Here is a 72,089-nt window from a genome sequence, read left to right as displayed (position 1 = left end):
TGAGTAATCGGGGATCGGCATTACTAATGTTTACACTCACGTCAAAAGGTTAGAATGACAATTTCAAATATGTTTGGACTTCTCAAAAAATAATAATAATAGGAAAATTTAAGTACTTGTTCTCCATGAAGAATTTATTTTATGTTTAGGGGGAAAATCCTTATTATCTCTTTAAAGCCTTGAATTGTTTGGAAAGAATGCTCATTTTCCTAACTTTAAATCTAAGGTTCTTAATTTCTTTGCTTCTTATTTTGAGATTCCCCTAGTTTGTGTTTTTTTGTTCGAGGATCGACTTTTGACTAATGATTATAGGTTGTATTATCATAAATGATCAAATTCTAAATTATTCATTGTTTATTTGTTGGAGAGAGAGTTTATCATTTCAATTTCTTGATGTTATTCAATTTGCTTGAGGACAAGCAATTTGTCTAGTGTGGGGGAATTTACTAACTGCTAAAAGAACTTAGTATTGAGCTCTATTTTATATTGGTTTTCAATTCTTTAAGACATTTTGAAGATATTACATGTCAAGGAGGCGATTGGAATCGAAAAGCATGAGAATCGAGCAAAGAAAATATATTTTTACCCATCATTGAAGTTCCACACGGGCATGACATGGAAGCGATTTTCCCATGTCACATTTTGAAGCAAAATGATCAAAGTGGTAAAAAGTTTTTTGATATGGGGAGCACACGATCGTGTGGCTTGCCCGTGTAGGTTGACAAAACAGCAAGTTTCAAATAAGCTCACGTGAGAAGATGGCACACCCGTATGCCTTTTCATGTCACCTAGTCAACATTGGCCAAAGATCCATGAGGTTCACACGGGAAGCCTACTTGACCGAGTGACCCTCCCGTATGACCAAGAAGAAGAATTCAAATGATGAAAATGCTAAGGATATGATAGTCAACTACATTGAGGAAATTGGATTTTTATTTGCTTAACGACCTCCTTTCAGATCTTCTTTGTCCATTCCGGCCTCAGCCTTCTCATTTTCTACTTGACTGGCTTGATATATGGATGGGCTAAGATATGGTGCTCTTATATCTTCTTGTCTAACCCTAGCATGTTGTCATATGACCAAGCAAATACTGACTGTCCTTTCTAACATTTGTTTTTCAAATTCTTTCCTCTCCTCAAGAGTTATATCATTACCAATCAAAATATGTCTTGGACTTTTATATGTGCCTAAATTAAATGAATCAATTTAAATAGAATTAATTTCAAATATACACATGTCATGATCATTAAAATGCACACTACCATCAAGAAAGACATCACACAAGTAAGTAAAATTAGAGCTCATGTCATTGGCTATAGAAGTAAAAAAGACATCATCTTGATAAAGACCAGACGTTATCACATCAGTTTCTTCATAGAATACATCAATTATATTCTCCTCAACTAGAGCAACTAAACCCTACGAACTCAGATTCTCCGGCAAGTAGATGAATTCCTCCAGCTTTAGCTCTTCGACCTTGCTTGTGAATTTATTTCGAACATCCTTGATGCTCAGTTCAATCATCCTGTCGATGATCCAACTTTTGAAGATCTTGAGGCTCGACACCTTAGTCCAGCTCGGGCACAGAGATTTTACGCTTTGGTTTACCTTTATCTTTATCCTTATGATATGCTAGGCTATATCAAGTCTTTTATCCTTTATAGTTCGACAGCTCTACAATTATCTGCTGATTCTTCCCCAGCCCCATTCCAGGCATGAAGTTCATTTTCTTGAACATGGTCGCCAACTTTGAATCCATACAATCCTTATACAGGACAACAACTTGAAATGCAGTTGGGACATCAAGCTTCTTAGCAGCTTCTTGAATAGCCGAGATGACCTTGAGTCCTTCAACATTGATAGTGATAATTTCTCCTTTATAAGAGTATTTATGTAACGCCTGCATTTTCTCATCATCCATGTTATGTGCATTTATATTTAATCATTGGGCATATGATGGTATATCAATGATATTTTTATTTTATGAGCACATATATATATTAATTATAAGTAGAGAATAAGAAGCATGATATTAGATTATTAATTTAGATAAGTTGATTAAGTACTTGGGTTATGTGTATTAAGCCTTAAGACTTAATTGAACCAATAGTTGAAGGTTGGGTAAATAGATTGGACTTAAAAGATACAATTAAAAGTTAGTACCTATATATGGTTAGTAAGAATTAATTTAGGGTGATAAAAATAGTTTAGTAGGTGGTGGCATTAAGAGAGGAATATTGGAAATTGGAACCATGAGTAAGCTCATTTTACCTCTTCATTTCTCTAAAATTCGTACATGGCCAAAAACACAAAATTTGGAATAAGAGAGAGGAGTGGAATACCTAGAAAAACTTAAGATTAAGATAGGTTTTTGCCAACTATTGAAGGAGCCAAGCTAAAGCTAAAGGATTTAAGCATATTAGCAACCCAAAAGCTGAAATTGGTAAGTTGTTACTTGAGTGTTATTAATTTGTCATTAGGGTTCATGATTACAAATTGGAAAAACTTCATTTGATGCTCTCATTGATTAATTAAAGGTCTGATTATCATGAATTAGTAGAGTATTGAATGATTGCATAAAGATTAAGCTTGATTTAAGTTTAAGTATGTTAAGATAGAAAACTGTCAAAATTCCAGCAACCTTGATGTTCTGTATTTTAGGCATAACATGGGTCATATAAGTCCAAATTAAGCTTAGTTGGTGTCTATGGAAATTTTAAAGAGTCCTCTATAACTTTGTAGTTTTGTGATTTTGCTATTTTTGCCGTTTTGGTTGCTTAAATTGAGCAAACAGATTGCTGCTCGGGTACAACTAGCTGTATGACCCTTGCTCAGTAATTTGAAAATAATTAAATCTATAGAAGTCGGAATTGAGTAATTCTTCTTGGAGATGAAACTAGACGAATAAATGGATATTTCTATTTAATATGAGATTTTTGTATTAAGCCAATTTTTCCCAGCAATAAATATACCTTGGTACTAAATTCTGTCTAGAAAACAGAAATGTTGGAGATTAGTTTTATGCAATTTATTGATGTTAATTTGAGTTAAATTGGTATTTAACTAGATGGGAAATGTTTATAGGATATTAAAACAGTAATTGAGAGTCTTAGAGGAAGAGTTAGACCTATGAATTAGAGAGGGGATGATCTTGTAATGCATTAGAACTCGCATATCTAATTAGTTTTATAGATACTACTAAGGTCAGTCCAGGGGTATTAGACATTCCAGTGGTCAGAGAATTTCCTAACATATTCTTAGATGATTTGCCTGGTTTGCCACCAAATCGAGAGGTTGATTTTGAGATTGACATCATCCCTGGTACTGCACCTATTTCCATTGCACCATACAGAATGGCTCCATTAGAATTGAAAGAATTAAAGAAGCAATTAGAAGAGTTACTTGATAAAGGTTTCATCAGGCCAAGTACTTCACCTTGGGGAGCACCAGTTCTGTTTGTGAAGAAAAAGGATGGTAGTATGCGATTATGTATTGATTATAGGCAATTGAATAGGATTACAGTGAAGAATAAATATCCATTGCCGAGAATTGATGATTTGCTTGATCAGTTAAAAGGTGCAACTGTGTTCTCTAAAATTGATTTAAGATCAGGTTATTGGCAACTCCGGGTTGAAGAGAAATCTATTGCCAAGACAGCATTCAGAACAAGGTATGGGCACTATGAATTTATTGTGATGCCATTTGGTTTAACAAATGCTCCTGCTGTTTTTATGTCACTGATGAACAAGACTTTCCAGCCATATTTAGATCACTTTGTTATTGTGTTCATTGATGATATTCTGATTTACTCTAGAAGCCCAGAAGAGCATGAACAACACTTGAGAATTGTTTTATAGATTTTGAGGGAAAAACAGTTGTATGCAAAATTCAACAAATGCGAGTTTTGGATGGAGGAAATTGCATTCTTAGGGCATATTATTTCTAAACATGGAGTACAACCAGATTCATCAAAGATTAAAGCAATTATTGAATGGGAACCGCCTAGAAATGTTTCTGAAGTTCGAAGTTTTCTTGGGTTAGCTGGCTATTATAGAAGATTTGTAAAAGATTTTTCAGTTATTGCTAAGCCTCTAACAGCTTTGTTAAAGAAGAATGTGCCATTCCAGTGGATGGAGTTATGTGATCAAAATTTTCAAGAGTTGAAGAAAAGGCTTACTACTACACCGATACTCGCATTGCCATCTGAAAATGGAGGTTATGTTGTATATACTGATGCTTCTAGGCAAGGACTTGGATGTGTCTTAATGCAGCATGGGAAGGTTATAGCTTATGCTTCAAGACAATTACGACCTCATGAGCTGAATTATCCTACACATGATCTTGAATTAGCAGCTATTGTACATGCATTGAAGATATGGCGACATTATTTATACAGGGAGACATTTCAGATATTTACTGATCATAAGAGTTTGAAATATATCCCTACGCAGAAAGAGTTGAATATGAGACAACGAAGATGGATTGAGCTTTTGAAGGATTATGATTGCACTATTGATTATCATCCTGGAAAAGCAAATGTTATTCTTCGATGCTTTAAGTAGGAAGTCGTTGGAAAATTTTTCAAGTATGATTTGTTACAATGTAGAATATTTAGTTGCACTTAGAGCTATGGATGTGAAGTTTTATGTTTATGACAATGATCTGTTAGCCACATTACAAGTAAAGCCTTTGATTGGAGATAAAATTAAAGATGCACAGTGTGAAGATTCTTATTTGCAAAGGATGAAGGGTAGAGTACAAAAAGGAAAGAATACACAATTTGTGTTGAAAGATGATGGTGTGTTATTGAATAGAAATCGTGTATGTGTACCTGATGTAGGAAATTTGAGAAAGGAAATCATGCATGAAGCGCACTATGCACCTTATGCAATGCATCCTGGAAGTACCAAAATGTACAAAAATTTGAAGCCTTATTATTGGTGGTCAAATGAAGAAGGATATGGCGAATTTGTGAGTAAGTGTTTGACATGTCAGCAAGTGAAAGGAGAGCACCAGGCACCTATAGGTAAACTTCATTCTTTATCTATACCTGTATGGAAGTGGGATAAGATTACTATGGATTTTGTTATGGGATTGCCGCGTACATTTAACAAGCATGATGCTATTTGGGTAATTGTTGATCGACGTACTAAATGTGCTCATTTCTTACCCTGTGAAGCAAAATGATTCACTTGATAAACTTGCTGAATTGTATATTTCCCGAGATTGTTAGATTGCATGGTGTGCCTATATCTATTGTATCGGATAGGGATCCCGGATTTACTTCTCGTTTCCGGGAGAGTTTGAGAAAGCATATGGTACTAAGCTTCATTTCGATGCGACTTTTCATCCTCAAACAGGATGGGCAATCGGAAAGAACTATTCGGACATTAGAAGATATGATGAGGGCTTGCACACTTGAGTTCAAGGGTAACTGGGGTGATTACATACCACGGATGGAATTTGCGATATAACAACAGTTTTCATTCTAGTATCGGTATGGCTCCTTATGAAGCTTTGTATGGGAGGAAATGTAGAAGTCCAAGATGTCGGGATGTTGAAGGTTTAAGAGCGGCTTGAAGGTCCGAAATGGTACAAGAAACGTTGGATAAAATAGAGATAGTTAAAAAGAATTTGAAAGTAGCACAGATGCATAAAAGAGTTATGCTGATTTGCATCGAAGGGAAATGGAATATATTGTGGGTGATAAAGTTTTCTTACGGGTATCACCATGGAAAGGAATATTAAGGTTTGGTAAACAAGGGAAATTGAGTCCGAGGTATGTAGGACCTTATGAAATAATTGAAAGAGTTGGACCATTGGCTTATAGGTTAGCATTACCTACAGAGTTGTCTTCTATTCATGATGTTTTTCACGTTTCTATGTTGAAGCAATATAGATCAGATCCTAGTCATATCATTCCAGAGCCAGAGATAGAAATCACAGAAAAGTTGACATATGTGGAAGAACCGATAGAAATTCTTGATCGAAGGGTTAAGAAATTGAGAAATAAAGACATTCCTATGGTCAAAATTAAGTGGAGTCATCATTCACCAAGAGAAGCAACTTGGGAAGTAGAAGAGCATATGAGACAGAAGTATCCACATCTATTCCATTGTAATGTTGGTGAGTTGTTAAAATTTTGGGGACGAAATTTCTTAAGGAAGGGAGAGTTGTAACGCCTGCATTTTCTCATCATCCATGTTATGTGCATTTATATTTAATCATTGGGCATATGATGGTATATCAATGATATTTTTATTTTATGAGAACATATATATATTAATTATAAGTAAAGAATAAGAAGCATGATATTAGATTATTAATTTAGATAAGTTGATTAAGTACTTGAGTTATGTGTATTAAGCCTTAAGACTTAATTGAACCAATAGTTGAAGGTTGGGTAAATAGATTAGACTTAAAAGATACAATTAAAAGTTAGTACCTATATATGGTTAGTAAGAATTAATTTAGGGTGATAAAAATAGTTTAGTAGGTGGTGGCATTAAGAGAGGAATATTGGAAATTGGAACCATGAGTAAGCTCATTTTACCTCTTCATTTCTCTAAAATTCGTATATGGCCAAAAACACAAAATTTGGAATAAAAGAGAGGAGTGGAATACCTAGAAAAACTTAAGATTAAGATAGGTTTTTGCCAACTATTGAAGGAGCCAAGCTAAAGCTAAAGGATTTAAGCATATTAGCAACCCAAAAGCTGAAATTGGTAAGTTGTTACTTGAGTGTTATTAATTTGTCATTAGGGTTCATGATTACAAATTGGAAAAACTTCATTTGATGCTCTCATTGATTAATTAAAGGTCTGATTATCATGAATTAGTAGAGTATTGAATGATTGCATAAAGATTAAGCTTGATTTAAGTTTAAGTATGTTAAGATAGAAAACTGTCAAAATTCCAGCAACCTTGATGTTCTGTATTTTAGGCATAACATGGGTCATATAAGTCCAAATTAAGCTTAGTTGGTGTCTATGGAAATTTTAAAGAGTCCTCTATAACTTTGTAGTTTTGTGATTTTGCTATTTTTGCCGTTTTGGTTGCTTAAATTGAGCAAACAGATTGCTGCTCGGGTACAACTAGCTGTATGACCCTTGCTCAGTAATTTGAAAATAATTAAATCTATAGAAGTCGGAATTGAGTAATTCTTCTTGGAGATGAAACTAGACGCATAAATGGATATTTCTATTTAATATGAGATTTTTGTATTAAGCCAATTTTTCCCAGCAATAAATATACCTTGGTACTAAATTCTGTCTAGAAAACAGAAATGTTGGAGATTAGTTTTATGCAATTTATTGATGTTAATTTGAGTTAAATTGGTATTTAACTAGATGGGAAATGTTTATAGGATATTAAAACAGTAATTGAGAGTCTTAGAGGAAGAGTTAGACCTATGAATTAGAGAGGGGATGATCTTGTAATGCATTAGAACTCGCATTTACATGAATATTTGTAATATGCATGAAATGTGAATTGATGAATGTGTTGACAGTACTCAAAGGCCACCGGAAAGGAAGTTGTGGAGAAAGGAGGTTCTTATATGCTAAAGGAATAAGTATATTTTGAGTAAGTAAATAGTTAATATTTGCTATGTTCATATATTTAATCAAATGTTCGCAAATGGTTGCGTTTGCTTAATATTGTTTATGTTTGAATGACCGAGATGGAAATGATTGGTGTTGAGTGGAACAATTGTTATTGCTGAAATATGATATAAGTGAAATGATTGAATTGTGATGTTAAGTGCATATGTGCATGTGAATGGTGGATTCCCCTATGAAAAAAAAGATATATATATAAAGCCTTGGGAGGCTAAAGCCTAGAGAGGCTATAAAAGTGTATAATGTGAGATGAGGCGGAGCGGCCTTACGTGTGTGATATGTGAGGATGAGGCGGAGCAGCACATTAAAGGGGATCCACAAGCCGTGAGAACTAACCATAATTGTTGAATTGTATTTCTTCTATGATGGTTGTAATGAATTGAGTAGAATGGTATGACTTTATACCTAAACTATGAATATCATGGAAAGTTATGTGATTGGGTGGAAATTGTATTAAGTGTATGTGATAAGATTATGTTGATTATTTATTTACCGAAATGGAGGCTCACCCCTCTCCAAAATTTTTCTTTTCAGGTTTGTAAATAGTAGTGCATCCGTTGGTTGTATGCGAAGTCTAGCTTTTAGCAGCTCGCCAAGTTGGGCCAGTTTTGTGAAGTCTCCTCCGATGCATTTTTGTATGCGCTATGTGATATATATGGAAGTATGCCTTATAAGGCATAAGAAGATGTTTGTAATACTTGTTAAATGATGTTTAAGTATAATCATATGTTTATATGTTAATAACCTTGTGTCTGGATTCTTAACAACCTACATATTGACCTATCTACCTGTAGTATATATTCTACGACGCTTGTATGCTTCCTGGCTAATGTTTATTGGTTAACATGTGATGGGGGTGTTACAATTTAACCTTCTAATATGCAGTGGAAGGAACTCTTCCTAGGGCATGAAACATATCCTACACAGTAACAAAGCAAAAGTTACTGAGATATCCAAATAATAAACTAGTACTACAATTCTATAGGACCTATCTTTACTAGTGCTGAGAAACTCCCTTTCATGTCTCTTTTGGTCTCATCATAGGCTCTTATGACCATGTCATATGGCTTCAGATCTCTTGCAGTCAACCCTAGTTTAGGAAGTATACGAGAAAGACAAACATTAATGTCTGACCCATCATTTATCATCATATAAGGAGTCCTTCTCCCTTTCACTTCAGCCGCAATGTAGAGAGCCTTGTTACGGTCCCTTCCTTTTTGTGGGAAATCTCGTTCGAGAAAGTGATCATCCCGGTGGTTTTATTAGTTACCGTTTTGATCATTTCCTCAGGGGTAGTTATTGTGCTTATGGTGATGCTGGACAAGGCTTGAATCAAAGCCTTCATATGGTCTTATGAGTGCATTAACAGCTCCTAAATGTCAGCTCTCCTCTTCTTATGGCTCTTTCTCGACCTACTTCAGCTTGTGTGCTCCTCTGTCATTGCCTTTAACTTTTAACTCAGCTTCTTTATCAAAATCACTATCTGCCCAAATATCCTTAGCATCATCATTGTGGACTTCACACTCATCTATCCTTAGCACCGTTGTCATGGACTTCACACTCATCCCTAGAACTGTACCAGATCTCAATGGGCATGAGCGACTTATTTTCACCCTCCTTCCATACTTCCAAGAAGGCAAGAGTAACACATTACCTATCCAATCCCTAACCACTCGGCACAATATTCTTAATCCAAATGTCAGTCAAAAAAGGTCTTAAATATCGAACCTTGAAGTCAAATTTATTGAAAGGCTACCCTAACAGGTCTTCACACTAATCTTGAGGAAGTTAATCCACTTGCTAATGCCTAAAGTCTATCAAGTCCTGGATTTCGTGCTTGAGACAATTGCACTGACCTGTCAAATGGTCGAAAGTCTGGTGATACTCACAATATTGTCCTTTATAAGGCTTAGGACCACTTCTTGGTGATAAGGGTTTGAGTTTCCTACTCCTAACTAGGTGATGGAAAACCTCAAATAATGGTGCTCTAGTTCAATAAAGGTTCTTTATAGGCTTTTTGGTTTTGGCTGAGGCTCAGTCTCGGGTAAGGGTATGTCTTGGAAGGAATTCATGACCTCCTTTTCATTAAAGTCAAGAGTGATCATGGGTGGTATGGTGTTGTAATTAGGTAGGAGGTTTATTTTGGTGTTAGGCTAGTAAGGGTCGATTAGTTTTTCGATGTCGATGAGGTCTTCTATTTCCTGTTTTAAGGGGATACAGTTGTCAGTGTGGTGTCCGAGTGCTTGGTGGAATTTGCAGCATGTGTTTGGCTTATATCTAGGTATGTTAAGGTTCTGTAGGTTTTTGAAGGTAGTGGGTTGGAGCAGGCAATTTTATACCAGCCTTTTGAAGATTTTTGAAAGAGGCTGCTTAAAATTGGAGAACCTCCTTGGTTGATAGACAACATTCACATAAAGAGTTCTGCTCCTCCAGCTTGACAGTTCATTTTGCCACCAATTCAAACATTCTTCCTTTTGTCATCATATAGGTCCATGAACATTTTCAAGTTCATCATTTGAGCCTTTTAACCCAAGCTGGAAGAATTTTTTGGACCACTATATGAACTTTGTCCTTCGTACAAGGCTTATTCTTCATCAACTCAGTCTTATTCCTCCACCTCATTAAGAAATTAGAGGACTCATTCAGTTTTTGCTTAGTGGACTTAAGATCCCTTATTAACACTTTGAGCTGAATGTTGTAATCATATTGTTTAATAAAGGAATTACATAAACATTGCCATTTAGCTTTGGTGGACATTTCTACGCCATGGTACTAATTTACAACAAATCCTTCTAAGGAAATACAACTAGCTTGACAACTTGGGTCTTACTCAATTGAGTAGTTCCCATGATTGCAACATACTACTTCATATGAACCTTCAGATTAAATTTGTTTATCTCGGACATTCTAAATTTAGCAGGTCACTTATCTTCACCCTTTAGGACCAACTCATCAAAGTCATAGGTCGGGTCCAAACCCTTGATTTCAAGCATCCCTTGGATCTTGTCAAGCCTTGCACTTAAGCCACTCATAGCCTCATTAGTGGCAAGGGTAGTCTTCTTCTTAGCTCGATCTAATACAAATTCATCAAAATCCTAAAATTCTAGGGCATTGCCCTCCTAACAGGATCTTTAGCATTAATAGCAGGAGCAACAGCAGTTTCAGCAACGTTAGCAGTTGAGTCGATGACAGTAGGAGGATTAGCTATCGAAAGGGTAGCTGGTGCAGCCGAAGTAGTCGGTAGGGCTTGGTTTGCAGCCATTCCACCCAAAAGTTGTTGGAAATCCTCCCGAATCATACCCTTCAGATCATCGATCATAGCATTCTTAAGGATATCGACATCCTACTCATTAGCTCTCTCATTAGCTAGTTTAGGTATAGCTTCGATCTCAATCATAGAAGATTGATACCTTGGTCTCTTGAGGTACTCTAACACAAACTGGATCTTCAATGAAATTGGTACCCTCTCTAGCCTACCACTTTTTTATCTTTTCCAAGCTAAAGGAGAATCTATATGGCTTAAAACAAAGAGTTAGTATGATGCATAAGATGCATAGTATGAATGACCCATATGTCATGCATAAGATTAGGGAATAGCAATCACAAAGACATTTACAAAATACTATCCTTCCAACCTTACTACTCCTGCACACGGTTCAAGGTGTGTTTTTTCCTTAGGATTTTGGGCCTGAGCTTATTATCAATAAAAGATAATAGTCTCGACTTACATGCTAAAAGCTCTCAAAGTAGATTAAAGCAAATTTTAGGTAGCACTTTTGGGGAAAATGGGTGCTGACACGAGCAAGGTGATTGTCGTGCACCCATTTTTGAATCCCGATATCAAAAGAATTACAAAAAAACCAATGATGAAGTTATTGCCTTTCTCAAATCTTGGAAGATTGAGGATGGGTGAATGCAAGTTAGGGTTGAGAATAATTGAATCAAAATTACTTTTCTAGCATCAATTTTTACTCAATTGTTAGAAACTATTAACTTTTAGGGGTAAAACAATAGTTTTTGCAAGTTTAAGGACTAAATTGCTATATTTTCCAAAATTTTTGCTAACAAAGCCAATCGCCCTTGTGTACAGCCAAATCGGCTCTTCACAGAGCTGATCGGCTTAGCATTGAGCTAAATCAACTATTTTTCAAGATTTAACACTGTTTTTTTTACATTTGTTTTGACTTAAAATGCTAAAATTGATGAACAAAAGTTTGTAGAAGTGATTTGTGATAATTGTTGGATATTTTAAGCGATAATTATTTAAATATAAAAGATTTTATTTTACTTTATTAGATATTAATATGATAAAAAGGAAAGATAATTGATGATTCTTATTTTAAAAAATTAACACTTATATAATACATCTAGAGTTTTATAACCTTACTGCTATAAACAATATGCCCTAGGTCTGAGGTTAGCTATATTCATTAAGCAACTAGACCTCCATTAATTTAGACGATCATATAAGCAGAGAGTTTTAGGAAACAGAGAGAGAAGTCGCTAAGAAAGAGCTTTAAATTAGAAATTTTTTTCTTTAGAATGAAATATTATTTCTTTTAACCCTAGATAAAACTAGATTCTCATTTGTTCTTCAACTCAACCTCCTCATTATCTCCAAAGACTCGTAGATTAGCAATCTACACTTCGAGGCGAGAGGATCAAAGAAAAGATGTAAAATCAGTCATTACCAAGCCCTAGAGTCAATCGGCTCTATGCAGTGTTGATTCGACTCTGCGTTGAGCCGATCAGCTCTGCACCAATTTTGGCCCTATTTTTGGATTTTTATCTACTTTTTGGCAATTTTTGTAGACTGTAACTTCGTTTATGTATTTTTTATTATTATTAGTTGTAGGAGGATTGTAATAGCTAGATTTAATTTTTCTGCATTTTATTTTTGCTTTATTTTGGATGTATGCCAAATATTTGTTATTTGATTGCCTAATTAAAATGGACTTATAGATATTAGGCCTTAAAATTGGACCTGGCATGAAAATTGTAGTCTATTAGGTTAAGGAGATGGTATATTGGGCCTAAATTTAAAATCCATATAGACTTAATGGTTTTTGCCATGCTTTAGTTGAATTAATTAGGTCATATTAAATTTAAAATCACTGAATTGGGCCTTTTCCTAGAAAGTGGTCTATTAGGCTTAAAGGTTAGAAATCAAAGCATAACTTGTAATTGGGCTAAGACTAAGCGTACTTTGTACATAATTAATTAGTAAGTTATAGTAATAACTTGGAGTATGGGCTGGGATTTAATAAAATGGGCTAGATTTAGAGGACTTCACATGTTGTAGTACTTGATGTGTAATATATAACTATTGCATTTATAGGGAATAGCCCATTAAAAAATAAAATTGAAGACAAATATACACAAATAAGGAAATTGTCTTCCAGATCCATTTCTAGATTTGTGACGTAAGCTTCCTTATGGATATGTGAAATGTCACTCATTAGTAAAAGTGTCTTGATTACCCAGGTGGTGATTCCTATCTCCGCGCTGGTCTCTATGACTAGTTCGTGTGTTCCCAATTAAATTGAAAAGCCTTGCAATGCCGTAGTCGCTAAAGACACTTGGGTGCATGCCCGAAACCTCCGCCTATAGTGGCGACTCTGCTGGGGATAAGAGAAGTTGATTCTAGTGTATCTTTATTTTAAATTTTATTATTTAATGAGTGATTCTTGCATCACTACACCATTCACACATTGTGCACTTTGATCATTATAGCCCTTATGGCATTGGCTATTAGTTCTTTAGTTCCACTCAAACCATGGAATTGTGATAACCGTCGCTCACAAGTAATGAGTGAATGTCCTTCGTCGCATGGACCCTTGAGTGGGGAGACGAGCCAAGGAAGAGCACTTTTTACTTGTGGGAGCCTTTTATCCTTATCCAAGACTCATCTCATGGTAATGATTGTAGTAATCTCCCATAGGAACCCTATTGCTTGCTATTTGTGATGTTTCTCTTTATAAGTACTTAAGCCCAAATATTGAAAAGCCTTAGCCCAACATATGTAATCAGGCCCTACATCCAAAATATGCAGGCTTCATACGTATATTGAAAAATATTGCCTTGTTTGTTTTAAATCTGCTTTGAGAAATTATGTCATGCAGTCGGGCCTACTATCCCCCTGCTGGAAAGAAGCCCAAGCCCAAAATCCTAGGAAAGATGGAATCACCATGAACCGTGTGTAGGAGAAATAAGGTCGAAAGGATGCTTTGTATAATGATTTTCTGTCTGCTAAAGCTTTCTCTTTTTCCATTTGCATAATATGTGCATCATGCATCCCATGTACTGCATGCATCATACTAAAACCTTATTTTTTAGCCATATAGATTTATCACCTTTGGTTTGGAAGAGACAAGAGGGTGGCAAGCTAGAATGGATATTAAAAGGACCCTTCTTACCAGCAATTATGATAAGAGCCCAAGAAGTAGTACTTCAGAAGTTGAAACAAAGATAGTCCACAAGCAAGACATTGATGCTATCATGGCTGATCTAAGGATTATGATCCAAGAGGAACTCTAGCAAGCTTTAGCTGAGATTTTTAGGAAATAAAATATCCAAAAGACTAATGCTGCCCCTACAAATACTATAATAGCTACTCATATGTGGAAGCAGGTGATGAGCATCTCTGGAATCTATATGACTACATGCTAGAACAAGTTAAGAAAAAGTTTACTCTTACTGGAAAAAGCTGTTATGGAATCTGAGATTTTGTATAGTCTAACTAAAAGGCTTGACAAGATGCAAGATATGCTGAAAGATCAAGGTTTAGATTCAATCTTTGATTTCGATGAACTAATATTGACTAGAGAGAACAAGTTACCTCTCCAATTTCACATGCCTGAAATGCAAAAGTTTAATGGAATTGGAGGTCTAAAGTGCACTTGAAGTAATATGCTACTATCATGAGTACTACTCATTTGGCTAAAACCTAAATTATCAAGCTGTTTGCACTCTTATTAGAAGGGCTAACTGTGAACTGGTACTATAGGTTGGAAAGGCCCATTGCGATGCTTTTATGCAACAATATGATTATAACACTCACCTAGAAGTCTCTATAAGAGATTTAGAATTGACGAAGCAAAAGCCTAATGAATTCCTTTATGGCTTATTGACTAGATAGATGAATAAAATAGTTTTAATGAAGAACAAGCCTTCTTAAAAGGATCAAGTTCGGATGATAGTCTGAAATGTTCTCCCATCTTAGGTGGAAAAGCTGCAAATGATGAATCCCAAGACCTTCGTAGGCTTGTACGATGATGGCTTACAAGTAGAAGAAATTGAAAATGCTAAAGCTGGTTGGAGCATGGAAAACTTTGAAGCTATAGAGATTGAAAAGCTACCATCTAAAGATGATAAAGCTTCATAAGATTCAACTATTGATTTATTTTAAAAAAAAACATGATTATACTAATAGGATCAATGAAATAACTATGATTTTTGCTTGTTTGTTGTTCATCTTAATGGTATTCTGTATGATAATGATTATTACATTAGCATGTTTAATATTAATTCTATTTGAATTGGTTTATTTAATCTAGGCACAAATGATAATCATAGATACATTTCTATCTTACATAGTATAACTCTTGAAGAGAGAAAAAGTGGGAGAATGAAAAAAAGGAAAGAAAAAGAAAAGATAATATTTGATACGCATAATTGAATTCAATGTAATAGAATTATTCAACATACTAGGTTAATTAAGAAGGCCAAATTCATCCCTTATTACATAACAACCTTGAAGTATGGACCGTCAAATATTAGAAGAGATTAAATATTAGTGCTCTAACCCTGAAAAGTGCAAGACCTATTGCATTTGACTCTAAAAAGAAATTTAGATCGAGCTGGAATAATTCCATATCAGAGACAAGAAAAAGTTATTATGCTCAAAGATGCTGAAAGGAGTTCAAATCTCGGGGATAATAAGTTCATAAGTCAATCTATACTATTTTAGATACTATCTTTTAAAAAAAATAAAAAAGAAGTAAAACATAGGAAAAAAATCCTACTAAGTAGAGGATCTATATAAGTTAGTTAAACAAAATTTAAGAAAATTAAAGGTGAGGAAAAAATATTCGACTAGAAAATCTGAATTGACTAGCTAATAACAAGAGTAGTATTATGTGGAATAGAAAATGTACTTATTTGTGCCCTTATTAAATGAACAAAATTTGATAAGAATCTTTATCAAACTTGCAGATTAGTTTTTATTGCTTGTGCACTACTAGAAGGAGAAAATAGAATAAGAAGCGAAATCTATGAGATCTGAATAAAAGCAAGATCATTTTCTTTAACTCTCTTACAGGAAAAATCCAAAAATTTATAGTGCTGAAGTCTTCTTAAATCGTGACATCACGCTCAATGAATCAGTACAGCCAAAGTCTTTCAAGTTCAACTTAAGAAATCTCGTCTCAGGGGAAGTCCTAAAAATCAGTGGAATCATCAGCAAGCTTGATAAAAAAGACTACAAGTACTCGATTAAGCGAATCTGCAAAAAAGAAAAATATGAGAAAAAAGAGAAAATAAAATAAAATATAAAGAAAATAAATCGCTAAGTTGAAAACCTAAAAGGACGGCTTAGGCAAAAATAGAGTCTGCTAAGTTGAAAGCCCTAAAAGGAGGCTTAGATAAAAGTTAAAACAATAGCATGCTAAGTTGAAAACCTAAAAAGATGGCTTAGGCAAAAGTTAAGGCGTAAAAGTAAGAAAAATAAAGAGATTTGGTTGCTATCTGCATGAGATTGTTGCAAAGCTAACTGTCATTGCACAAGTATCAGTACAATCCCAAAGCAAAAATATTTAGTCTTTGCTAGTTATCTTTAGATCTGCACTTCTTGTCATCACCATGAATTTTAGATCTTTGATATGAATCAATTATAACTTCGACCATTAGGCTCCATGCCATATGCTCGAAGAGCAGGCGATTGAACTCTCAAAATATTGATATTGATGGGCACCAGAAAGCCTATGTCCAAACTGAAGGATGATTTTTAAAAATGCATTACATGTCATACATAACATGCATATCATGCAGCCTCATTACTTTTTGCTTGATTTACTCTTGTATATGTACCATTAACCTTTAACAGGAAAATAAAGAAAAATTTGATGGATAAGAATCTCGCTACAACAAGTGTTGATCTACACTCAGTTTACTTTCCAAAGCGAAGCTCATAAGTTTACATCCTGAAGCAGAAGATGATTAGCTCATTCCCCGAAGTGGAAAATCAGCTTACTTCCCGAAGTGAAATATCATATACATCCCAAAGTGGAAGGTCACAAGCCTATTCTCAAAAGTGGAGAACTAATTCAAGTTCTAAAGAACAAGTGTACTTCTCGAAGCAGAAGATTATAAAGTAGATAACCAATTTACTCCTCAAAGTAGAAGATTCGGAAGTGGGAAAATTTACTAAATCACAACCTAAAGCAGAAATTACAACATAATTACATCTCGATACGAGAAGTGATCAAGAAGCCAGAGGGAAATCTCTGCAAGTATAAATCATTGGGCATGGTCCCTAAATCAGACGGGCATGGTCCCTAAATCAAATGAGCATGGTCCCTAAATTAAAGCCAAATAGAAAATTTGCACCAGCACGAGCCTATGAAGCGTGGCTTCTACAGCTCAGTCAACTACAATTATCTTAAGGGGAGGTCTTCAAGATGTAATGATTGTGGTCCCTAAATCAAAGCCATAGAAAGTCTGCACCAACATGAGCCTACCAAGCGTGGCTTTTACAGCTCACATTCATATTCTTTTACTGTATCCTTGATATTTATATGTTGCCTTCATTTATTTAAAATTTATTTGCATAAATTTCGACAAATTGGGGGCAGTTGTCAGTACCCATTCTTCGGATCTAGATATCGAGGGAATTATGGAAAATCCAATGATGAAAGCTACTCCCTTTCTCAAGTCTCGGGAGATTAAGGACGGTGAATCCAAATTAGGATTGAGAATAATTGAATAAAAATTACTCTTTAACATCAATTTGGACTCAATTATCAAAAAAAATAACTTTAAGGGACTAAATGGCAGTTTTTAAAAGTTTAGGGACGAAATTGAGAAAATTTCTCAAAGTTCTTGCTCATAAAGCCAATCAGCTCTGCATACAACTGAATCGGCTTAGCATAAAGCCAAATCGGCTCTATGCGGAGCCGGTCGGCTCTACATAGTGCTAGTTAGCTATTTTTAAAGATTCGATGTCGTTTTTTGCATATTTTTGACTTAAAATATTGAAACTAATGAAAATGAGTTTCTAGAAGTAATTTGTGATAATTATTTGAATATAAAAGATTTTTTATTTTATTTTATATTAATATATAATAAAAGAGAAAGATGATCGATGATTTTATTTTAAATAATTAACACTTATCTAATACATCTAGGGTTTCTTGAACCTTACTACTATAAATAGCACAATATGCCATATGCTAAGGTTAGCTACATTCATTAAGCAATCAGACCTCCATTAATTTAGATGTTCATTTAAGCAAAGAGTTTTAGGAAACTAAGAGAGAAGTCACTAAGAAAGAGCTTTGAATTAAGAAAGTTTTTATTTAGAATGATAGAAGGTTATTTTTAATCCTAGACAACACTGGATTCTTCTATGTTCTTTAATTCAACCGCTTCAATATCTTTAGAGACTGAAAGATCAACAATCTACGCTTCAGGTTGAAAGGATCGAAAAAAAGATGCAAAAAATCAATCATTACTAAGTCCTATAGCCGATCAGCTCTGTGTAGTGACGATTTGGCTCTGCACCAATTTTGTCCCTATTTTTGGATTTTTATGCAATTTTTGGAAATTCTTGTACACTATAACTGAGTTTATGCATTTTTCTTTTTGATTTTCAGTTATAGGAGGGTTGTAATAACTAGATTTAATTTCCCTACACTTTAATTTTGCTTATGCCAAATATCAGCTATTTGATTACCTAATTAAAACTTGATATATAGACATTAGGCCTTAAAATTGGATCTGACATGAAAATTATAGTTCATTAGGTTAAGGAGATGCTATATGGGCCTAAATTTAAAATCCATATAGACTTAGTGGGTTTTGCCGTACTTTAGTTGAATTAATTGGGCCATGTTAGATTTAAGATCACTGAATTAAGCATTTTCATAAAAAGTAATCCATTAGGCTTAAAGGTTGGAAATCAAAGCATAACTTATAATTGGGCTAGAGTAAGTGAGCTTTATACGTAATTAATTAGTAAGTTATGTTGATAACTTGGAGTATGGAACGGGCTTTAATAAAATGGGCTAGATTCAAAAGGACCTCATATGTTGTAGTGCTTGATGTGTAATATATAATTGTTGCATTTATAGGGTATAGCCCGTTAAATAATAAAATTAAAGACAAATATGCATAAATTACGAAGTTGGCTTTTGGATCCACCTATGGATTTGTAATCTAAGCTTCCTTATGGAATCGAGAAATGTCACTAATTAGTAAAAGTGTCCTAGTTATCCGAGTGGCGACTCCCATCTCTGTGCTAGTCTCTATGACTAGTTAGCGTGTTTTCAATTAGGTTGAAAAGTCTTGCAGTACCGTAGTCGCTAAAGATACTTGGGTGCACACCCGAAACCGCCGCCCATAATGATATTTTCTAATATAAGTGTAAAGCTTGTATGTTTTTGGGCCTAAGGCCTAACATCACATGTCTTAGCTAAAGGGCTTTTAAAATATAGGCTTAAACACTTATAAGGAAAAATATCTCATATAGAAAGCAATTTCCTAGGGTAGGTTACTACAGTCATTACCATGGGGCTAAGTCTTAGTGTGAGCACGGCTGTTTCAGAGTCTGTGAATTATCAGAGAAGATTGGTAGTCACCACCTGGGTAAAATAATTAGGACAAATAGTGAGGGGAAAATGATGGCGGCTCGAATTCCTCATGGAGAGCTTAACTTTCCCCCTTCTCGAATCAAAGATTTAGGTTCAGAAAGTTAGGGATGTGCTCGGAACGGGTTAGGCACCCAAACATGCCCGGACACACAATCCAGCTTCTGCTAGACTCTAAGGCGTTTAGTTTCTTCAATCGTACTAACCTAGCTTAGTTGCTACTCATTTTATTATGATCACATTTTCTTATCTTGTTTAAACATGCAAATATGAGAAAAAGAGAAACTAACCTATCATACATCTACTTAAAGGGGAAAGGCACATTAGTGCCACTATTCCTAGGGAGGTACGTTGGTACTCTAAGATTTTATCTGACATGTGAAGCTGATCAAACAAGAACCAATTTTATTAAGCATATGGGTGTTAGGTTCATTTTATCTTATGTTAATTAAATGAATGAGAGATAGAAAGTAGGAAGTCATATTGGTGAGTTGATTTATTTTAATTGTCATGCAAGGTGATCAATCAACCTAAGCACACCATAATGGAAGGAAATGAATGAATTAATGGGATACAAACTGGATAAATAATTATAAAGGGGGAAATCATCTAACACCCTAATTAACACTATCATACACACAATCATATAAACACACATGCATATAATTGGTCCTAAATTAAAATTAAACATAGGGAACCCTCATTAGGGAGGGTTGAGCCAACTCTAAAGGAGCCAAACCTGTACTATGAAGATAAGAAGTTAGTTTAGCATTCAAATACTAAGATTAACAACAAATAAGCGAAATGACAAGTTTAATATCTAAAATAATCAAAACATGAAGAAAATGCAAAAAAAAATTATGTATGAAACCTAAAACCAAATTATTTCTAAACAAAACAAGAAGTAAACATGCTCATTTAACCCTAAGTATGTCTCTAATATGCGAATAAAGCACTAAAAAATTATTAATTTAAATAAGCAACCTAGACACATATTAATCTAAGAGTCAACCTAAAGCATGCTTAACAATTCCAAAGGTACTTTGAAACATGTAAATAGGAGCTAGACCTATTGGGAAAACATTATTCTATCATATGAAGCATATCAGAAACCCTTATTGCCCATAAACACCTTAAAAATATAAGTTTGGAGGCTTCTACAAGCTTACCCTGCTTGGGGTAAGCTTAACACATGGGCTTAATGAGAGCCTACCTGGGTTAAGGTTACAAAAGCCTTCAAACTTCTATGTTTTACTATTCTTCAATTGAGAACCTCCAACACTTAATGAAAATAATGTATACAATAAAAATACTGATTAATATGTACAAAAGCAAGTTGAACTCTATAGATTAGGCCCCCGGGTATAACTTTGATGAATTTTAAAACGTAAAAGGACTTTGAATAGGGGAAAAGGACTCTTAAGCTCCTAAACATACCAAGGGACTCTTAGAACTCTTGGACCTCGTGAGGATACCAACAAGACAAGAAGTTTTAGTATGTAAAATGGGGTGGTGTGCCTTTAGGTAGGGTAAAATCAATTTTTAGGGAATGAGTTAATTAAAGCAACAAAGAGCTAAATATCACCTGATAATGATCTCTAGATTTAAAGTTTCATTTACTGAGGCAGGAAGCACCCCACTTCACTGCTGCAATGAACGTTGTTCTGCAGGGAAGACACCATCTTGCCCCTAGTATAGAAGGCACCACCTAACTATCTCGTGCATGTTGTAGAAATTAGCATTTTGCTGTGGAAGACACCATCTTGCCACTTTCATTATTTGATACGATAGGAAGCACCACCTTGCTATTTAGATTTATTGTGAAAGACACCACCTTGTCGTTTGTTGAAGTTGTAGGAGACACTATCTTGCTACTTTGATTGAAGCAAGAAGCACCACCTCACTACTAATAAAAGAGCCCCTGTAGGGAAGAAACCATCTTGCCTCTAGGATAGGAGGCACCACCTCTCTATTTGTTCAGGTTATAGGAGACACCATCTCGCTACTTTGATTGAAGCAGGAAGCACCACTTCAATGTGTTGATAAACAAGCCTCTATAGAGAAGACACCATCTTGCTCCTAGGATAGGAGGCACCACCTCGCTATTTGCTCGAGTTACTTGGTAGAATAGGAGGCATCACCTCACTATCTGCACTTATTACGGGAGACACCATCTCGCTGTTTGTATAATTATTTTTAAATGATAGCTACTTAGTAGAACAAGAGGCACCACCTGATTGTTTGCACTTATTATGGGAGACACCATCTCACTACTTGTATGACTGCTTATGGATGAAGAGTTTATGGATAGTGTGAGCGACTTGGCCCTCTTGCTTTGGAGAGTAAACAAAGTGAAGTTGAATAAAGCAATTTCCTGTAAAGAAACTTGGCCTCAACAATGTTATCCTAGGCTTGGGCTAGTAGGAATGAAAGAATAATGTGAATTTTCCCTGTGAGGCAATAATTTGATTACTTGAGAGGCAGTGGGTTGTTTGAGTTATTCCTGTAAGGTTCTTTGTATCAAGTCCTATTTATTCATGAATGCATGTATGCATGATGTGCAATGATAGCTTAGTATATATGTGTTTGTGTGTTTGCTTGGTCAAGCAGCAAGAAGAGTGCTCGATAATGGTAGCATCACCGCTGTCTAATCTTTCTGCTGTTGTTTTTATCCATTAGGTGCTTGGCTCTCTATTGCTTTAAAAGGATACCCTTACTTCTACTGGATTTAGACTATCGCTTACTTAATAGCCGCGAAGCATATATCGTGCACAGAAGCATATATGGAAGAATCATTTTGAACATATTTTGTCATCAGAAATACTATTATGATCGATAGTTTAGAGATGAGATATAGCCTCTATATATGAGCGAGATTAGCCTAAAAGATATGCCAGCACTTTTTAAGCGTGCATGATATTAGATTCTTCTATCATGGCCCCTCTAATTTCAGCTAAGATTCTATTTGTCTTGGCCACAATTTGGAGAGGAGAGAATGACTGTCTCTAATGCAAGTTGCTCATCCATCAAGTTTTTATTGCCCTATACCCTTTTTTTCTTTATTATTATTATTATTATTATTATTATTATTATTATTATTATTATTATTATTATTATTATTATTATTCATTTTATTTTTTTTTCTTCGTTCATGCTCTAATGTTTGCCTAAACCGCCCTTTTCGAGTTTTTGATTTAGCATGCTACTGTCGCCTTTATTTTTGCCTAGATCGACCTTTGCAGATTTTCCACCTAGTAAGTGAGCCTTAACTTTTGCCTAAGCCGCCCCTTTAGGGGTTTTCAACTTAGTATGTATCTCTTTATGTGATTTTTTCTTTTTGTTATTGCTTCTTTATTTTTTCTTCTTCTTCTTTGAGAGTATGGTGCAAGAGGAGTGGGAGCTACTTACCCCTAATCGCTTCTAGCAATGATGACTTCTTAATTGGTGATCATGGTTTTTTGCTGCATCTGCCTACAGGATATTTTGCACTTTTGTTAACTGAACATTCTGAGAGATCATCCAATAAGCATCTTACTATTCAATGTGATGTCATAAAACCATTTAATTCAAGTAGAACTGGTGTCGTGTCCAAGGGCTTAACTGAATTTCCATCATCAGTCAGCCTTTTCAAGTTTTCTGATTGACTATTTTCTCTCTTAGATGTCCTAACTTTTGCTAGCTTATTTTCTTTTGCTAGATTATTAGCCTAGCGGATCCTATTTTTATTCTCTCTTTTTTTCTTTATTTTCCTCATTTCATTTCATTTTTTAATGTAGCCTCTTAGCCGGCTAATGTTAGAGTATACCCTAAAGACAAAGAGTTATCAGATGGTCTTTATTAATTTATACATCACAATTGATGGCATACAATCATACTAAAGGCATTGTTCAACTCTAATGGTACGAGTAGTGGATATTATCAAGGAATAATCCAAATCATTAGAGATGAACACCATAGAATATAAGCACAAATGTAAGAGAAATTATAAAGAGAAATTCTTACGCTACTCTCTGCACTGAGAAGGGGGGTTGAATTGGTATATGAGAGGTTAATAGGAAATTAAGAAATTCAACTAAAAGATTAGATAGAAGAGAAAGAAAATCAACATAAATATTTATAGTGATTCAAGTATTAACTAACCCTACATCCACTCCCTAATCTATAATTTGGTATTTCACTACAAATGATCCTTTTGCAAGTGCAAGATCAAACCCAAGTTTTTCTAAGCTCATACTCAAACTTTTCCCTAGGAGTTTTCCCAAGCTCACCCCCAAACATAGTGTTTAGGCTCACACTAAATCTTACAAGAGTTTTTCTTCCTATGCTAACTCTCAAACCCTTTACCCAAGTGTTTAAGATTAATACTCAAACCTTTAGAAGTGTTTTATAGCTCACATTTAAACCTATATAAAGAGAATTTAATGTAGAAACATGAGAAATCACTTTGCAAGAGTTTGGACACTTAGAAAATTGAACAACCATTGTCTAAGTCTTTAAAAGGGGTATTTTTATACATATAGCAACCTCTTAGAGACGTTACAAATAGCTCACGCTTTATTAAATGCAAAGTAAAGATGATTTGGCAAAAGTAATTTTCTACTAGATAAGAGCCCCCATGCTTTCTGAATATAGTCGTTGGAACTCCAACGGTTCTTAACACGTGATGCTGCTTTATCGATTAAGGCATAATGGTCACTAACTCAACATTTAATGCGAATGTTGCCCCCAAGCTAGAGAAGCACCCTTGTGGTTCCTTATAGTGTGCCTAGAAACGCGACCACACTTGAGCTTACGCTACTCTCTGCACTAAGAAGGGGGGTTGAATTGGTATATGAGAGGTTAATAGGAAATTAAGAAATTCAACTAAAAGATTAGATAGAAGAAAAAGAAAATCAACATAAATATTTATAGTGATTCAAGTATTAACTAACCCTACATCCACCCCCTAATCTATAATTTGGTATTTCACTACAAATGATCCTTTTGCAAGTGCAAGATCAAACCCAAGTCTTTCTAAGCTCACACTCAAACTTTTCCCTAGGAGTTTTCCCAAGCTCACCCCCAGACTTAGTGTTTAGGCTCACACTAAATCTTACAAGAGTTTTTCTTCCTATGCTAACTCTCAAACCCTTTACCTAAGTGTTTAAGCTTAATACTCAAACCTTTAGAAGTGTTTTATGGCTCACATTTAAACCTATATAAAGAGAATTTAATGTAGAAACATGAGAAATCACTTTGCAAAGAGTTTGGACACTTAGAAAATTGAACAACCATTGTCTAAGTCTTTAAGAGGGGTATTTATACACATAGCAACCTCTTAGAGACGTTACAAATAGCTCACGCTTTATTAAACACAAAGTAAAGATGATTTGGCAAAAGTAATTTTCTACTAGATAAGAGCCCCCATGCTTCCTGAATATAGTCGTTGGAACTCCAACGGTTCTTAACTCATGATGCTGCTTTATCGATTAAGGCATAATGGTCACTAACTCAGCATTTAATGCGAATGTTGTCCCCAAGCTAGAGTAGCACCCTTGTGGTTCCTTATAGTGTGCCTAGAAGCGCGACCGCGCTTAAGCTTACGCTACTCTCTGCACCAAGAAGGGGGTTGAATTGGTATATGAGAGGTTAATAGGAAATTAAGAAATTCAACTAAAAGATTAGATAGAAGAGAAAGAAAATCAACATAAATATTTATAGTGATTCAAGTATTAACTAACCCTACATCCACTCCCTAATCTATAATTTGGTATTTGACTACAAATGATCCTTTTGCAAGTGCAAGATCAAACCCAAGTTTTTCTAAGCTCACACTCAAACTTTTGCCTAGGAGTTTTCTTAAGCTCACCCCCAGACTTAGTGTTTAGGCTCACACTAAATCTTACAAGAGTTTTTCTTCCCATGCCAACTCTCAAACCCCTTACCCAAGTGTTTAAGATTAATACTTAAACCTTTAGAAGTGTTTTATGGCTCACATTTAAACCTATATAAAGAGAATTTAATGTAGAAACATGAGAAATCACTTTGCAAGAGTTTGGACACTTAGAAAATTGAACAACCATTGTCTAAGTCTTTAAAAGGGGTATTTATACATATAGCAACCTCTTAGAGACGTTACAAATAACTCACGCTTTATTAAATGCAAAGTAAAGATGATTTGGCAAAAGTAATTTTCTACTAGATAAGAGCCCCCATGCTTTCTGAATATAGTCGTTGGAACTCCAACGGTTCTTAACACGTGATGCTGCTTTATCGATTAAGGCATAATGGTCACTAACTCAACATTTAATGCGAATGTTGCCCCCAAGCTAGAGAAGCACCCTTGTGGTTCCTTATAGTGTGCCTAGAAACACGACCACACTTGAGCTTACGCTACTCTCTGCACTGAGAAGGGGGGTTGAATTGGTATATGAGAGGTTAATAGGAAATTAAGAAATTCAACTAAAAGATTAGATAGAAGAGAAAGAAAATCAACATAAATATTTATAGTGATTCAAGTATTAACTAACCCTACATCCACTCCCTAATCTATAATTTGGTATTTCACTACAAATGATCCTTTTGCAAGTGCAAGATCAAACCCAAGTTTTTCTAAGCTCATACTCAAACTTTTCCCTAGGAGTTTTCCCAAGCTCACCCCCAAACATAGTGTTTAGGCTCACACTAAATCTTACAAGAGTTTTTCTTCCTATGCTAACTCTCAAACCCTTTACCCAAGTGTTTAAGATTAATACTCAAACCTTTAGAAGTGTTTTATAGCTCACATTTAAACCTATATAAAGAGAATTTAATGTAGAAACATGAGAAATCACTTTGCAAGAGTTTGGACACTTAGAAAATTGAACAACCATTGTCTAAGTCTTTAAAAGGGGTATTTTTATACATATAGCAACCTCTTAGAGACGTTACAAATAGCTCACGCTTTATTAAATGCAAAGTAAAGATGATTTGGCAAAAGTAATTTTCTACTAGATAAGAGCCCCCATGCTTTCTGAATATAGTCGTTGGAACTCCAACTGTTCTTAACACGTGATGCTGCTTTATCAATTAAGGCATAATGGTCACTAACTCAGCATTTAATGTGAATGTTGCCCCCAAGCTAGAGAAGCACCCTTGTGGTTCCTTATAGTGTGCCTAGAAACGCGACCGCGCTTGAGCTTACGCTACTCTCTATCATATTCTGTATTTCTCCTTAATGGGAGGTGCCTTCGTGCTCCAAAAGCACCTTCGCACTTTACAAAGAGAATATTCCTTGACTACTAGGTGTCAATGTCTGTCTAGAAGGCTTCTAAGTGACTTTGAGAAAAGTGCTCGGGTGCTTTATAGCTTCAACAATGTTATTTGTTTTTCTAAGACCTTTTATCCAATGCTTAAGCCACTTTAATACTATATAATAGACACTTAAAATATGAAATTAGTATATCCCAATTTTAAAGTCAACTTTCTGCCAGAGAAGAACCCCCGTGCTTTTGAAAAATAATCGTGGGAACTCCAACAGTTCTTGAAATGTGATGTTGCTTTATCGATTAAGGTAATAATAGTCACTAACTCAGCATTTAGTGCGAATGTTGCCCCCAGGCTAGAGAAGCACCCTTGCGGTTCCTTATAGCATTCCTAGAAGCACAATCGCGCTTAAGCTTGCGCTACTCTCTACCATATTCTATATTTCTCCTTAATGGGAGGTGCCCTCGCACTCCAAAAGTGCCTTCACACTTTACAAGGAGAAGACTCTTTGACTACCAAGTGTCAATGTCTGTCTAGGAGGCTTCTAAATGACTTTGAAAAAAGCGCTCGGGTGCTTTGTAGCTTCAACAATGCTATTTATTTTTCTCTAAGACCTTTTATCCAATGCTTAAGCCATTTAATCCTATATAATAGACACTTAAAATATGAAATTAGTATACCTCAATTTTAGAGTCAAGATCAAAATAAAGGTTCCTAAAGTCATGAAAGGACTTAGGCTAACAGTCTCCCCCTTTTTTATTTTAACAATTAAATTGAACAAAAATAAACAAGTTATACATAGAATACACAAAGTGCATATGCTTCCCTTAACTCATGAATAAGTAAAATTTAAAAATTATTTTTAAGTTGATCTCTCCCTCTTAATGTTAGAGTTGATTTACTTTTGCACATCTCTCTCCCTTAATGTTAGATTTGATTATTTTTTGCACAAGTTCATATTCTCTCCCCCTTTGTCAAGGTCAAAAAGGAATATACCAATTTTGCTTATATCTATTATCTTCCCATTTATCCACTTCCATTTAGTTGGAGAGAAGTAGAGTTTATAATTGTTTGTCTTTAGCAATCACCATCCAAATGCTAGCTTTCTTCCTTTGAAGTGGATTGGAGGTTGCCCTATAAGAATATAAAAAGATGATATTCTTTCGTATCCACATAAACTTGGGTCCATAGTGGTTAGTCTTGGAAGGGATCCTCTAATTTAAGGTGAGCCTTCCTAATATAATGAAACATATTTATATGCCCAAATTTCATGCAATAATGACATTGAACATTGGGTTTGAGGTTCCTTTTGTTCAATGGTCTTCTTGCTTGGAATTTGGGTCTCACCACATTCCTATCTCTATCATGCATACAAAAATAAGGTTTATGTGATTGGGTGTGCTTGTTGGCGCTCTTGTTATACATGAAAGCACGATTAGTCCTTTGAGACTTACCTCTTGGACCTTTTGGTGCCTTCCCTTTTCCCTTAGGGAGAGGAGGCCTAGTGTGTGCTTTAACCTCCTTTGGTACTACCTCCATAGTTGATGTTTGAGGTATAGAGGCTTTAACAAAAAAGGAACTAGATAAATCTCCATGATACAATAAGTGTACCCAAACCTTCTTTTCCCTTATGAAACTTTTAAATAGAATTTCTTAACTTCTCTACTTCATTTTTGAAATCATTGTTTTCCTTATACAACTTATTAAGTGAGGAGGTTTTTGAAAAGACTTCATTTAAAGAGTCTTTTAGCTCTAAATTTGACCAAGTAAGACTTGAAACTTATTTTTTTAATTCACTTGAAACTTTTTTTTCTAATTCTTTAAACTCATTTTCTAGTTTTAAACTCTTTTCTTTATAAAACTTCATTTCAGAATGATACTTTTCACATTTTGAAATTATGGCTTCTAAGAGTTCAATATCAATCATCCCATGCATATCATGACCATAATCACTATCATAAGTATAGGATGAAGAACATACCTCATTGCAGTCATCTTCCATGGCAATAAAGCAGAGGTTGCAAACTTCCTTTTCATCTTCTTCACTTAAAGAACTAGCATCCCAAGTTGCCTTGAATGCTTTCGTTTTCTCCTTCTTGTTCTTACTTTTACAGCAATCGGCCTTGACATGCCTTTACTTGCTATACCCATTGCAAATTATATCTTCACTTGAGCTTGAAGGAGGTTTATTGAAAAGTTTCTTATCTCTTTTCTTGTTCTTGATGATTTTCTTGACCCTTCTAGAAAGCATGACAAGTTCTTTATTAACATTATCACTCGATGATGCTTAGTTGAGCTCTTGAGGGTAAAGAACTTCTTTTTGCCTTCTCTTTTCTCTTCTTGCTCTTCCTCCTACTTGAGACCCATTTCTTTAAGGTCTTTCAAATTTTGAAGGTGATGGGAAGATGGTTAACTCTTTCATATTCTTCTCTTGATAGAGAGCTCAAGAGAATGATCATTACTCTTTTATTTTTTCCATTAGCTCTTCTATGAGCCTCAACCTTTTCATTTATATCAAAAGGAATCCCTACACCATCTTCTTGCTTTATTTCAGGTTTCTACTCCTTCCTAACACAATCCCAAACATCCACCATATAACTATTCAAATATATTTCCATTTTATAGCTTTAGCAATGCTATTTGATTTTCTCTAAGACCTTTTGTCACTTTAATACTATATAATAGAGCTCAAAATATGAAATTAGACACCTCAATTTGATTTCAAGATCAAAATCAAGAGTTCCCAAAGTAATGAATGGACTTAGACTAATAGTAGCTTTACAAAAAATTTCTTGATAAGGAGGGATTCTCTCCATTAGGTTTGTATTTGGTTTTTTTGTTGGATCAGAACCACGTTGGATAGCTTGGGTCTTCATTTCTACTTATTTATGCTTATTTAGTTGAGTCTATTTTTGGCTCAATTGCTTAGCATATGGGTGGATTGGGGCTAAGCTTAAACTAGGCATCTTTTATAAGATCAAGCAAAAGTGATTTTATCTCTTTAATTTGTTTATTATTCTCTCTCTCTCTCTCTTATCAGGAATTAGGCGAGCTATGAACATGACCTCTTAGACGGAGTCAGTTATACTTGAATTAATGAATGTCACGGCATAGAATCTCAATATGCATGTAAGAAAATCAATAAAAATGCAAATTAGCATCAGGCATAACAACTGCACAAATAGAAAAGCAGCATTGATTATCCACTACAATAAATTGGAAGTATTATTTATCAAAGTCATAAAGCAACTGAAAATAAGGTAGCCTTCACTCAAGATCGATGATCTGCCCTTCCTCGATAATCTTTTAAACCTCGTTCCTCAAGGTATAGTAGAGGTCAGTGTTATGATTGAGCATCTGATGATATTTGTAATAAGCATTCGGGTCATTACCCATTTGAGTCACCCCTGGCCTTATAAAAGGTGCACTTAATAATTGGAGCTCAGCTTGGTGAAGACTTGAGATAAGGGAACCGAGAACTTAGAACTTAGAATACTTTCGGGGTTAAGGATCAGAATTTAGCTCGAGCTTAGCATACTAACCTCCTTAATCTGTGAGCTCCTATCGAACCTCTCTTAGAGCTACCCTTTTAGTGCTCAAGGTCCTCCGAATTCTAGGCACTCCCTGAAGTCCTCGAATGTACTGAGAGGAATAGGTGCCAAATTTCTTGCATATGGGGAAGTGCTCCTTTAGCCATATATCAAACCTAATTTCTTTTTGAAAGCTTGGTGACCATCGTAGCTACCTTCACCCTAAAGCACAACATCAAATTGCAAATACCCTCGTCTGGCATCTACTTGGTCATTTCTAGGTCTCTGACGATGACCTCTACTTCTGTGTTATACTCATATTGGCCCACAAACCTTTCAACCATGTCTTTCCAATCATTACGAACTTTCTCATCTAAATGCTAGTACCAAGGATTGGCTTGGCCTTCCAGATAGAGCATGAAGAACTTGACAGTCTGTTCTTTATTGAGATTCTAGCATATGGAAATGGCTACTCGATAAGAGTTGATAAAGGCATGAGGATCACTTGTACCATCAAACTTGGGTAAATCCGGGAGGTTATTTTCTTAGCTTTAGTAATCACCGTAGTAACCTCTCTAATGTTGCCTATTGATAGGCTATTTATGCAGCTACAATCCAAGGAAGTGAACCTATCAATGCAGTCTACCACTAATGGTAAGTATCAAGGTCGTATTCTCAGGAAAGTGAAAACTCAGAGTTATTACTTCGTTCTTTGTTATCTAACCTAAAATATATGATGGATGAATTCTAAATTTACTAATAACTGGAAACTGAGTTCTAAATGAGATGCAAGAATGAATGAATGAAACAATCAAGACAAGAAATGCAAACCCAAAGGGAACCTAAACTAGTTGGCAGTCAAACAAAAGATAACGAATTGATGAATCCAATTATGCTACCCGTGGACAAATTCTTAACTGAATTCGATCTCCCTCTCAAGATAACCGAATTCCTAAACCTAAGAACCTAAAGTTGGAATCTCTTCCTAACGATTGATTATTAAGTTAGCATTAAGCTTTAATCTGCCTCTATTAAGCTTTATTAATTCTTAATTCGGCTAGTCAACTACCCTTATCTCTAAGTGATCATTAACCAGTTCTTGCTATTCAAAATTCCAATTACTTAATGAATTTCTCAATTACAGAAAGCAATCTAAGGAACACAATTCACAACGTCTCATGAATAATGTAACAATTCAGTACTAAGCCAAAATAGTAAGGAAATCCCAATAGGTTTAATCGATCTAGCTACACAAGTTCATGTCTAAAATAACTAGGAATTAGATTACAATGAAAGAATAAAGAAAATGAAATGGATACACCTTTTTCCCTCGAATTGGATGAACAACTCAAAATCTAAATCTACACTGCGGTTGATCTCCCAAATTGCCTCTTGATTTGCCTTAAAATCCACTAAAATATGTACTTCAATATGTGCAAATGGTCTTCCAAAGTCGAATATCGAAGTCTAAAAAGGGGTGGCTCGCGCGTGTATATGAGATCTCAAGTCAAAAAAATTGAACCCTTACAAAAGAACTCGATTTTGCCTATATAAATGTTCCAGCACGGCTGTGCTCAAGCCTGTGCTGGTCAGCACGGTCATGCTCAAGCTTGTGTTGGACCTTCGAGTCCCAAAAATTAGCCTTTTCTCCCTGACCGTGCCATCGCCGGTGCTGAGCCACAACGGGCCGTGATGGCCTCAAAAACCGTGCTGAAAGGCCACCTTTTAAAAATCAAATGTCGATGGTTCAGCACGGCCAAAGTCCAAGTCGTGCTCAACCTTAAAATGCTAGCCTTTGCTCAATTTTAATGGATTATGGCCCGTATTCGCACATATCTCCCTCAAATACTGATAATGTCCATCGTTAATCACCTGAAACATGAAAAGAACCGAAACACAGGTGATTCTGGCATAAAACAGGATAACTATGCACAAAAATGAAAGTAATTGGGCATATAAACATGTGTAACATAATGCATATCACCTATTACTTCCCGTCCTTCTAATTTTAGCATTTCCTGGAGCTTATCAATTTTCTTCTATATCTCTTTTACTTTGGGATTCTCATGAGGAGGGATTTCAGAACAACAGTCTGTTTAACCTAAACTTCCTCTCCAGCATCAATGAACTCGTATGGGTTATCGCCATTTTTGTCCTTGTCTGATGCTTCTCCAAAATCTAGTACAACTGGGTTTTTAAAAGTTTTTCTTGCACTATCAAACCCATTGGTGGTCCCATTGTCAGCTGGTATTGTAGTTGGAGCTGGAGCCACTGTAGCCACTTGGCATTGTGCAGTAAAAGCTTGCAATAGTTCAACCTACTTTTGCTTCATGGCCATTAAGTTTTCCATTTGAGTCTTCATATTGGCAATATCATTTTGAGCTACTTCCAGTTTTTCAACTCAAGATGCTTCAATGTGTTTTTCCATTCTAATGCTTTGTTGTCTAATGAGTCGCCAGCTGGACCTAATCCAAGTAATTGTGACCTTTGAAGAAATTAAGGTTAAAGAATGCATGATGATGTAGAATACGTGTATGCATGTATGCTTTCTTCTTGGATGAAGAAATTGTCGAGCCAGGAAAAGAAATGGCTACAAGAAATGATTAGATGTGTGGATGTCATGAATGCACATGCAATGTCTATAAAAAGAAAAGAGGTTACCAACCACAATGGTTATTCATAGACAAATCATAACCAAGCATGTGTGTGTAAATAGATGTAAAATGTTCATTTCTCATGCAACACTCCCTTCCAAAGTCGATTAGTGGCGAAGTCTTCTTTCCTAGGTGTTTTAATTTAGCTAGACCACCAATAAGGGATGGTCAAAGCTTGATTCTTTCTAGTGTTTGAAACTTAGGCTTAAGCTAATTCATAATTAGAAATTCCATATTAGACATCTTGTGAGTCTCACATTCTAAGGCAGATTGAACTTTCATTTGGTGTCCCTTAATCATGCGCTTCTCAAAATTTCGTCATGAAAAGAAATTTTTAATTATAAATAGTGTAAATCTAGGTTTCAGACACTAACAAAGGAATAATGTCATGAATCATACTCATTATTTGTCATAATGCATTCGTGCTGCTCTTTTACCATTTGTGTGGGTATTGCACGTTTATGCCAATCCCGATGAGTGGCACTTTATTTATTTTCTGCAATTTGGAATCACTAATTCAATCCCCCTTCTTGGTTCCAAGGGACAACATATACTAGTATATGTGTATTTATGATTGTTTTAGTTAAAGTTAAATACATGAAGTTATTACTGAGTTGTATAAAAAGATACTATGTAGATATTTAAAATATATATTTACTGCACTTTTCAGATATCTTTACAATATAAAATAATATGTATACAATCATAAATTGATAAATATTTTTGGTGTAAAAGAGATACTTTTGATGTACTCTATGTTCATTACCATGAATTTGTAAAAGATACTATCAAAATACTAGAAAGATATCTATTACATATCTTATAATCTTATAAGTTTTAAAAACATACACCGATGCATCAATTTTTGAAAATTGAATTAGAAGTTAAAATAAATCATTACTATATGGAATTCCTTCAATATTTTGTTATAACATTACACGTATAGTAGTCTTTTTGTTATTTTTGTAGAATTATAAAGCATATATTATTTGTCTTCAAGTATAATTGTTAAGAAACCTCCAAGGATTGAAACTACGAAGCCTTTAGTTATGTGAACTCGTGATTTACAAGTTAGAAAACCCCTTAGCAATTCGATATACACGCCTAAGGAAAGCTAAGAACATATCGAAAGAGATGATCTTTACATTAGAACCTAAAGGAAGCTAAAGCCTTTAAACCCTAACCTATGAACGCCTTAAAGGGTAGATCAATTCCTTTGATAAGTTTGACTGCATTCACTCAAGAACACAAGGTTCAAAGAGACAACTTTAAAAGGAAAAATACTTGAAATATTATTGATAAAAGTCCCATCTCACAAAGAAAATTCGCTTTAAGATTTATAAGCCTCAAAAACCCTAATCCTAGCTTGCTTAGGAAATATATCTCAAAAAGGATAGAGATAACATTCCTAACTAAAAGAGATAACTAAAGACAATTCCTAATTAAGCTAAAACACATAAGTAGCCACCTATATCAAGCTATGAAACCCTAAATTAAAACAAGTCATGCGTATAGACCTTATTTAAATGTAAGCTAAATAGGCCTAAATAAAAAACTTAAACTAAAGCCCAAGTGTGGCTTGTAGAACTGGCACATCTTGAACTTGGACTTGTAATATATTAAAAGAGATGTGATCCACACTATCTTATCTTAAATAATCTCCTTAGTCCTCCCACATTTGGAATGCTCAGCCTTGGATATCCTTTATTAAGGCCTCTCAATCTACTACTAGGGCCTTATGGTAAGGCTATTAGATTCTTGTCCCATTGGATTTTGATCTTGGACTTTTAGTCTTGGCAAAAATTCACCATGTCCATGCTCATCTTTATCAAATCCAACTTCATGAATTACATGTGATGGTAGCTGGTCCATAGCATTCTCCATTTCTTTAAAAAGATTCATTCTCGAGTCTTGACTAAATATTGTGAAAGAAATAAATACATAAACTCAAATAATAATACAAGCTTATTATCAACTTGCAATTCTTTCACAAAAGTGGTTAGAGGAACTGTAGAACACATAATACTTAATGTCAATAAAATCAACATGTTCAATTAGCTAAATTGTATCAAGTAGAACATCTTCACTCTTCACAACCTTAATATTTTCCTCAACATCAACAATGATCTTTTCAATTTTGGATTTGCTCAAAGATAGCAAATCATTGTCTTTCTCACCATCTTCAATAATTACGTCTTCAAAATCTTTATTAACTTTGGTAGAGCATTTTACTTCTTCTATATCATCAATATTAGTTTCCAAAAATGGCTTAGATTCAACTTCATCTTTAGGTTGCTTATATCGGCTTTCAACCAATCTCTTTATTTCTTCTAAACTTTGACAAATTATTTCACAAGCACTTCTTATAGATTTTAGCTCCATTGAATATTTATCATTTTGAACTTGACGCAGTTTTCCCACTAACCTCTTTGGTTTAGGTTTAGGATATAAAAGTTCCACGGATATTTTTATAATGATCATCATTCTTTTGTCCCCACAATCTATCATAAGATTGATAACTAAGATCTTAAAGTTGTCTAGCAAATTCCTCTTAATGAAACATCTCTCAATACATAACTCATGTGTTTACACTTAATAATGGGGGTGTTCACTCGTGTTTGTACTCAATTGATAACATATCACATAGAGGTATACCTCGCACCTCTCGACTTATTCCCTTTATGTTCTTAAGTAAATCAAAACAAAACAACACAAAGAGACTGATTGTTTTAGTGAAATTCACAAATTGAAGTTTTAAAGTCTTAGTTGAAGCAAAATGGTCAAAACGAGAAAAGAAAAAGAAAAATAATTGAGAAGCCAATAAACAAGAAAACTCAAAAAGAAGCAAAAGACATATAAAAAGAAACAATAATACTAAAAAGAAATTTTGGTTACAGCAATGCCCATGTCGAGGTCGTTCTTCAAGTCATGTTGCCTATTGGAAATATTTTTAGTTGTGGCATGCCCATGTGAAGGATGTGCTACAACCATGTTGCCTACTGGAATTCTTTTTAATTTTGAATTTTAAGTTTTTTTCGTAATCAAGAACTGAATTGAAAATTTAAAGAAGGGCCTCATAAAATAATGCAAAATAAATGGATAAGTAACTTGATCTTAGAGCCAAAGCTCTAATATCAAATATTAAGAAACCTTCAAGGATTGGAACTATGAACCCTTTAGTTATGTGAACTCGTGATTTACAAACTAGAAAATCCGTTAGCAATTCGATATACCTACCTAAAGAAAATTGCGAACATATCAAAAGAGATGATCTTTATATTAGAACCTAAAGGAAACTAAAGCTTTTGAAACCCCAACCTATAAACGCTATAAAGGATAGATCAATTCCTTTGAGAACTTTGATTGTATTCACTCAAGAAGACAAGGTTCAAAGTAATAACTTTTAAAGGAAAAATACTTGAAGTTTTATTGATAAAAGTTCCACCTCACAAAGAAAATTCTTTTTAGGCTTTATAAGCCTTAAAACCCTAATCCTAGCTTGCTTAGGAAACATATCTCAAAAAGGATAGAGATAACTTTTCTAACTAAAAGAGATAACTAAAGATAATTCCAAATTAAACTAAAACACATAAGTAGCCACCTATATCAAGCTATAAAACTTTAAATTAAAACAAGTAATGTGCATGGGCCTTATTTAAATATAAGCTAAATAGGCCCAAATATCAAAGTTAAACTAAAGCCCAAGTATGGTTGTAGAATTGGCCCATCTTGAACTTGGACTTGTAACATATAAGAGATGTGATCCACACTATCTTCTCTCAAATAATCTCCTCGGTTCTTCCACATATGGAATGTTAAGCCTTGGATATGCTTTATTAAGACCTCTTGATACTTTTTAGCTCTTAATCTAGTAATAAGGCCTTGTAGTAAGGCTATTGGATCCTTGACCTATTGGACTTTGATTTTGGACTTCTAGTCTTAGCTGAAATCTACCAAGTTCATGCTCATCATCAATCTAACTTCAGGAATTCCATGTGATGGTAGCTGGTCCATGTCAATAATGGACTTTAATTGAAGTATTTTCTATGTTTAGCTTGATTTTGATTCGAAGCTTGATTTGAATAGTGAAACTAATTTTCAGCTGCATTATGAGCCTGATTTCATTTTTTTTTTTTTTGTAATAATGTTTGTTTGATTAATCTGTTTTCTTTTCTGCTTTTTTTCTCTTTGGATATCGAAATAAAATTGTAGATTTATGAATTTTATATCAAATTTGTTGATTTTGTTTCTTGTTCCATGACGGTTTTAGTTTTGCAAAAAATTATAATTTTTAATAGAAAAAAAGCTAAAATTTAAAATTGTATAAACAAAATTATTTAAGCTAATTTTTTGTATTAACAAAATTTCTATCTTTTATCGAAAAATAAAGATTTGTGAGACGTATCCTGTAATTATGTACTTTTCCTTTATTTTTTAAGAAATTTACTTTAAATATGTCATTTTTTACAAATAATTACAAAAATACTTCATGTTTAAATTTGATACATTATTACGCTGGGTAAATTGCTCAGCTGATACCAAAACTTGAGACTGTATATCAATTTGATACTAAGACCTTAATTTGAATCAAAATGGTACCAAAAGTATAGAAAAGTATATCAATTTAGTCCAAATGTCTAATTTCCGACAACGGATGGTGACGTGACAAGCTGAGAAGACAAAGTTAATTGACATGGCACACGTTGAGGGGGCGAAACAATCGGAATATACCACCTCAGCTTGCTACGTCACCATCTGTTGTCGGAAATTGAGCATTTGGACTAAATTGATATACTTTTCTATACTTTTGGTATCATTTTGATTCAAATTAAGATGTTGATATTAAATTGATATATAGTCCTAAAGTTTGATATGAGATGGGCAATTTACCCTTTTTACGCTTCTCTATTTCAATTTTATGTTTTTTACTTTTTATTTCATTTCTGATGAAGAAATTTTTCTTCTTCTTTCTCTTTTTCCTTTTCTTGGAATTGAGCACTGTCGTCCTCTTCTAGCTCCTTCGTTTGTCACACCGTGGAGCTCAAATCCAAAAAATTTTGCCAAGAGTACTAGAGTAGTGTGGAATTCTCCAAAACACTCTGGAGTAGTGTAGAATTCTCTAGAATACTCTAGAACTCTCTAGAAACGTGTAGAACCTTCTAGAACACTCTAGAATAGTCTAGAACTTTCTAGAACAATCTAGAAGGATGTAGATACTTCTAGAATATTCTAGAATGGTGTAAATACTTCTAGAACATTCTAGAAGGGAGGGGATAATTCTTGTATATACTAGAATACTCTAGAATATTCTAGACACAAGTAGGCTATTCTAGAATATTTTAGACTTGTATGGATATAAGTAGCATCTAGAACATTCTTTTAAGGAGGTGGGATGGTGGCCATCCATGCCTATAAATACCACCTCCATGCTTCATTTGTAATATATAAGGAAGGAAAAGAAGGAATGAAGGAAATATAAGAGAATATACAAGCCTACCTTTCCAAAACTCTTGTGCTCTCTTTGTGCCACTTTCTTAAGCTTACTTTCGCTGACGTAATTACTGCCATTTTGCCGAGTTTGGCATCCGAGGGAAAGCTGACTAGCAATCTTGACTTCGGGGAAATCAAGTGAGCTAGGCCGCACGTGGGCAAAGTTTGGGGATAAAACAAAACTCACGTGACAGTTGATATCAGAGCCAAGTTTGTATCAAAGCCTAGTTGGCATTAGAGCGCGGTTGAGTTCTTTGGGGAATTCTTGCACGAGATTATGGCCAAAGTTTGTGAGCAATCCACTTCTACCGCTCCTCCCACTCCAAGGGAAGGAGGAAAGGAAAGCGGAAAGGGCCGTAGGGATAAGTCCCGCGACGTGATTGGCGCGATTGAGGAAAGGCTAGTCAAGGTGGAGACTGCCATGTCTGATTGGTGTGATAAAATTGAAGACATGGACCTTCGCATCGAGAAGCTAGAGTCCAAGGAGGACGATGGGGAGCTTCGAGGGGAGATACAAGGTGCCTTAAATGTTCTCGCCGATAATTTAGCGAGGGACAATGAGGCTCTTAAGAAGTTGCTTGCCCAAAGCCTGGAGAAGGTCGATAAGCTCGAGGTGGAGCTTAACTTATGCAAGGCCACGTTGGCGAATAGTGGGGGAGCGCAAGTAACAACGGTGCACAAAGTCGATGCTCCTAAACCAAAGGCCTATGGTGGGGCTAGGAGTGCAAGGGAGATCGAAAACTTCTTGTGGAGCTTGGAGAGATACTTTGATGCAGTGGGCATAGTGGACGACGCCACCAAGGTAAAGTTTGTATCTCTCTACTTAAGTGATATTGCTACCGTATGGTGGAGACGCAGGTGCGAGGATGTGAAAAGGGCCTTTGCACTATTAATACATTGGATGATTTTGTGCAGGAGCTTAAGAAGCAATTTTATCCCGACAATGCCGAGAAGGAGGCAAGGTCAAAGCTTCGATGACTCCAACATAGAGATGGCTATATTCGGAAATATGTGAAAGAATTCTCTGAATTGATGTTGGAGATTCCCGACTTGGGAGAGAAAGAAGCATTCCATGCCTTCATTGATGGTTTGTCTCGGTGGGCTCAATTGGAGCTAGAAAGGCGAGGTGTGCAAGACCTTGCCACCGTGATGGCGGTTGCCGAGTCCTTAATAAAGTTGAAGAAGAAGGACTCATTCAAGCCAAAGGTAAAGAAGTACGAAGGAAGTGACAAAAGTGGAGGAGATAGAGGAAAATCTTCTACCAAGGATGGTAAGGCTTCGTACAAGGACAAGGGCAAGTGGAAGAAGGAAGACAAGCGTAGTTCTTCTCCGAGAAAGCTTGCTTGCTTCATCTGCGATGGACCTCATCGTGCTTACAAGTGTCCAAAGCGTGGGAAGCTTGGAGCTTTAGTAATCACCGAAGAGGAGAAGCGAGAAGAAGAATGAAGAATTGCTTCCCTTCGACTCCTCAATGCCATCCAAGCTAAAGTGGAGTAGAAGCCTCGTGGTCGAATGTACGTGGAGACTAACATCAGAGGCAAAAGCATCCAAGCCATGGTGGATACCGGGGCTGATACAGTGTACATGGCAAAGGAGGTGGCCGACTCTATAGGGCTGCCTTATAAAAAGGAAAAGGGCTTCATCAAGGGTGTGAATGCGAAGAGGCTACCTATCATTGGCATAGCGAGAGGGACCAACATCCGTATAGGCCAATGGCAAGGTAAGGTTGATATCACCATTGCTCCTATTGATGATCAACGATTCTATCTTGGCATGGACTTCCTCGACATGGTGAAGGCGTTCTTAGTTCCCTACGCCAATACCATATGCATAATGGAGAATGGCCAACCTTGTGTGGTGCCGATAAAGAGGGAGCTAAGCCAAGATATGATGGTATCGGCCATACAGCTCTCTAAAGGGGTAAAAAGGAAGGAGCCAACCTTCCTAGCAACCCTCAAGGTAGAAGAAGGTCCCCATGTTGATGGTGCCACACTTCCAAGCCCTATCCAATGCGTGCTTGATGAGTTCAAAGATATTATGCCTCCCGAATTACCGAAGAAGCTTCATCCACGACGAGAAGTGGACCACGAAATCGAATTAGAACTGGGAGCCAAACCACCCGCCTTTGCACCCTATCGAATGGCGCCTCCTGAGCTAGAGGAACTAAGGAGGCAACTCAATGAGCTACTTGATGCAGGCTACATAAGGCCATCCAAAGCTCTATATGGTGCGCCGGTCTTGTTTCAAAAGAAGCACGACGGTTCCCTTCAGTTATGCATTGACTACCGTGCCCTAAACAAGATCACAGTCAAGAATAAGTACCTGATTCCTAACGTTGCTGACATCTTCGATCAACTTGGTGGTGCTAAGTGGTTTACCAAGTTGGATTTGCGGTCTGGGTACTATCAAGTGCGCATTTCCGAGGGACATGAGCCAAAGACAGCATGCGTGACGAGATATGGATCATACGAATTCCTTGTCATGCCCTTTGGCCTCACGAATGCACCGGCCACATTCTGTACACTTATGAACAAGGTACTTGCTCCTTACCTTGATCAGTTTGTCGTTGTTTACCTCGACGATATTGTTGTTTATAGCAACACTTTGGAGGAGCACGTAGAGCATCTAAGGCTAGTGTTCAAAGCCTTGCGAGATAACGAGCTCTACGTCAAGAAGGAGAAATGCTCCTTTGCCCAGCGAGAGGTGGCATTCCTTGGGCATATTGTTGGTGATGGAAAGCTACAGATGGATGGTTCAAAGGTGAAGGCCATCCAAGATTGGGAGCCGCCAACCAAGGTGACCGAGTTGAGATCTTTCCTTGGTTTGGTGAACTATTATCAGAGGTTCATCAAGGGCTATTCTTCTATTGCCACTCCTTTGACGGATCTATTAAAGAAGGGTCGTGCTTGGGATTGGTCTACGAAGTGCCAACAAGCCTTTGAAGGGCTAAAGAAGGCCATCATGGAGGAGCCGGTCTTAGCACTTCCCGACCATACGAAGGCATTCGAGACCCAAACCGCTGGGCAAACCGAGAGGGTCAATGCACTCTTAGAACTATATTTGAGGCACTACGTGAGTGCCAACCAACGAGATTGGGCGAAGCTGCTTGATGTTGCCCAATTCTCTTACAACTTGCAGAAGAGTGAGTCTACAGGCAAGAGTCCATTCGAGATAGTTACAGGCCAACAACCCTACACACCGAGTGCTCTTGCCATGGATTGGTCAAGCCGAAGTCTACCTGCCTTCAAGCTTGCGAAGGAATGGAAGGAGCAAGCCGACATTGCTCGAGCCTACTTGGAAAAGGCGTCCAAGCGAATGAAGAAATGGGCGGACAAGAAGAGGAGACCAATGGAGTTCAAGGAAGGGGACAAGGTGCTTGTCAAGTTATATTAGCATGGCAAAGCTGACGGACTTCATTGGGGACTCAGAAGAAGGTACGATGGACCTTTCCCTATTATTAAACGTGTGGGTAAGGTAGCGTACAAAGTAGAACTTCCACAAGGCATCAAGATCCATCCTGTTTTTCATGTGAGCATGCTGAAGCCTTATAGGGAGGATCGCGATGACCTGAGCAGAGGTAAGTCTAAAAGAGCTCCTTTGAATGTGCGGGCTCAGTATGATAAAGAGGTGGACTATATCATCTCCCATCATAAGGTGCCACAATCCAATCAACCTCCAATGACGAAGTTTCTTGTCAAGTGGAAGGGACTCCCCAAAAGTGAGGCAAGTTGGGAGCCGATTCGTGACTTGTGGCAATTCGAGGAGAAAATCAAAGCTTACGAGGAGAAGGCAACGGGGGCATTGCCAGATTAAGTGGGGGAGAATGTCACACCGTGGAGCTCAAATCCAAAATTTTTTGCCGAGAGTACTAGAGTAGTGTAGAATTCTCTAGAATACTCTAGAACTCTCTAGAAACGTGTAGAACCTTCTAGAACACTCTAGAATAGTCTAGAACTTTCTAGAACAATCTAGAAGGATGTAGATACTTCTAGAATATTCTAGAAGGGTGTAGATACTTCTAGAACATTCTAGAAGGGAGTGGATAATTCTTGTATATACTAGAATACTCTAGAATATTCTAGACACATGTAGGCTATTCTAGAATATTCTAGACTTGTATGGATATAAGTAGCATCTAGAACATTCTTTTAAGGAGGTGGGATGGTGGCCATCCATGCCTATAAATACCACCTCTATGCTTCATTTTTAATATATAAGGAAGGAAAGAAGGAAGGAAAAATAAGAGAATATACAAGCCTACCTTTCCAAAACTCTTGTGCTCTCTTTGTGCCACTTTCTTAAGCTTATTTCCGCTGACGTAATTGCTGCCATTTTGCCGAGTTTGGCATCCGAGGGAAGGCTGACTAGCAATCTTGACTTCGGGGAAATCAAGTGAGCTAGGCCGCACGTGGGCAAAATTTGAAAATAAAACAAAACTCACGTGACATGTTGCTCTAGTAAAAGAAGAAGTTTTTGCTTGATTTTCTATGTTTTGCTCGCTGAAGTGCTAAAAAAACCATTAAGCTTTCTATTCATTTTTTCTTTGCTTTTTTTCTTTCTTTCTTTACCGATTAGTTCATCCATAATATCTTTATTTTTCTGTTATTAAAAATCTTTTAACTCTTCAACACATTACCCGAATCAACCAAGGAGCTCTTAAAATACCTATAAACCTTGTAATTGATCTTGATGGCCCACATTTCTGGCTTAATTGTGCCTCTTTAGAACAATTTTTTTTATTTTACATGTAATGCCCATTTGCTCAATTCAGTGTTCAATGCAAAATCCGGCCATAAGAATCGCAATCATCATTCAAGTTGTGATCTTTTTTACACAAAATAACATCATAACAGCAGGATAGCTTGTTGAAGATGCGTTAGTGAGAATAATTGTTTATCTCCCTTTTCCAGGACGAAAAGAAGAGAGAGAGAGAGAGAGAGAGAGAGAGGAAAAGTAGAAGCTCAAAGCAAGTATATGAGAGTAATTTTTTACAAGTCCAACACTATAATTTTATGATAGAAGTTTGCTATCCAAATCTGTGATTATAACTTTGTTTTTAGATTATTAATATATGTTGTAAAACAGTTTTAGCTGAAATCGAAACAATAAATGCATACTGAAGCTTCATTGCAAGATTCTGCTTTCCTCCTCGGATTCCACTTGTTGAAGTGCTCTAATATCCACTTCGCCATAAACTGGTGCAACAACTAAATTTTTTCGAGCTATTTATTTTGCTTACATCAAAGTTCATTACTAACATAAATTTGTAGTTGCTCTTTTAACTTAATCAAATAAGATTCAATAAGTTAATTATACACATTATTACTGTGTTTTATACTAATCATATTTAAAATAGTTGCTTAATAATACAAAATTATATATTCAATTTCTATTAATATTACTAAATTTTATATTAATTTTTTATTTAGTTTGATTAATAACACAAAATTATATATTCAAATTCTATTAATATTGGTAAATTCTATATTAATTATTTTATTTAATTTTATTATGTATTAATTGTTAATATTTAGTTGATATTAAGAAAATCCGGTTTATGTTTTGTTGATATTTAATTGATTTTTTATTTATTGTCTAATCTATATTTACTTAAATTTAATTTTATTTGTTGGTTTCTTCTTTATTTTTTATACATTTAATTTTTTTAATGGGATAATTTTATTGAAGTTTACTTGGTTTTTAGTATATTTAATTTATGCGTATTTTTGTAAATATAAATTTTTTTAAAAAGGTATTTTTATAATTTTTTTTAGATGAAAATACAATTATTTTATAAAAAGAGGTATTTCTGGAAAAAAAAAATTTCTTATTCTTTTAAGGGCTCCTTTGGAATTGGCCCAATCATCTTTAATATCCAAAAATGGAGCCGTTCCAACCCTGATCTACCTCAATTAACACTTTGTTTATAAAAATTAGAAAATTAAATTTAAAAAGAAAATAAATCTGCTTACCTTAAGCTACTATATTCTACATGTTTCCTCCAAGTTTTCTCGGCACTTGCCTTCAGTCTAAAACGCATGCAGAAAAATCAGCTAATGGAAATGAATTTAAACATTGAATTCATGTCTTGTAGATACAGTTTGATACATCAGTATTGCATCTCGTTAATGAATGGAAATTATTTTTTTTTTGAAAAAAATGGAAATTTCCTTCCAATTTTGGGTTATCAGAGAACTTTCAACAAATATGTTCAGTCCATGAGTTTGTATCTTTTCTCTTGGACACCAGTAACTCCCATTTGTATCTCTATTATAGTATGAAGTGGCACCTGAAAAATACAATTCTTTTCATCAGTTCATAACCCAAAAATTTTAATTTTTTGTTTTTAAAAAGACTAACTGTAGAATACAAGCTAAAATGCCAAATGAGTCATATAAAGATACATATTTCACCAGAAAACAATATGGACATTACTCATCAAGACTTGCCAAGAAGAACATACTGTAATGTTTGTTTTGAAGACTTCTAATGAGAGATCTCGTAAAATTCGTGGATTTTGTCAAAATAAAACGACAGACAAAATCCATGAGTAATAAAATCTTTCATCCACCTATATCCACCGAAATAAGAGATTCGGAAACCTACTTTAAGAGGTTGGTTTTTATGAAACTCTATTTTTAATGGATGATAGATTGTTCCAACTTTTTCTTTATTCTGTGAATACCCTCAAAAATTGTATTGATTTTATGTGCATACCAAACAAGAGAGCATGAACAAATCTATGGAATTTAAAACATGTAAGAATCTGGGTTTTATAATCTATTGATTCTGACAAAATCCATAGATTTTAAAGGCCTCACTCCAAACTAGGCCTGAGCTGCTCGGTAATTATTAACCAGGTGGATACATACCACAATAGAAATACCATTACTCTGGTGGTTCTTAATTAGGCTTGAATTACCTCAATATGTGGTATTTCTTTCAGAGGCCTATCAGCAAAGTAAGCATATAATGCTCTTAAAACCGCCTGCATGGAAAAATGGGAAAGGAGAAAGATAAAAAAGAAAACACAAGAGGCTTCTTAAGGCTTAGAATTTAAAAAGAAACAGATATAAATAAATAGAAGCACAAGTCCAATGCTTAACCTGATGAGAGATCACTACAACGGGAGCTCGTTGTCTTTCAAGTTCAATAATTACAGGCTCCAGCCTGCATTTGAATGGATATTCGAGTTTTATAACAAGCTGGAAGTGAAATATTAACCAGGTTCAGTTAACCTTCATAATTTTATACCTTTGGATGACATCCAGATAAGATTCTCCACGTGGATACCGGTACCTCAGCTTGTCTTTCTTCCGTGCCCTGCTTAAAAGGGACACATCAAGGAAACAACTAATGTGACCGCCAGACAAACAAATGAAATGAAAATGCTCATTTTTAAGTCAGAGCAGCAGCTTGCGAGAAAAACTGATTTTAGAGAGAAGACGACAACACGTACTCATACTCCTCAGGCATATTCTTCTTTATCTCCTCATATGTCATTCCATCACATACTCCAGCATTTATCTCATCAAGTGCACGCCATTGGATCTATCAAAAATGTCACGAACTATTGATTTCTAATATTCAGTTTAACTTATCCAGGCAAATGACATGCTCTGGGTTCCACACTAACCTTGGGAAATCCAACAATTGGACTTGCTGTAATAATTGTTCTCTGCAGCGTGCTAGTCCAAATCTACATCATAGGAAAAATCAAAAGGGGAAGATCTCAAAACTAATTCCACAGAGTCAGCTCACCAGCGTGTTAAATAATGATACATAACCTGGTTTTATAACCGGAATATGCCTTGCTATATGTTATTTATCGATATATTACAGCTCTGGAAACAAACCACCACCAGACACCACATCTATCATTCCAACTACCAACACAATGCTACAGCAGCCATGACTTTTACAATCAGTCCCTGCCCCCAAACACCAAAGTTACCATTATTACCACCATAACAATCATATACCCACCATTACCACTTCTACTTTCGACCATCACGTCTTTTGCCTTCATCACTATCAAAATTAACACCTTTACAACTACTAACCTGACCATTAACACTATAGTTACAATCAGCAAGATTGATAAATATTATCGTCATTACTAATAACCATCATATACTCACCATTACCACTTCCACTTACAACACGACAACCACCATGTCTGTTGCCTTTACCACTATCAAAATTAACTCCTTTACACACCATCTCTGACCATTATTACCATAGTTACCATCACCAAGATTGATACAATTAAAATTTTAAGTTATTTCTTATAAACACTGTTATAATTCGAATTTTAATCTTTCTGTATAAAAATTTGACAGGTCTTAAGATATCTGGAATAAAGTTATTCAGCTCCTAAGTTTTCAGCTTTAATATTCAGCTGGTAGTGATCATTCTAGAACAACAAATATGGAATCTAGGTATTAGCAACAAAACATTTCTCATTTTTTACTTATTTTGTAGATCATGATACTGGACAATATAGGAGGTTAGTCATGCAATCAGTAAAGCTTACAGAGGCAGTCTTCTCAGATTTCAGTCGTTTTTCAACGAAGTTAGCAAGTTTCTTTGCATAGATCTCTCCCTTATCACTGTGAAAACAAATACCATATTATACAGTCACTAGTAAGTAATCTTAAAGAAGAAAATAACAGAAAAATCAGAATGCAACCATGTGTGAAAAGGCAAATGAATTTTAAGAGAGTTTCACAATTTAATGGATAAGTGGATCTATAGGACTATGTAATATCCCATAACAGATAATCCTGTCAAGACATCTCAAGGTCCGGTCTTGGGCTGCCCAGCAAAAGATTGGGTCTTAAGTGGTCATTTTAGAAATTGCTACATATGAAACGCATCTATTATTGTCCCTCTTACAAACCTGATCTGGAAAAACTAGCATCAGGTAATGAACTTTTCAAATTAACTGCTCAATTGCTATCGGATCTCATGCTTAAACTTTTTTGAGCTAGAAGATGTGAAATGAGGCTTCAGAAAAATGAGCCATAATTTTAAAACCAAGTAATTCCATTTTAGAGAAGGTTAAGAAAACACAACTTTATACATCTTCACAGCTTCATTGATTTCTATGGTCTTTTACATTCTTTCTGAATACAGTCTGCTTCTTGCAGCTAATAACATTGATTATGTTAGTGACTTCAGCCCCATAATCATTTCATATCACTAAAGATTTCACCCTGCATAACTTGTGCTACAGTTCTTTTTCTGACAGATATATTCTGATAATCTCATGCCAGAAGAAAATCTGGATTTTTATTCCTATATTCAAGTTACAAGGAGACTCTTGTAGTATGAAAAACTTCAGCCAACTCCTCGAGTCTGCTAAAAATCAACTTCACAGGTTATATGCATATTTTGAGAATATCCCTTAGGAAGATCTAGTAAAATCTTAATGCAAGGAAAATATGGCAAACATAATACTAGCAAATGATATCCCATTGCACTTTCAATAACTGGTTGTTAGCACTGTAAGGGATAGAGTTTGTCCTCTCATGCTTTGTTTGTTTGCTGAACATAAACTCTCATGTGCAAAATTTTTATCTTTGATAAAGAATTTTGTGAATAATCAAGTAGCAGCAGGCCAGCCATCATAACAGCACAACCAGATGATTTTATCGAATTTACAGATGCATTTCATTTTATTACATTACAAGAATTAAAATATTTTCTGTACAAATTGAACCAGATAACCAATTTCTCAAGAACCAATACCTCAAAACAGTGTCACCGCCAATTCTCCCTCTAACATTATCCCGGCTTTCTCCATGCCTAGTAAGTAATATCGGGCGGGGTGTAAGATGTGTATTCACCTGCAACAAATTCATACAAAGTTCTTGCTCTACGTTAAAATTAAAATAAACAAAGCTTAACAGAAGAAGGAATTATGATAATGGATGAAAATCAGTAATCACTGCTAGCTATCAGCCATGTTTGGTATATTGAAAAATGAAATCCCTGATCAAAACTCAAAAAGTACAGATTATAGCAAAGCTGTCCTACAAAAAAGATGTAACAGATTAGCATGAAAAAAGAAAATAAATAAACAATACTCCATAGAATAATTTTCATATCCTATTCAAAACATAAGAAACTTCACAAACTGTATCAATCAGAAGCAGCAGTTGTATTAAAATTGCTGCATGATTTAGAGAATTCAAAAGGGAGATATGCCTTCAGAAGCTTATGTGGTAAGGAACAGTCAATCAAGATGGTTGACAGGATAACATACCAAGAAAAAGACAATTCTTCCAGGAAGGTAGCCACTGATATTATTCACCTGAATCATAACAAAGATGTTTAAATAAATAGAAAACTAACTTTCATGCTATGGATAAATTGGATAAAGAACATATCAGTGATTTCAAAGAAGCAACAAGGCCAACCATTGGCATGGATCTTTGGTTTGCAATGTTACTTTTAATTTTGGATGTGCTCTCCAATAATAATAATAGTACTAAAACGGCGCCTCTAAAAGCAAGAAGCACAAGTCTAACAAAATGCCAAGAAAACCACCCTATCCCAAGCAAAAGCAACAAAACTTTTACTATGAAAAGCATACACATAGTAAAATAAATAAAATCAAATAAATACAAAATAAACAAACACACATACTCGCACAATTCTAAAGTATGGTAGGATGCTTTCCAATAATTAATTATGGCTTTTAGGAAAATCAGAATTTTATTCTGAAGTACTTTTCAGTCAAACCAAACAGTACCAAAATTTATTTACCAATTGGACTAGATTGACAGGAAGAAAGACATGAAAAACAAAAAGCACAACTAAAATGAAATTAAAAATGCAAATATAGTGATGTCATATAGAAAATAGATGGTTTTTACAAAACAAACCCTGCTCTTTCTACTCGTTGGGGGAACCAGGTTTTGCTGCCTTGCGTGGTTTTTCTCTAAAAATTGCAGATACATGACACAAACAAGTTTCCCAACTAAGAAAATCATAGTGAAAGTTCAGACAGGTTGGGGAAATGATGTTGGAAGATATATGGACTTCATGCACATCTACAAATGTGGCATTAGATTAAAAACCAATCATACACATGCGCACAACCCTACTGAAAGTGTTTTCTCTTTGGATGCTGACTGAATTTTGAAGAAAATCTCAAGGAGTCCATCCCTTTGCATTTTACTGATGTGTGGTAAAGCTCTAACTCACCATAAATAAAAGCTCCAAAAATAGGTCAAGCAATAAATTACACAGCATATTAATATTTGATAAAGAAATTGTGCAAGAAGAACCAGCTAAAAGCCTTGTCAAAGTTGATCTAGCTAATGTTTCTCTTCTCCATTTCTTTTCCAGCATAGCCTGCACAAATCTTCTGCCCAGACCTAGTTGGATAAAAGTGTTCTATGACAATATTTCAACGCTGCATTTTCTGTACATACAAAATTTTCCCTTGAGGTTCACTCTTTATGCTCAATTATTTTGAATTTTCAACCTGGCACATGGATAATGGTGTCCTCTAATGTTCTTGCTCTGTAATTAGAAACTAGACCTGATAATGGCCCAGGGTAACCCACCAGATTGAAAATAAAAGATATGAAAGATAAAGCTTTTATTGTCTTTTTCACTTTTGTACTTGTATTTTATTCTTGTATTTGTATCTTATAAAATCTTTTAAAGTGCTCTTAAGTTCAGTTCTAAAGAGATCGAGAACAAAAAGAAAAGGCAAGGCTCGATGACGTCTTAGGGCATCCAATTTATTGACAAAGAACTTACCCTACCCAAATGAAACTCCAGGATAATACATGTGATAAGGCCCCCAAGCTAGCCTGCAAGATTTCTGGGTTGAAAGGAGTTAAAACCTGGGCCTGGGCCGGCCCAAATATCAATTTTTTAAGCGGACACAGGTAGAGGGTATTTGAAGGATAGCCTGCCTTTTTTATCATGTGCAATAGAAGCTATATTAGCATAAAGCCATAAATGACATGCAAAAGTTATTCTTGTCCTTAATTAGAAGTGTAGCATCCAGGATACTTGTAGCATGATATCAGTTTCTAGTTCCACAATTGATACCTCAACTCATTACTAAAGCCTCAAGAAGCTACATCCGATTCTTCCATTCTGTACTAATACCATGTTCAATCAAAAAGCAGTTATTCACAGATTAAAATCTCACTATTCTACCACATGCATATGGCGCACAATAAAAGAGGAAAAGAAAGAAGATGCCTGGACAAAGATCCAGATGTGGTTCTTCTACCAAGATCAAGCATGCTTGAGGATATTTTCTAAACTTAGAGCCAATTTTGCTGCTAATTGAAAATAAATTATTATCTTCATGATAATTTTTATCATTCTAGTTTCATGCACCAAATAATTAATGATTTACTTTCTGAAGTAAATCATTTGCCAATGTATAAGACTAGAAATTAGATCCAGAAAAGCCAAAGACATACTTGTATTTGCCCACCATGTCCACTGACCATGTCAATCATTTTGATATAAGAACCTTCTTCCACAGGCTCATAAACCTTGTAACAGAGGCCAAGTTGTTAAATTTTAATGTGGAATGGAAAATCATTAATTTCCAACTCTCAAAAGCAGCAATAATTAAGACCATAGGAAATTACTTTCTCATAATTGACTAGTCGATTTTTGAAATCTTGATATCCAGCTTCAAAGTCCGGCCTGCATGATTACATGAAAGGTTAAACACAGAATAATTTAGGTCGGCAAACAGGCTTCAGGCAGTAAGCATACTCCTCTGCATAGTCGGGGCTTTGTTGAATTTTAAGGCGTATATTTCTTTCAATAATGCGTTCATCATTGCATATTGTTTCCAAAAATATGATCTACAGTGAAAAGAAAAACATGCATGTGTCAGAATAGCTCAAAATGACACATTATATCTCAATCTGGGTTAGATTCCAAGAGTGAGATTTGGTTCTTTCCCGGCAATTGCTCTCATGGGAATTTCTTGTTATGTAAATCTCCGGCAAAGTTTTCAACAAAGATTAGAAGCATCAATAAGTTCCTAATGAGATCGCATCTAGATAAGTAAAATTGCACTTTATTTACTTAGAAATTCTCTGTTACCACTGATAGTATATAAAAGTAGAGTGATGAAATGTCAGTTGAAAAACCTAACTCAATAACTGTTCCAGTCCTCAAAGACCAAAAGTTTAGAGATATGCAAAGAAACAAAGAAAAAAGTGTACATAGTTTGTAATGCAGCAGCACAAAGAATGAAGGAAATAAAAGAGGAAAAAATAAAAAGCTCTTAAACTTTAACATTTCTTTCTATCATCCAAATAAAGATGTTCCTTCTTAATTACGAAATTAATTATGCACTACTAACTAATCTTGCTTCTACCAGAATTAAGAATCACAAACTAGGAAAATTCTAAATCAATACTCATTAGGATGGAATGCAAATAACTTATGAAAATTCATAATGACAATAGAATTCGTAAGTACTACACCTCAATCTTTTTAATAGAAATTTACACCCAAAAGAAGAAGTCTGAATTTCATGATTAACAATTAAATCAAAAAAATCCCTAAACCTCATCTTGACTACATTAGGTCAACCAAGTGGAATACTGCTACTGAGAAAAACATATTAGAAATAAAAAATTCTTAAAGGACATGCATCAACTAACAATTTCAAAGGTTCATACTACTGAAGTTTAAGGCTGCTGTGATACTACAGTCCTAGTACCTTGCAGTTTCCTTCAGCCATTTTCATAAGCATATTCCTCCTTTCCCTGGTACTGTTTGTTGCATCAAATATGCCTACCTGCAATAAATAAAAATGAACAGAAGTAAGAGTTTAGGTAGATGCCATTGCCGCACATCTCACAACACCAGAACTGTTTACATGGAATAACATACCTGGCCACCTTCTTGCATCCAGGCGATCATATCATCCATGGCCAATGCTGCTACCTAGTAGCATTTGACATATTAAAACTATGTACAAAGGAGAAGGTTAATATGGTGTTGTCAAATCATCTTAGAAACAATAAAATTCATCAATAGCAGCAGTTTGACAACAGATAAATCAGCCTTATGAGATAGTATGTTTATCACAGGTTAGTATCAAGTATCATGTATTCACTATTCAGATCAAGAGATTCCACCTGAACATAAGCCAAATATTGATCCACATAAAAGTCAGCTCCAGTGGCAAGTTTGCTATTCTCTCTCCTTAGGTTCATATCATCTTAAGGCCTTTCATTTTATGATTACGAATGTTTGATATTTCACTAAATTAAAGTCAATTTCGGTTAAGCAATTAACAGCAAATCAAAAGCTGATCTGAAAAATCAATCAATGAATCAAGGTCATTCTCAGAAGCAATTCATGCCTATAACAGTTCAGCTTGATTCAAAAGTATAAATAATGATTTGAGAGCTGCTTAAGATTTTATCAAATAACACGTATTGGGAGGAAAGAAACACCATAACAGAACCTTTAAAATACTAAACATTTAACACACTAGTAGAAAAGTTTATTAACATTATGATTCCAATATCAACAAAGGCTGAAATAACCATAGGCTCAGGAGAGAAGAAAACTATCACCATTGACTGAAACAACCTTTAGTTAATGGATATTCACCTCATTACGTGCCTCCATGCCTTCAGGATTGTCACCTCTAAAAAAATCAGCAGACTGCACTGATAGGAGTCATCAAAAAATCCAAAAGAATATGACAAACCAGTAATTTATCTTAAAAAAGGCGCATAATATCACATCATACCCAGAGACTCATATATGCCAAAAACACAGAGAAGTTCCCTTTGGTTTGCTGACACATGTCTCATTGTGCTTTCTCCTTTTTAAATTATCTGTTTGTATCACGTGTTTGGAAAGGAATTGGAACGTTTGCTCTTCCAAGGGACACATTGAAGTGATTTTTGGGGTTTCTCTGGTTTTTATTTGCTTTCTTACAATGGTGCTTGAACTCAATTAGTTTTCATAGAAACTAAGTGGCTTTTGGAAATGTTGGTAACTGTACAGAAATTCAGAAAGATTTATATTCATATTTTGAAACGAGCAGCTGTTCTGCAACCAAATTGAGCTCAAAGTTTTTAGTTGGGATTTTTCCTATTCTCAATTCAAAGCAACTAACATTTTAAACCGACCCATTTCACAAACCAATGCCAGCATGTAATTAATTTCAAAGATAAAAGGAAGGGAAAATTGAGCACTTGATCAAAGGAAAGAAAAATAAGCAAATAAAGATCAGAAATCAAGATAACGCAGTTCCGGCCTGGCAATTTCATACGACACAAACTTAATGCATTTCAGCCAGATAAACAATGACTAGTGAGAAAAAAAAACCAAAAAAATGAAGAAAAAATGGAAAAGAAAAAAAAATGGATACCAATTCATTCAGCTGAGACCAAAGTGAATAAATAAGTAAACAAGAGTTGCATAAATAATCTTACATCTAATCTTGCATATATAATCTTAATTCTTAATTAAATAATGATTCCTCATCCTAAAAAGTAACATAATAATTATATTTTTACTATAAATTTATATAAATATAATCAATATATTAATTAACAGATTACCAAAATAACCTTATCTTATAAGAACAATTAATAAGAATATGCCACAGGCTTCTTAATAAATTTGCTTGCTTCCCCCCCTCCCTTTCCCCCTCCGTGCTTTTATGTATACTAATTTTTCGTCCACGTGTATTGCATTAATAATTGGACTCACTATTATTAATTTATTATATATGTTCTATTTCATGTAATCCTATATGCATTAATTTGAAGATAGAAAAATGTCCTACTTGAGGTGCATATTAATAATAAAATATTTAGAACATTTTCAATTAATAATAAGTTATTAAATGAAAAAATAATTAATTAATGAAGAAAATGTATCTACTTAAGGTGTTGGTTTCAGTTGGATATGTTCATTAACTAGGTTAATAATTCTAAAATAAAATATGATAAAACACCAAAAAAAGATAATACTTTTTCCACAACATATTCTCCTTAATTAAATGGATTGAAATAATGCTTCGCTCTATTTTCAAATTATATAGTGAAGTTACTTTTAGTGGTTTTTTTGTTAATCTAATCATCTCCTTTTTCATTACCTAGTTTCTAATTTTATAAATTAATTAGAAATAAGAAGTACAGTACAAATAGAGATTTATATCTCAAGTATTTATTTATAAGTTTCGTGATTAATTGCATCCTATGTCCTGAAAATGTACTAATTTGCATCCTTTGATACTCTACAGACCAAATTGGTAGTTAGTTGCTCAAATAAAGCTAAAACTAATCACATGACAAGATTATGATGAAATGTCATTAAATATTAGAACAATATCTAAGAATGAAATATATTTTATGTTTGATTCTTTACTAGTTACTTTAGTAAAATTTTAATATAGTTAGAATTTTAGTTCAAAGTTATTACATAGAAAAATAATTTTTATATAGAATTTAATTTCTCCAAGCATGGCATTATATATTTGTTTGACTCATTCAACTTAAATATTCATATAATTTCCTAAGCCAATACTCATCCCGCAAATATGTTGTATGTGCTTTTATTTATTTTAAAAGTACGAGTCAATATGTACTATGGGAAAATCTTATCATGCATTTTACAATTGCATTTATAATGTGATGTGATTTATATTTTCATAAACGTATTAGTTAAGTTAATTTGTAAATCTAACAATAATCAAACTCGTAGTTCTTATAATTAAAAATAAAATTATTACTAAATTAAAATTAATAAAATCATTATTAATAAGTTCACTCATTATTATCCTTAATAATCACTATTGAAATTTTATTTCTTCAAGTATGTCATCATATGTTTGTTTGATAAAAATGACTAATTAAGTTTGAAAATTCATATAAGCCAATGTTTATCTTGTGAATATATATTGTATAACATTTTATTTATTTTTATAATATGAGTCAATATACACTATCGGATGGCCCTATTACACCTTTATAATCACATTTAAATAAATATTTTATATTCATTTCATCAATAAATATTTTCCACTTCTTGCTTAATGTTTGATATTTTTTTAGTTGTTTAAGTGAGGAATTAATATGAATTTATAATTTAAACTATCATAATTCTTACATATGAGAAAAATCACACTTATAGTATAGCTTAGATCTCTTTATGGAAGTGCTAACAACTTTTTATATTTATATATATATAGATTTCTTTTTCTCTTCCTTCTTTTAAGTTTTCTATTAGAAATCCGATTTTACCAGAAAAAAAAGATCTATAATGGGAATATCATCTTTAATTATCAATTATACTTCATATTTTTTAAAATATTTTATCAATTTTAAAAAAAATTAATACACAAAACATTATTCTTTTCTTTAAATAAAAATTCAATTTTTTAGAACCAATGTCAAATGTTTCAAAAGAAGTTAATGAATTTTTATATTACTTATAAATATTCTTTCTATAGATTTCTCTTCTCTTTCTTTTTTTTTATTAGAAATCTTATTTTATGAAGAAACAAAATTCCATCTTTAACTACTATTATACTTCACTTTTTTTAATCAAATTTAATAGAATATTTTATATAAAGTTAGACTTATATTTTAATGAATTTCAAATATTATTTACTAATAAGTTTTTATAGGTTTCTCTATTTTCTTTTTTCAATTTAATTCATTTTACATATAGGCCTAATTACCAATTAAATCGCAAACATTATGCTTTTTAATAATTTTATCCAATTATTTCAAAATTTTGAAATAAATATTCATGTTTCTAATTTATTTTCAAAAACACTTTTAGGTAACAATTTTTGAGATTTTACAATGAGAAAAATGGCATGACAAGTCAATTTTGCTTACCAAAAGTAAATTAGTGAGTTAGTAAAAATTTATTGCGTTTAGACGTGAGATGTATAAAAAGATATAGGTAAGACCTTTAATGACTATATTGTTAAGTCTAGGACAAACTATTTTTGTTGATTCACAATTATTATTCTTTTAATAAGCATAGTCAACTTATCATGTCATCTTTCTTATAGTGAGATTTCAAAAATTAGCATCAAAAGTGCTTTTGAAAATAAATTGAAAGCATGGGTATTTATTTTAAAATTATAAAACAATTGGATAAAACTGTTAAAGAGTGTAAAGTTCAAAATTTGATTGGTAATTAGGCCATGAAATTAAATATCCTTGCTCCTCACTACTTATAATTTTTTCTATTTCTTTTGTCCTCTTTCTCTCTTTTTTTCTATTTTCTATAAATCTCTTTTTAAGCACCAGAAAAGCAAAGTTGTTGGATTAATTTTTCTTTTCTATTTTTTATTCATTTTTTTAAAAAAGAAGAAATTTATTTATTTTCTATTTCTAAAAATTATTTTCTTTCTAAAAGAAACTTAGTACCTCCCTCTATCTCTTATTATTTTGAGGTGAAAGAAAAATTTCTTTTTTGAGGTGAATGCAAGAAAATAGGGTTTAATTATTTTCAATTTTTTTGTTTGAATGAATCAAAAAAAGAAAACATATTTATTTTTTTCCTTAATTCTTTGAGAAATAAACAAAAAAGTTACAAAAATAGTGTTGAAAATGGATAGAAAAAAGAAAGAGAATATGAGATTATTTTTAAAAAGGGTATTTAAATCAATTTACTTCAAAATAAGCCAAAGTACTTTAACCTGTAAAAAGCTACAAACACCATGACACAAAATTTACAAATTTTCCCTCAATTCAATCAATAGATGACCAAATTAATTAGATTAATTAAACAATCAATAAGGCCTTTTCAGTAAATTTGTTTATTCCCCCTCCCTTTGCACCATTTGCACTTTTATATATGTATGATATATATGTTATGAAATGATTATAGATAGACTAACATTAGATTGCAATCACCAAAGTGAAAGATCTAATTGACCTCAATTTTCCTTTACAATTTCCTTTATAATTCATACCAGTGTCAATGGCTTAACCAAAGCTGCAGTCGTACTTAAATTGGAGCTATTAGGTAGCTCTTGGTTTTCATGGTAGAAAAGGAGTTTTTGCTATTAATTGCTAGCATGGTTCTAGCCTAGGTATCCAAAACACTATCTGGTGCTACTTCCAGAAACACTGCTACTATGATTCCAATTTGTCACCCTGCATCCAAATTTCAACATCTCACATAGAGACCCAAAAACTTCAAAAATAATTCTAGACTTCAACTCATGATTTGTAAAGAAAGACCATGCCCATAAGAGAAAGAAAATATAATGTGAGAGAGAGAGAGAGACATTACTGATGTAGAAGATTCCAGAGAAAGTTCACTTCACAAATGATAAAAGTGAATATAGAAATTTGAATATTTGATCTAATAGAGGGATGAGAGAATAAGAAAGAGGATCATTCCATGGTTTGGAATTATTCCTTACTAAGGTTCTTTGCTTTCCATTACCTATTCCTTCTATTCCCCAAGATGCCCCTCTTTGCGCCTAAAGGCCTACTTTTGATAAAACTATAATTATAGTACATGAAAAAACAAAAATGCTTAAGGATCTCTTTCATCAATCATAAGAAAATAAATACCAACTCATTTCATAGCCACGAGACAGAAACACATAATTGCTGACTGCTTAAGTTTACCTGATTAGCTCCATGCTTGAGGCGTCGATACTGTTACAATCATTGGGCAGGAGTAAATCAACTCAATTTCCTCTCAAGAGATCTGAGCAGCACGAAAAACATTTGTGCCAATAATATGACTGACCTTTCCAACATTGAAGTGTTTGGTATCATGACCCAACCAACGAAGATATCTGGTAAGTTTAACAGCAGTAAAAGTCTTGCCTCGTGCAGGTAAACCAACCTAATACACAAGCAATTGCAAGCATTATCTTTTATCAACACTACACATGAATAATTTTTGTGCCATCCAAATGAGAAAGCGATGAAGTTGCAAAATCTAAATATCAAGCTATTCCCTCCCAAGGAAAATCCCGAATTGGATCCCAAATTATAAAGGTGCATCTGGGTAAGGTTCTCATAATCAAGAGAATGTTTGTGGTTAGAGAAAAGTGATTAAATGGGCAACATCAGACACCAACCTCATCAATCTTACAATTAAAAAGAGGGAGAGAAGAAAAACAATTACAAATTCCATGACTACTTATTAGTATTTAAGTAGGACTATACCAGAACAATTGCCAAATGTCTATCCTCCTTTGGTCCAAGCATCTGATCAGCTACAGCTGCTGCTGCAACAGCTCCAGCAGCTGCTGGCATTGAATGCTAAAAATATGATGAAATAAGAGTTAAATCTTTGACATGAAAACACAACCATGCACAGCAGAAAAATAAGTAATAAATCTTGCAGTCTTCACTACTGTGAGATATTTATTGCTGCCAACCTTGGTTTCTGTGACCAATTTGAGATCAAAAGCGAAAGTATTTGAACTAGATGATTTTACAAGCCTAGGAGATCCAACCCCCCTATCCACATAGAGTCCCCGGTGACCATCTTGCTTTTGCAAAGGTGAGAATGTCCCTACTGATTTTGACTCAACCATCCCAGAACCCGAGTAAACCTTCGATGGATCTGGGATACTGACCTCCATCTCCTGTGTCAAAATAAATACATGGTTAAATAAAGAAGCGTATCTAATACAGACAGAAAGCACAGTATCTGCCAGCCATGCAAACAGAAGTTACAAGTATGTCACGTTTTGTATAGGATCCGAAATACTTTGACCATAGTACACTTGCAGTTGCACATGGTAGGAACTAATGCTCGGGCCATGAAAGCTGAAATGTTTAGTTCCCACTGAACAATGAGATACTTGCAATTATGTTCAAGCGAACATGAGGATATGAAACAGGTTATCCTCACACTTACACAGTTACTAGGCCAAAATGAAATCTATGCACTGCTTTTGAAAGATAGACACAGAAATAAACCTTAATAGGTGCAGGTCGATCAACAGATAAGCCACCATCCTTACAGGAATATGAAGCATTCCCCGATCCATCAGCAGTATGGAACCTTGGATTCTCAGCATTGTTAGCTGCATATACCAGGCCTGAGTTTGCTGACGTTGATGGGGCTGGAACGACATAATGTTCAAGATCTAGCTCCAAACTAGCTGAATTCTGCAAGAATTGGTAAAAGATTTTCCATCAAGCGTATAATTATCATCAAACAACAGTATATACTCAAATTAATAAACATTTTGCTAGATAAATTAATGAAGCAAACAATTTCAGCACTGAAAATACAGCCACAAACTCACAGCATAACCAAACAGTTATGTCCCAACATTTCACCATCTTGAATAAATTACATAAGCTAATGTCCCACTATAGCTTACTATTATGGACACTAGCATAGGATCTAGTCACAGGTCGAGACACGGGGAGGAATTCTCTTTTTCCCTTGGCCGTGTTCCCACCTTATGCTGCCAACCAAGAGACCTGTCCTTGATAGAGTCTAAGGCACGTCTGCAATTTTGATAAAATTTTGCTTGCCCTTTATTAATGACAGCCTCTCTTTAAATAGGCTTAAGAAATAAACATCCCTAATTAGGACTCCCAATTAGGTATAATGTCTATAACGGAATTATAATGAAACTAGGAAACCTAAACTGAATGCAACTAGGAAACTAAACTACTGAAATAAAATTATTAAAATAAATCCTAACAGAATTAAATTAAAAATTAAAGTCATCTTGTATTCTTCCCTGAGTAGACCTTGCCCACAAAGGCATCCTCAACACTTGCCTTGGAAAATTTATTTAACATGTAACAGCACCGCATAGGAAAAAGTGCTTGAGGAAAGAAAGAAAGGGATACAGAAACAAAGAAAATGCAGCCTGTGCAGTGATCAACAGACTACCAAAATAGCTCATCCATGAAGCATCTGGTGAATAGGCATTTGCACAAAGCAAGTATGTATCCGAATTTTATATCTAATCAATATATAATTGAGGTAGCTTGATAAAAATATTCAAAAATGAGAAGGAAAAAAAAAGATTAAAAGAAAATAACAGACTTTAATCTAGTTCGCATCTCAGTTTACGGGATTATCATTAATGTAACATACCTGATAATACTTAACATGGAAAATGGATAGAACTACTCCTAACAAGTAACAAGAAACCTATTAAATGGGTAACAAGAGCACAATAAAATATTATGGGAGAGCATCTCACCTAAAAACTTAAGTTCATAGAGTAGATTTCTTATGAACTTTTGAGCAAACCAATTTGGGAGTAATCTATCAGGTCCACTCCCAAAAACCATAGTTATAAGATGGGTAATACTCTCAAATGATATTCTATTATGAATTTGGAGCTTCATATCTTCAAAACAAGAGATCAACGAGGAGGGAGGGGGATCGGTATATAAAAATTCAAATCATGTGACTTAAAAAGATATGTTATGTGTTATGGCTCCTGCGATACAGAGCATGCAGATACGGTGGAAGACTCAATAACTACTCGTTACTTGACAACAGGGAATTATTATTCAAGAAAATATCCTTAGGAGATTAAACGCACCTCAGCTCCAGATTCTGGGGCAGAATTGATACTGACATCAGGAATCCCACGGACAGTTGAAGGCTGGAGATTCTCCTGATAAGCTCTCCAACTAGCCGCAAGATCAAAGGGTGAAACTCTGTCCGCCTTAATGAACACTCTATATTCAAGAACCTCATCAGCAATCTTAAAGACAGCCAGTCTAGATTCCCCCTGCAATGTCCCCCCCGTAAGAAGCCGGTTTGGGCCGTCCTCCACTACGCATGGGATGTTGCTATATTTTGGCTTCAACAGGAACTTGAAATCCAACGTTTCTATATCCAATACCAAGTAAACCGAAATAAAAGCAAGTCAAAACACTAATAAGCCTACCACCCCGAAGCAGATGAGGGGAAATGGGAAGTTAGAAAACAACATTGCTGGGATCTATAGCATGTTTGGTTACTCTTGGAATTGGAATTGACTGTGATAACCCTATTTCAAGTCTACTTTTGAAAGATATAAATAACAATTAGTGATAACACTAAGAATTAGACTTAAAATAGATACATAAAAATTTAAGTCAATTGAATATAAGAACATCACGAAAATATGATTCCAAGAATTTCATTCAAGCCAAAGACTAAAGGCAACCAAACATGGTCTTAGATATTTACACTTTTCTTTATTTCAGAGTCAAATACTTAATACTAAAATAGATATTTCTTCAAGCAGAATGCCTAAGCTTTAATAATCAACAAGTGAGATAGCTAAACCCTCATTCCAATTTTGTTATGAAACAAGAAAAGCTTAACTACAAAGAATAGACCCACCCTGTAACCGGAAGTGATAATCATACCGTGATTAGGAGGCACAACAAAGCTCAATTCCCACATTGAAGCCGATTCACGTTCCATTGAAAGCTTTATTTTATTTACAAAAAAATAAAGAATAATAAGTGAATTGCGGAACTGGGCAGTTAAAAGTTTTAGAAAAAACAAATTAAAGTATGAAGAAATAGTTACAGCTTTAGAAGAATCCCAGGATCCAACAAGAGGGACAGAGCCATATACATGAGGGAAAAGGTCTCTTTTTTGCTTGTAATTCTCCATTTTAAGAGAAACATAAAGCTGACCTCCATCCTGGTCCATATTCTCCTCTCGCTCTTCTCCTCCATGCGAGTTTCCGTCTCCGTTCTTTGAAGAACCCGTCCCCATTCGCTCCTATCTTTACAATTGAAAATTTCTCTCTCTTTATAACTTGGCCATATGTATATGCATCTGCTGTGTATTTTGACACTATGGAGCCTCCTGTTGTTGTTGAGATAGTGGCAGATGGACCTGTCTAAAGGGCATGAACCGGCGAGTCGGTTCATGGTTCATTTAGAGATGAATCGTAGAAAAATCGCCTCATAGTTGAGGGTTCAATGATTTAAAAATCGGTTTATAAATTCAGTTATATATGATTTGATCTTAAATTGAATTATATAAAAAAAACTAAATTTTAATTTATAAATAACTTTCAGAAAAGATATTTAAATTTTTTATTCCGCATATATTTATTTTATTTTATTCAGTAAAATGCAATAACTATATATTTTATAAAAATAAGAAATCACCATTTAATTTAGTTCATCTTTTATATGAATGTAGATTTTAATTTAATTTTGTATGAAATATAAAGAGCTAAATCAATTTAACTAAATTTTATATATTTTTATATAGAGTCGTAAGTAAACTAAAAATTTATTGAGCTATTCAGAGCTCGACTAGAAAAAAAGCTTATTCGTGATTCTTCGTTAAGTTGTTTAAGTTCAATTTTGAGTTAAATTTGAGTTAAATGACTTTATAAAGTGAAACTCAAGTTTTATAGAGTTTGATTTGTTAGTTCGCGAGTCTACTCATTTATTTGCATAAGAGCAAACTCACATGTCTGTTTGTGAGCTCGAGCTTGAATTTGATTTCTTTAAGAAGTTTACAAATAGGCTCGCAATCTAGCTTATGAAAAAGCATGTTTACGAGCTTGTTTATAGACTCGTTTAATGACAAATTCGAGTTTGAATTAATTTTATTCTTAAATACATATATATAATATAATATTAACATATATAGTACAAACCTATATTATATATATAATATACATATATAACAATAATAACTATAATATTTATTATAACAATAAAATAATTAATATTAAAAATATTTAATAAATTTGAATTTTTATATAATTATTTAACAAGTTGAATACAAATTTAATTTATTTAGCATAATAAATGAGTTATTTATAAATCGAGCTCAAATTACTAATGAGCTCAATAATTTTGAAAAGAATCAATCTTAAACTTGAATATAAAAGTTCGAATCAAGTTCGAAATTGTTAAAATTTAACTTGGCTCGGTTTGATTATAGACCTATTTATATATATTTAATTATTTATTATATAAGTGGATAAAAAAATAAAAATTAAAGGTAAAACATATTTGTAAATTTTTTAATTCTTGAGTTTTATTTTATTTGATTAAGTAATTTACTTTTTATTTTGTTTTGTTAAATATTTATATTTTTCTTTTTACTTTGATTAAGAATTCTTAATTAAAATAAAAATAAAAGTACAATAATCTAATAAAATAAATAAAAATTTTATAAAATTTAAATAAAAGTGAAAAGTATAAGAGTTAAATAAAAAAATTCAGAAATTTAATAAAATAAAATTTGATAATTTAATAATAATTTTGTTAAATTTAAATTAATAAACTAAACATTAGTTTTATTAAATTAATATTATTTTGAAAAGTTGAATTGGCTTTCATCGTTAGGACTAGTCCAAATTTAATAGAATTAATTAGTCTTTTTTCTTTCTAGTTTTGAATCGGATTATGAATTAAAACACTTAATATTGTTAAAAGAAAATATTGTTCAAGAGAAAATAAAATTAAAACTCTTGATCAGAATCGATTTTAAATTTTAACCAGTTTGGTTTGGTTTGTGATTTGAACCGATTCGTTGGCTAGGTCTAGTGGCAAAGGATTGGATTTGGATAAGAGAGGAGAAAGGAGAGGAAAGAGAGAGATTGATAACTAATGGTGCAAAATCGAAGAATTTTTGCTTTCTTTGTCATCTGGTGTTGGCTTTATCGACAGCAACGTAAAGCTAAAACACAGTGTACCCTTTTTGTTTTGGGATGGGCCACGTCCAAGGCACGTGTTTTGTACTTGTCTTATATTTGTAGTAAGAATAAAGTTCAATTTGGGCTTGAAGTTCATATCACCCTTTTTATCTTTTCTAGCCATTTTAATTTAATATTTTAAATTTAGCTCATTTTAATCCTTTTTTGTCTAGAAAATAAGAGAGTGGAAGGCCATTTTCATGAAATATTCATATTAAAAAATAAACGATAAATAATAGTTTTTAAATTAAATCTAATAAATAAATAATTATTTTATGAATATACAATAAATATTATTTTATTACAACAAGACCGCTTTTATCTACAGTAATCACCGCTCTATCTACAGTAACCATCGCCTCTTGAACAATGTAAATAACCATCGTCGATTACAAGTTTGCCACAACTATCATTTCCTGCAATAGGGACAACTGCAACAACCACAATAATAGAAAAACACAACTAACATGAAAACAATAGCATCGAATAACAACTAGCAAATAAAATCAACAAAATTCATATTTAAACAAAAATAATAAAATTAAAATTGCTTTAAACATAAAACAATTCATTTTCCATATCTTTCTTATTTTCTCCAAAAGTAAATTAAATTAAATTAAATTTAGTATATGAATAGTCATTCCAACTTCCTAAAATTCAAAAGCTTAAACGCCACAAACGTTTCTCTTTTTATTTTCGATTTATAAAATCAAACAAAAATAAAACTTTTTATTTTTGTTCAAGAATAGAACAAAAATTTTTAGAAAGAAAAAATATAAATAGAAATCTGATAATTTTTCTTAATTTCTTATAAAAGAAACCATCAAATTGATGTAGTGCGAATTCATTATTAGAGGAAGCGGTAGAGAGGAGATGTAGTATCGAGTTCAATTGGTGATAGTTATTGATTCTTGGATAGTGGTGGTGCATTCGTTTATTTTTTGGTGGTAGATGAGGTTCATAAATCATAATTGTGAAATTCTCTTATAATGGACGGAGCACCAACAATTGGCATATGAGCATCGGTGATTGGAAGGAATCAAGTAGTTTTGATTACAGTGGTGCACAAATCGGAGAGACAAAAAGAGAGATAAAAAATAGAAAAAGAAAAAAAAAAGTAAAAAGAGCATAAAAAGAGAAAATTATTAGAAATAATTTTTTTATTAATATAAAGAGGGGCTCACACTCTTATATGTAAAAGAAGTATAAATGAACCAAAAGCACTAATAAATTTTGGGTTAAAATAGCCAAAAAGGTCAAAAAGATTTATTTAGCCCTGCTCGAAAAATTTAGTGGCTAAATTGAATTTTATTCTTTTATAATAAACATGAAGGCTTAAAGTGTCAATTTGCTCCCTAAATCCGGAGTCAATGGGCTATTCACCTAGTTTTCAATTTTTTAAACTGCCAAATTCACTCTGAAAATTTACTCTATAAAATAGTTCAATTTAATCCTTGAACTTTACGTAAAATGTGCAAATTTATAAGAAATAAGTCTTTATTGAGTTATAATAATTTTAATTTTAACGTAATTTAATCCTAATATCTAGTAATAATAATTGAATAATATTATTGTTCAAATTTTTTAGTTAAAAAATATTACTAAATCATATAAGATTATACTTTACAAAATTAGATTAAAACGTTATTAGTAATATTTAATGTTAGTTTCTAATGAAATAATTTAATAACTATTTCACTCCTAGACTTTGTTTAAATCTTTAAAACTTGGCTTTATGAAGACGTTGTATATGACTTAATCTTTTTAAAGTAACTTAATTTAATATGCCAAAATTTATTTGAAATATTTATATTATAATTGTAAACTTTTTATAGAATTGTAAAATTCTATTTATTTTTTATAAATATAATATATTATCATAGTTTAAATTTTTAATTATCTTAATTGGTAATTATTTAGTTGTTATTAGACATTAAAATCAAATTATTTTTTATATATTCTGATACTTACTATAGTTAAAAGGCCAAATGAATTTTTATTATTATAAATTAAGAACTTTGGCCGGTGTAAGCTAGCCAATTATAACAAGTTGCTAGGCAAATTGGTTAGAAAGTCGAAATATGAATAAATTGCTCATTAACTTCAAGTTCAGGGGCCAAATTGATCTTTTATCCTAAACATGAAAGAAATAGTACTAAAATAGTAAAGTTAAAATAAAAAGAAAAATTATGATGATCATTTGTTGATTATAAGTAGTCGACATATTATGGGACGTACATTATTAATTTTTAGAATTTTCACAAATTTATGGAAATTTTAAAATAACTCAATTTATCATTTGGCATAGAAAATAATTTTTGTTAATTAATTTTTCTAGAAGCAACCAAACATTGAAAATCAAAACATCATGTTTTTGAGATTTTTTGTGAAAAAAGAAAGGAGCCTTAATTTTAAGTTGGTATGCTAAATTGGACAAGGATAACTATATTTCAATATTTATTAGTCTCGTTGCAAAGAAAGTAATTACCCCATTCTAAAAAGTTATGCACATAAATTATAATATAATATAATATTAAATAGTAAGAATCATACTGACGAAGTATTATAATAATAAGAACATGTTAATCTAGATGCTTTGTCACAATGCTGAAGTCTCTAATTTTGATATTGATACATACATTGAGGTATTGATTTAATGTTTCTCTAAGTGTTGTTGTTAAGAAATCTAGTCTGCTTCAAAATCGCGACCGCACCCTCCATGGTGCAACCGCGAAAATATCAAATTTGCAGACAGAAGGACTTAGAGACTTAAGGTTAAGAATCACGACCGCACTATAAAGAGCGCCATTGTGAAAATGAAGAATTTCGAGGTAGAGATAAAATGCTTACAAAAGTCAAGAATTGCGACCGCACCCAAGAAAGGAAGGATTGCAAATTTCATGAAGTAAACCTTTTAATAATGACACGTGTCAAGCTGCTGTACAAATACATGTCATTATAAACTCTTTTGTGATGACATGTATCAAGCTTCTTCAATATATAACACTTATATATTATACATTATTATTAATTAGACATTTATAGACTTTTAACTTTAGAAGATGCTAGTGTTCCTACTCGAGGTACAAGTCAAGTCCATCATCGTGCTTGAGTTGATCTTAACGTGTGTGACTTTCTAGGTTCATTATTAATTGGCAATGGCAATTTAATATTAAACTCTTTAATATTAATTAAAACACTTTAATCAACTAAGAGAACAATTAACTAATTGTCCCTCAATCGTTTCCATAAATTATAAGTGACATCTAACAACATATTATAATTACCCAATTAATAATAAAGACATTGATCATCCATGAATCCTTTATTTATGATTACCGAGTAATTAAATCCTTCCATTGAACAATATCCCAATCAAGTGAGGATCATAGGATAGTCAAATCCATTAACTTGATTCTATGACCAAATCCAGGATACATCTCGACTAAATATGATTAATGTGAAAACCGTTTTTCTATTAATCATAATTACCTCGGCTAAGGATCCCTTAGTCAAGATGTTATTGAATCGCATAAGATATTATCCTTGTTTACTTAAGGCAATGCATTCCTTGTTGATGAACACCTGCCTTTATGCATATGCAATTGGAGCCACTATCTGTAAATACCCATTCTAGGTATGAACAAATACTTAAAGCATAAGCAAATTCTAATTACATATTCATGAGCCAACTCCGTCACCTTAGGTTTGAGGATTAGTTACACCATCATAACTTAATAATGAATCAATGACTTAAGTAAATCATCCATGTGATTCATTATTTCTTCAAGTCATGTTCAGTCCGCTCACACTTTTTCAAAAGAGACATTGGAACTTGAATGGCTCCAGCCATGTGGTACTGATAGGGCGGCTGCTGTCTCAACAGTTAGTGACATCGCATTAATTGTGAAGACCGCCCCCGTGCCACAAGAGCACCCTCGCACTTACCTTGATCGTGCCTAGAAGCTCCCTCGTGCTATCGTCTTCTAAAATTTATCTCAACACCTAAATTGAGGCGCCCTCGCGCTTCTTCAAGCTTTGACATTTTGATTGCCAAGTGTTGTGAGATGATTGGACTTCTGTCAGGTGGAATTTTCAACGTCTTGTAAACTTTTGACCTTATGAAAAGTGCCCCCGTGCCTTTGGAGCGCCCTCGCACTTTTGAGGTATATTTACAAGATTTGCTTCAAGGCTAAAGAGTGTTTGGGATAGGCTTGGTTCCTTTGATTCTCTTTCACATAGACACTCAGTCATGATGTTAGTGATAGCTATCATACTCTTGAAATAAAAGTGTTTGTTTAGGATATGTTATCCTTCAAGAAAAATGAGTTTTCTGAAAGAAGCAGTAAGTGTTTGATAGATCTTGATAGAGAACAAGATAAGTAAACATTAAAAGGGAACAAAGCTTAAAGGTGCTTAGCATAAGATGCATAACCTTAAGTTAATCTTATACACAATTTCATGTATGTAGTAGGATACAACATATTTATAAGAAATGGAGATCTCTTATGGCACATGCAAATAAATTTCATTATTGGTGAAACTACTATATTAAGAACTATTGTCTGACATTAATTCTTAAAGCTGGCATCAAGCCATAAGATTCTATTGTGGAGACCATATTGTTTAACCAAGTGACAATTTTGGTGGACCCATCTAAATGGATAAGATCCATTAATGTGCAAATGAGTTTTTTAAGAAAAACTAATATCAAGGTCTTTACACAAAGGTTAAGCAAAGAAAACTAAATTAGTTACATACTTAATCAAAAGGTTGATTAGTAATGTAATTACAAGTATTAATCTAAATAGAATAAACAAGTGTATATGAAGAGGCTAGTGGGACTATAATAATATTTTCTAATATTGTATGTTGTGGACATATAAATAAAGAGAAAGTGACAATCCTTTATCATGAGTCTACCAAATGTTATAAATCCATAAAGAGCTAGAACATGCAGTTTACTTTGTAGAATTGAGATCTATAGAGATGGATTCTTTAAATTAGATGAATGTCCAAAACTTCAAATACATAGACATATATGTTAAAAGGTTTAACATGGAAGAACCAAAGAAAGATTCTTGGTGATGTCTCATGACATATCTCTTTCCAAAGAAATGTGCCATAAACACTCATTGAGAAAGAGGTTATTAATATAATAATTTATGTGAAAGCATAATATTCTATCATGTATATATGTCATGTTATGTACTAGACTTTATGGTTATTATAGATGTTGATTATGAATCACATAGAATAAACTCACAAGATAAAATCATTTATTTTTAAAAGGAAAGTATTACTTTTGGAAATAGTTCTAAAAAGATCATTCTTACAAGTTGAGCTCAATACATCTTATTAAATTTGAAGCAATATGTGAAAGATATTGGATCTTTAATATTGTTTTTTAGAATAATGTGTAGTTCTTAAGTATTATTGATCTAACGAGCCAGATAGACAATATAACAATCTTCAAAGAACTAAGGACTCATCTACGATCCAAAATATTATATTGGAGCATTACTAATAAATAACTTATTAGTATAATATAAAAATAAAACAAATACCCATTAGGGATAATAACATTGATCCTCCAATAAAACCTAGCAAGAACATAATCATCATAAGAAAGAGTTCGATATTGGATACCATGATGATTACCTTTTGTAATGCTTTAATACAAGTGGGAGATATATGTTATCTTATACATCACAATTGATGACATATAATTACACTAAAAGCATTATTTGAATTTTAATGGTACGAGTAGTCATGATATTATCAAGAAATAATCCAAACCGTTAGAGATGAACATCATAGAATGTAACCACAAATTTAAGAGAAATTATAAAGTGAGCTTATAATGATGAGGTTCTTATTATATATGTTCCTAAACTTTGTTCATAGTTGATGTTTGATCAAGAATTAGATATTGAGTGTTGGATATTGATCAAACGCTTGAGACTACCATAATATGTTATCACTTACTAATGAAGTAAGCAAGGAAATATCAACATGTTGTGTGGGATGAAAACTGTCAGAAGGCCTTTGATAGAATCAAGAAATATCTTATGAAGCCACCGGTACTCAGGCCGCCGTAGGATGGCAAGCCACTGATCCTTTATTTGGCTTTGGAGGAGAAAGCTATAAGGGTAATGGTAGCGCATTGTGGACCTAATGACATGGAACATACGATCTATTATCTCAATAAGAAGTTGCTACCTTACGAGTCGAAGTACAACCTCACGGAAAAGACATGCCTAGCCATGATATAGGCTACAAGGAAATTGAGGCACTACTTCTAGTTTTATAAGGTGTAAGCAATTTTAAAAATAGACCCTCTAAAGTACTTATTTGAGACTCCATCTCTTATAGGAAAGTTTGCTAGATGGTTGGTGCTCCTTACAGATTTCAACATTAAGTACATCATTAAGAAGGTAGTCAAGAGTAGGGTTGTAACTGAGTTTCTAGCCCAGAACACGATTGAAGGAGACGACCCTTGGGATATGGAATTTCCTGATGAGAATCTAGGGGCAATCGAGATCTAAAAGTGGAAGATGTACTTCGATAGAGCTGTGAATGCAAGAGGTGCAAGCTTAGGAGTAGTTCTGATCACACCATAAGGAGAGATGTTGCTGATGGCCAAAAGATTGGACATTAAAGTGACTAATAACATGGTGGAGTATGAAGCGTGTTTATTTGGATTAGAAGTGGCAGTGGTAGCAAGAGCTAAGCATTTGATGGTTTACGGAGATTCCATGCTGGTAATACAACTAGCTCTCGAGGAATGGAAAGTAAAAGAAGAGAGGTTGAAGCCGTATGTTAATTATCTCAGGACTTTAGTATGGAACTTCTCCAAGTGTTCCTTTGTACACTTGGCTCGGGATGAAAATTAGATGGCGGATGCACTAGCTACTCTGTCGTTTGTGTGGTTTAATCCCTCACAGCTATCGGTGAAGCCTTTGATGATTGTAAAATAAGGTGTGTTTTGTTATCAAGGGGATTAAATAATGCAAGTTCAGATGGGATTAGAAGAGAAGCCATGGTTCTACGATCTGCAGAAGTTCATAGAAAGCCAGGAATATCCAGAAGAAGCGACAACTAAGGAAAGGTACGCGTCGCGAATTCAAGCCATAAACTATACCAACCACAAAGGAGTCTTGATGCTGGCTAAACACGACTAGCAATCTACAGACAAGTGCATCTATCAAATGTAATTTAGCTATGGCAAGTATCAATGTCGTATCCCACGGGAACTGAGAAGTTACTACTACTATGCTATTCTTATTATCTAACCGATCAAAAGGTGGTGAAGATCATTAACTAAAATGATTGAGAATGCAAATGAAAACTAAATTTTAACAAAGAGAATGAAAGTTTAAAAAAAACAATGAGATGAGTTAACCCAATTAGGGATCCTTTTAGCTAGCCAGCTTAAAAATAATAATTTATAAATTGATTGATTAAGAATTGCGATGTAACGCCTGCATTTTCTCATCATACATGTTATGTGCATTTACATTTAATCATTGGGCATATGATGGTATATTAATAATATTGTTATTTTATGAGAATAGATATATATTAATTATAAATAGAGAATAGAAAGCATGATATTAGATTATTAATTTAGATAAGTTGATTAAGTACTTAGATTATGTGTATTAAGCCTTAAGACTCAATTGAACAAATAGTTGAAGGTTGGGTAAATAGATTGGACTTAAAAGATACAACTAAAAGTTAGTACCTATGAATGGTTAGTAAGAATTAATTTAGGATGATAAAACTAGTTTAAGTAGGTGGTGGCATTGAGAGATGAATCTTGGAAATTGGAACCATGAGTGATGGTTGCTATCTATGCAGCTACAATCTAAGGCAGTGTACCTATCGATGCAGTCTAGCACTAATGGCGAGTATCAAAGTCGTATTCCTCGGGAAAGTGAAAGCCCAGAGTTACTCCTTTGTTCTCTGTTATATTAGTCTAAAATGAATGATGAATAATTCCTAAATTAACTAATAGCTACTCTAATTGTTATCTAACTAC

The 72,089-nt window shown here is 33.9% G+C and overlaps 1 protein-coding gene across 2 annotated transcripts; it reads right to left on the bottom strand.

The window, feature by feature from the left end:
• Positions 1 to 44,436: 44,436 nt before the first annotated feature.
• Positions 44,437 to 62,230, bottom strand: LOC8264494 (6-phosphofructo-2-kinase/fructose-2,6-bisphosphatase). Of its 2 annotated transcripts, XM_048371371.1 has the most exons (23): positions 61,906 to 62,226; positions 61,740 to 61,803; positions 60,923 to 61,215; positions 59,325 to 59,516; positions 58,778 to 58,987; positions 58,563 to 58,658; positions 58,138 to 58,236; positions 58,014 to 58,043; positions 53,008 to 53,061; positions 52,279 to 52,332; positions 52,106 to 52,183; positions 51,145 to 51,236; positions 51,015 to 51,072; positions 50,841 to 50,915; positions 48,653 to 48,700; positions 48,136 to 48,233; positions 46,919 to 46,994; positions 46,019 to 46,081; positions 45,842 to 45,933; positions 45,637 to 45,705; positions 45,489 to 45,552; positions 45,305 to 45,370; positions 44,437 to 44,671 (listed from the first exon to the last, which is right to left on the bottom strand). In XM_048371371.1, exons 1-23 carry the CDS (start codon positions 62,095 to 62,097, stop codon positions 44,594 to 44,596), a joined length of 2,241 nt encoding a protein of 746 aa, XP_048227328.1. In that variant the 5' UTR covers positions 62,098 to 62,226; the 3' UTR covers positions 44,437 to 44,593. The 2 variants fall into 2 exon arrangements, 1 of the variants encoding a protein (XP_048227328.1); XR_007214891.1 differs by lacking the exons at positions 45,842 to 45,933; positions 46,019 to 46,081 and having other exon boundaries at positions 61,906 to 62,230.
• Between the last annotated feature and the right edge of the window lie 9,859 nt (positions 62,231 to 72,089).

The sequence above is a fragment of the Ricinus communis genome, chromosome 2, assembly GCF_019578655.1.
Source record: "Ricinus communis isolate WT05 ecotype wild-type chromosome 2, ASM1957865v1, whole genome shotgun sequence".
NCBI classification, from domain to species: domain Eukaryota; kingdom Viridiplantae; phylum Streptophyta; class Magnoliopsida; order Malpighiales; family Euphorbiaceae; genus Ricinus; species Ricinus communis.
Note: the sequence above shows the minus strand (reverse complement) of the source record. Positions and strands in the feature narration are given on the sequence as shown.

Excerpts from the sequence above, each read along its gene's own strand:
- LOC8264494 (XM_048371371.1), bottom strand. The coding sequence starts at position 62,097 with ATGGGGACGGGTTCTTCAAAGAACGGAGACGGAAACTCGCATGGAGGA. Across the intron at positions 61,804-61,905 it reads CCTGGGATTCTTCTAAAGCT|CTTTCAATGGAACGTGAATC; the intron begins GTAACTATTTCT and ends AATAAAATAAAG. Across the intron at positions 58,237-58,562 it reads GACATTTGGCAATTGTTCTG|GTTGGTTTACCTGCACGAGG; the intron begins GTATAGTCCTAC and ends CTTGTGTATTAG.